Here is a 66,804-nt window from a genome sequence, read left to right as displayed (position 1 = left end):
CAAAACTTCTAACTTCATGATTTTGCTAACAATTTCCCTTTTTTTTATGATGATCAAAACTCATTTGATTTAAAGCTTTTTGTGACCTATACTCATAATCTATAGCTCATAAAAAACTTAAAGAAAGGACATTAATAGATAAGAGATAAATATATTAAAGTCTTTAAACATATATTTTTTCCCCTTTTTTATCATTATAAAAAAGAGTTATTTATGATTAATTATTTCTCCCCCTTTAGATAATACTCCCCTTGAATATAAGTCATAACTAAATAAATAAAGTAAAGAAAATACTAAGGCAAATTTTTATTTAAATAAAAAGAAAACAACACAGGAGGCATAATGCAACAATACATAAAAATGCAAGAAAATCTAGAATACATACAAAGCACAAATGATGTTATACTAATCGATTACAGACCCCTATTTATGCATATCAGACCAAAAATGCTCAATAAATGCATAATATAGCCGTTTATGATCGTTGCAACTACTATATTTTTAGTTCTCAATGTTCAGAACTTGAGATAATCGATTATTACTTTAGATAATCGATTATCGTTTAATTACACTTAATCACAATAGCAACAACACTTAATCACATTCTCATTGAAAATTCTCGCTCTAAGTCAACACCAAGTTTTCAAAGCCACAACACAAGGGTTCTACAAACCCTAGAACACACTTTTCACAAAGCAAAATACTCATATATGTTTTCGTGTATTAGAATGAGACACTCAAATCAATATATAAGGATCTCACTCAAGGACACCTCCAAAAATCAGTTCTCGGCTATTTAACGTGTGATAATCAATTATCCATTATTGTAATCGATTATGCATTTAATGAATGCATAATGGTAAAAAACATGCTAAAAAACTCCAACGGCTAATCGTGATAATCAATTATTGTAAGTCATAATACATTATGGATAATCGATTATCATAGCCTGGTATTCGATTGTTCCAAAGACCAAAATGAATGTTTAGCAAACATAAAAACTTCTCTGTGATAATCGATTATCTTAAGTGCTAATTGATTATTGCAGAGTTTTTGTGACTCAAAAACAAATTTTTAATCAAACAATACAAGGAATCAACCACAAATAAAGCTCTATCCATAAATCTACTAATTACAAAAGCTTTAACACAAAACACAAGTTTTGAGGAAGATCTTCTTGCAAGTTGAGCATTTGACACTTGATTTGGGCATCATCAAAATTTCTAACTTCAAGATTTTGCTAACAATTATGGCTTCTTATAATCGATGATTATTCTAGAACCTAATGACATTTTCTTAAGGGAAGGATAATTGATTATTAGTAGCGGATAATCGATTATTGCATGAGGTTTTTTTTGAAAAAGAGGAAAATGCATCAAACAAGACCTCTAAGAGATTTTTAAGATCCTTAAACACCTTCTAAGCTCACAAAATCTATCCTTGGGCAATGCCTTATTTGTAAAATCAATAAGGTATTTAAGGATACACTTAACTATGGTGAGATGAGATTTCCTAGGACTAGATTAGTACCTAACATTGTCTAGTGATAATCCTTGGGGTTGCTGCCATGTCTTAGTTAAATCTGCAGGTTGAGGATTATTCGTCTCTTCATCTCTTGTCTTTTGTAAGTCTTCTTCTTCACCTGTGAAGTACCTGAAAAAGACTAGAGGGGGGGGGGGGGGGTTGAATAGTTTTAGTGGAAAACTTTTTGCAATCCTTCTGATATAGCACATTATCAAGCTCTTGAAATCTTCTTTTAAAAAATTGTAGGCTTGACTTAATAGGAATTTGCAATAACAACTTTTAGTGTGCTATTCAAGTATATGTACTGCAGCGTTTTGTTAAGAACTTCCTTCATGAAATAAATCGTTTAGCTTGGAAGATTCTTGAGTTTGGAAATAAAGAGCAACTGCAGGTTTTCACAAGAGGATTGTTTAGGTAAAAGAAGAGATAATTGTACAAGAGATTTTATACTGGTTCACTCCAATTGATCTACGTCCAGTCTCCTCCACAGAGGGTTCCACTATAATCTTTACACGATTACAAATGAGTATTACCACCACTCTTGGTACTTAGCTACCTTGCTGAGATTTCCTTTGAGTATTAGCACCACTCTTGATACTCAACACCTAGCCGGAGTTTTCTTTGAGTATTCGCACAACTCTTAGTACTCAGAAACCCGTCGAGATCTGCTTTGCACTAGTGCAAAATTAGGATTCTAACACGACCTATACACTTTGATTTTCACACAACCGAAACATAAAAAAATGTGGTGACATTTTTGTAATTTCAATAATCTTATAGGTCTCAGTTCAAGAAAAACTGAGGACCTTATAGGCCTCGGTTCAAGGGGTGAACCGAGGCATAAAAAAGCCTGCAAAATTCTAAGTTTCCTTTTTTATTTTTAAATTTTTTCGAACCCTTTAGACCTCAGTTAACCATATAACCGAGTGATTATCCCCTTATGTTTTCACGCGCATCAGCGTTCTTCTCCATCTCCTGTTTCCCTTTTCTTTTTCTTGTCTCTCTCTTCTCTACGCTCCATCCTTAACGCACTTTCGCTGCAGCCACAACACAACAACCACCGCCAGGACGCTAGCTCAGGCCTTGGAATCGACCATAACGAGATCCCTTCGCCTTCCTCTTTGTTCGCCGAAACCATACCGAACTCCGTCACCAACGTCGTCCCCACTTATCACGAGAACCCCGAGCCGACGCTAGGAGCCCCCGCTGCCCTTCTAAGCGGTGGCCTCGCTCCTTGCACTGCCTGCTCTAAGCTCTGCCCTGCCGCCGCCTGGAGCCACCACCACCTCGTCATGTGCGATGGTTGCGAGCGCGGCTTTCCACCTCGCCTGCGAGTGCGTCGCCTCTGGAGTGAAGAGCAAGCGGTGGTCGTTGGGAGCGAAACAGCTTCTCGCTAATAGCTCCTAGGGTTTCGCGGTGGGAGTGAAGAGCAAGCGGTGGCCGTTGGGAGTAAACCACTCTCCTTCACATGCTCAAAGACGAGGTTACCTTCCTCTCTTCTTTTCACCTTCTTCACATTTTTTTTCTTCCCAATAGTTCAAAAATTATCTTTTTATAATTTTGATACTTGGTTGCAGAGATTAGTTCAGCATCAGCCGACCTAGCGCCCCACTTCGGAGGAATTGAGCATTGGGAAGATCAAGTTTAAGGCTTTCGATTTGGGGTCATCAAGGTTCTCGCAAGGTCTGGAAAGACTATTATGCCAAGGTTAATTTTTTTTTTTAAAAATTGTTTTAACCTCTTGATCTTTATGTTGGAACATGTAGCCGATGATAGGTTTTTGGGCTTTGTAATGGTTTATTGTTTCCTTTTGTTTGCCTGATTGCTTTCCATAAGGTTGTGATGCAACCAATAATTTCATAACCTGGTGCTTTAGCAACTTAACTTTGACTCTGTTTGGATAAACTTCTTCATAAAAATGCCTATCGGAGAAGGAATTAAAGAAATATGAAATAAGTTTCTTTCATGCATAGGTTAAAATCTAATTTATGGCCAAGCTCCTTCTTAATCATTTTTTAGGTTTTTTGTTATGTGTTTCTGGTTAAAATGTGTTGTGTAGATTTGGGTGATCAAAGTTTAGATTCGAAGAGACTTTCATGAGATTAATCGCCTGAGTCTGAGATAAATTAAGGTAAATGTGTGGTCTACGTTATATGCAGTTTAATCTTTTATAGCTTTTTGTTTTGCTTTGATGACTATGGATATTTTGGCTGAATCTGCTGAAAGTCTACTGTTGGACTGGAGCCACTAAAGTCTACTGCTGAAAGTCTACTGATATTATATAAAAAGAAACAGTTAATGTTATGGGCATATGCGTTACAAATTATTGTTGGAATATTAACAATTGATTGTTCTACCATGCGTTGGTATTCAGATTACTTGGTTGGTGATTGGGACTTTTGTTAATGTGACATTCATGTTATCACTTAGATAAACCTCTCTATCAAAATGAAGACTGTCTTTGTATCATTCTTCACTTTGCTAATTGTGTTTGTCTTGACAGTTACTGACACAAAGCCATCAAAGGGCTTAACCTGTGAGCAGGAAAAAGCCTTAGCGAAGCCATGCTTAGATTATCTAACCAAGAAAAGTGATGCCCCTTCAACTTCTTGCTGTGATGGGATGAAACAAATCATATTTTCATCACCTACAAAGGAAGAAAAACGTGTTGCATGTAAGTCCCTAAAGGAATCAGGCTCTCAGGTTCCTAACCTAGACAAAGACAGAGCCAATAATCTTTGCAAAGAGTGCAAAATCATGTCCAATGACTTGGATTGCCAAAAGTAAGACTTCTTTTTTTACGTATACAATTCATGTTAATAACTTTCACTCATTTGTTTTTTCCTGACATTGCTTTTCCTTTCTTTTATTTTTTTCAGACTTGATTAAGCTAGGAACGGTGGATTATGTTGGGAATTTTCTATTTCTGTAACAGAATAGCATTGTTTGTTGAACTTCTGTCAACAAACATTTATGTTTGTTGAACTTCTGCCAACAAACATTTATGTTTGTTGAACTTCTGTCAACAAACATTTATGTTGAAATTAATAATTAATGAATATGCTTTATATATATATATATATATATATATATATATATATATATATATATATATATATATATATATATATATATATTTTTGTTGTTGTCTTCTATTCATTTCTTTTCATCTAATTAGGATCAACCATTTGTTTAATGTTTGAGATTGATGAGCCTAATCCAAAATAATCCAATGAAAATAAGCTATCATTATATATAGAAAATAAGCTATCATTATATATATATATATATATATATATATATATATATATATATATATATATATATATATTGTATAATAAATACCACTGATTAACTTTTACTGGATGAAAGAATTTAAACCTAGTCAGCGTCTTCTTTTTCTTTTCTTTTTCCAAGATGAATAAGTCAATTAATTAAAGATCACATGAAATGGTTTACTTTATGGTAGGAGGGATCAGCAGAAAAATGAAAAAGTACACACTATTGTGCAGAATGATATCTAAAAATAGAAAATTCTTCTACTGCCTCGGTTGAATTCTAAGCCGAGGCATAAGACTCCCCTCTACTACCTCAGTTCACCAGTAACCAACCGAGGCCAAAAGTCTGACGAAAAAATAAAAATAAAAAAAGAAACACCGCTACTGCCTCGGTTGCATTTGAACTGCGGCAAAAACATACACTTTTTTGCTTTGGTTCAGAATCAAGATAAAAAATGATAGACTTTTTGTCTCACCTGTATATACCTCGGTTATAGAATCGGTGCAGATAGACAAAAATAACCGCTGTCGTTTCCCTTTACTACACTAGTGTTGAGTATTCACACCACTCTTGGTACTTAACAACCTTGCTAAGATTCCTCAACTCAACTGAGTTAAGTTGTGAGTGTTTTAATTCTTTTCAGAATTGCAATCAATGATTACTTTCAAGTAGTTCAGACTATATCTTTCACTAAGAGGATTTGAATACAATACAAAGTAGTCTAAATAACTACAAGTGTTTCTCTCTTCTCTCTTACAATAATAAGTAATATGACAATGAAGCTTGACGATATCTCTTTCTCTTTTTCAATTCTCTTTTCTTTTCTTCAGCTTAGATGTACTTTTTTTCTTGAGCTCTTTTTCTTCTTCTTTTCAAGATGAATATATCGTTGTAAGCTCTTTTTTTAAGATATTCTCTTAAGCTATCCTTTGGATTTTCTTCTTGAAATATCTTTTATTTATAGGCTTCATGGATATTTGTCCATTAGACTGAGTTTGTAGTTTATAACATTAATACTTGTTCTTTGTCTTTTTTCTTTTCACAACATTAGTGGGTAAGTCAACTTTGTCAGAGCACACATGTTTTTCAGTCCTTTGCTTGAAGTACGTTGTACGATCTTTTCAGACTTTGCTTCAAGTGAGGAACATTATGTGAATATCTCATTTGTCTGTATCGTCCACTTTTTTATATTTGATCTTTAGCATTGTGGATGTGTGTATAATAACTTATCTGCAAAATTAAAGTAAACTGTGCATGCAACAGATATATCTTTTCTTATCACTTTTGTTGTTTTTGAACGTTGAGCATTTAATGTCATTTAATGCTTGCTCAGAAAAATAAAGTACTTTTGATTTCCTACCTGTCAATACCCAATTTCGTCCAGGTAAATAAGGTTTCACAAAAATAAATAAATAAAAAAAAGAACAAAAGAATAAAAAAAATATATTATTTGTTTTACTATTTGCACCCCCAAATTAAATTTTTATTCCTTAATTCAATGGCCCAAAATAATCTCACACTTTTTTACTTCCTCACTACCCCTTTTCTCTTATCACACCCACTTTCCACATCACCATCCACCTCACCCTCCATATCACATTCCACATCATCTACCTTTTGTCATTTACTTTTTCCACCTCATTTCCTTATTAATTTTTATATACCAACTTTTCTAATTATTCCACTTACATTTTTAATTATATTTTCTTCATCAACATTATTTCACCTACTTTCTCCACCCACTTTTTATATTATTTCTTTCACTTATTTTCCACATTAATTTTACTATTTACTATATTTTATTTCACCTACTTTCTCCACCAACTTTTTATATTATTTCTTTCACTTATTTTCCACATTAATTTTTTCTATTCATTTTTTTTATTATATCTTATTTCATCTAAATTTTCCACTAACTTTTTATATTATTTTTTTCACTTATTTTCCACATTAACTTTTACTATTTACCATATTTTATTTCACCTACCTTCTCCACCAACTTTTTATATTATTTCTTTCACTTATTTTCCACATTAACTTTTTCTATTCTTTTTTTTATTATATTTTATTTCATCTAAATTTTCCACCAACTTTTTATATCATTTCTTTCACTTATTTTCCACATTAACTTTTACTATTTACTATATTTTATTTCACCTACTTCTCCACCAACTTTTTATATTATTTCTTTCACTTATTTTCCACATTAACTTTTACTATTTACTTTTTTCTATTATATTTTATTTCATCTAAAATTTCCACCAACTTATTATATTATTTTTATTCATCAACTTTCTTCATCCTTAACTCTATAAATACCTACATTTTCTTCACTTCACACACACACAATTACATAATATCCATCTCTTCTCTCTCAAAATCTCTTCATTCCATCCCAAAACTCTACTTCATTTTTCTCTCACATTTTACTATTTTCTAATCTTTCTATACATAATAAATCCCATACCACATTTCTACTATAAATTCATCTTCTTCACCATCAATCTATCTCTTCTCACAACTTATTACAAGCGAAGTCTTGTTTCATCATTCAAATCTTCAACAAGGTACACATTTTCTTTTCATTCTATTTATGTGCATTTTGATCATTTTCTTTAGTTTATAAATTTATCCTGTTTTCTACCACAATTTTATCCTATGCTTTTTCACATTTTTATGTCATAGATATTTCAACTCACCTCTCTTCTTAATAAAAAGAAAATAAAAAAATATAAAACTTTAAAAAACATGTAATGATATAAATATCGGTATGGGTACTTGTGCGATCGTACGCATCAGCCTAGTACTCATTACCCAAAATATAAAATAAACAAAAAAAGTCGTATGAGTACTCGTGCGATCGTACGCATCAGCCTAGTGCTCATTACGCAAAAAATAAAAAAATAAGAAAAAAGCCGTGTGAGTGCTTGTGCGATCGTACGCATCAGCCTAGTGCTCATTACACAAAAATCTAAACATTACATCAAAAATTATCCCAAAAAAAAATATTTTTATGGTCAAGCACGTGTGTGATCGCTCGCATCGTCCTCGTGCCAAAAAACCATTTTCACTTTCCTTTCTCAAAAAATACCAAAAAATATAAAATCTTCAAAAACCAAAAACATCCACATTGTCAAACAACAAACAATCTCTCTGCCAGAACTACGTGATCCTTGATTCTCCATTAAAAGTGGAGATACGTAGGAGCAAGGCTAGACCTTGTCAGGTTCACTTTCCCAAAAATCCAAATTTATCCATAATCAATTTCTCAAACAAATTTCTCAAACAATTCCTCAAACAAAATTTTCAAACAGTTTCTAAAAGAACTACGTAACCCTGATTTCTCATTTTAATGAGAATACGTAGGAGCAAGGTCAATCCTTGTCGGGCACAAAAAAAACTAAAAAATATATTTTGTTTCTTTAGAGTTTTATTTTAGGGGATAGTTAAACATTTTGAAAACCACATCATATTCGTGTATTTAGTTAAAGGTACTGCCTTAGGGCAGACGTTGTATGGTGTTAATACCTTCCCTACACGTAACCGACTCCCGAACTTAGAATCTCATTTTCGTAGACCATGTCTTATCATTTTATGGTTTTTCCGTAGTTTTCCAGAATAAACTATGGTGGCGACTCCAAATCTCTTTTTCAAAACCCATTTGCATTTATTTTTTTGGATCGTCGTCCCGTCGCGATTCCGGTTGCGACACTACCATTAGATAGCATTTTACAATTAAGTTATTTTCTTTGAAGATACCAAGCATAGATATATACTTCATCATAAGATGAGGTACTTGTTAAGCTCATGGTATCGTTTAGTCAAGTAATGATGGAGATTGATTTGAAGAGGCTCCTTCAATAGAAGATTATCTCCATGATGAGTTGATGAAGCTTCTTCAAAGAGGTGGACTCCATGATGATCAATGAAAGTAGCGGAAGCAAATAAAGACGATAAGATGAAGATGTTGGTGTTGTATGATCTTGGTAGATGTCCTTCTAGGAGGTTACGCCAATCATGAAGGAGAAGGTATGAAGAAGTCTAGAAGAAGACAATTTCATAAGGTGAGAACTCAAGAGAGAAGTCTTGCAATTTTGACAAAAAAAGATTTTACATTCAATCAAGTTCTAAGGATTACAAAAGGGTGTCTCTCCTTTTATAGGTTAAGGAGAAGGTTAGAGTACATGGAATATTTAGGAGTCTTTCCATCATTTAATGAGGAACCTCATCATTAAATGAGGATCCTAAGCATTAAGCCTTTGTTCACTTGGGGGAGAGGAATTGGGAGAGAGTGAGTGGATGAATTTGAGGAGATTTGAGGGTGAATTAATTGTTGTTTATTTGAGTGGATGTGGAGGTAAATGAGAGTGAATTTGAAAGTAAAATTTATGAGAATTAGTGTAGGATTTGATTGATGTGACAGATAAAAAAATATGTTTAGTTTGTCGAAATTGAAGATTACTAAAATGCCCCTAGTTATTAATGTAATATAAAATTATAATTGTTAATGCTATATTTATTTGTAAAAAAGCTTATAAAGAGTAAAAAGTTAACATTAATTATTAAAATTAATTTTAATATTGTACAAAAAATTTACTTTTGTAAGGTCTCGAAAATTTAAACCACTGCCACCTATCAAATCACGAAATTATTACTCACAAATCCTGTCCAGAAATTTTATTAAGAAACGCACCCACACCTCTCGTTCTTGACGCCATTTAATGCACCCTCGTCACACTGCAGTGCCATTAAAACGCACTCACACTCATTCTGCATGCAGCTGCCAAGTGTCACTTTGGAACATTCGAAAACGTTAGTGGAATCCAAGTGGCACCAGGCGAATGGACGTTCGTCCTACGTGGGAAGAGAAATCACTTTTCTGGAAAACACTCTCCCACTTCTCTGCATGTTTCATCTTCTTCCCCAAACTTCTGATTTCCAAATTCTCTGCCTTCTCTCTAGAACCTCCATCTTCTCTCTACCATAACTTACCTTCTTCTTCTCCGATCCAATTTCAGAGACCGTAGAAGCAATCCAGACGTCATAAGCTTTCCATCAAACCGAACAAGTTCAAGTTTTGAATTCTGGTACGTTCGTCCCTTAGCTGTTCATTATTAGGGTTCATGCAAAAACCAAAATATGGTTACATGCATTCTCTGTATCTGAATCAAGTTTTGATTCTGGATGTTTGTTTTAGGTCCAAGAGTTGAGTGGTCTGAGGATAGAAGTGATAGTTGGGCGAATCCGGATTATTCACGTTAGGACGTTCGTTCACTGTTGATCCAGGTAAGGGAAGCTTATTAAGTTTAATTCATGTGTATGTGTTATGCTGTATGAATTATATGAAATTATAAAGTATGAAATGTGTATTTTTGATCCTTGATGTATGATCTGGATGATGGGATGATATATGAAATTGTGAGATGTGCTATGATATGAGTAGTTAAATGTATGAAGGTTTATACTGAAAAATGAGTTACTATAATTGAGACTGGAAATATGAAATACTATGAAAATGAACGTTCGTTATCGAACGGTCTTTGACCGTTCGGTATTTTGTACTTTCCTTGAAAACAGAATTCTTTCATTTGGAAAGAATACTGTGTTAGGACGAACACCCTCTTCTATTAGTCTTACGTTTGAGCGTTCGGCCAAACGGAGATACTTTGAGTATTAAGCGAGAAAGTGAGAAGCTTAGATAAATACCATCTTATATACTTAGTCATTCCTAAATAATTCCCTTCACTATGAATATCTTATACAATTTCCCTTTTTATTAATATTTTGCCTCAACGATGGGTCTCGAACCAGAGCGTACGTCCTAAGTAGCGATCGGTCTTATACCGAACGCTCGTCCTAAAAGTGTAAATGATAAGTAGCGCTCGGTTCTATACCGAACGCTCGTTCTTTCCGTAATTAACAACGAGCTGAAATAGCGTTCGTCCTGAATGGAAATATCGTTCGTCCATAAAGTTAATTAGCGTTCGTCCAAACAGTAAATTTATATCCGCTACCGCGCTCGGTCATTGACTGGCGGGTAATACCTTTTATAAATTCGTATCCGTTTTAATATCTAAAAGTCTTATGATGTCTTTATTCATTTGGATTCAATCTAATGTCCTTGAAATTAAATTATTCTAAGTATCAGTTGAATCGCTCTAGAGTCAGTCCATTTAGTTGATTCAAGTGGTCACAACGTTCGTCCTCGGAAAGACGTTCGTTTTCCTTCTGTTAGAAACGAGTGTCTCTCGGTATCATATTAACGTTCGTCCTCATTATGAAGGGGGCTGAACGCTCGTATTTTTATGAAAGTGGAACTAAGAATGAAAATGTGATTTAGAGGGAATTATATAATGTGCGAACCGTATATGAGATGAAACTATGATTTTGGAATTTGAACGAGCGTTCCAAGGAGGAACGTCTCTATGATTTGAATATGAGAAGTTGTGTAGTATGACCATGGTAAATTTACTGATGGCAGTTCATCCTGATATTCCGTGAGTGCTCGTCCTCAATTAGAGGGGAGTAGGTCATGTGTGGGAATGGCAGGAGGTCCTAGTCCTATTGAGTACTTTGGATTGATAGGGCTAACCTCGGGTGGCAGCTGTTGAATGTGTACAGTTATCACATCACCCGGGTGCACGAACGCCTGTAGGTACATGGATTCATACAGTCCGGACGGTCTGTCTTATGAGAGTTTGAACTGATTTTATGTGTTGTGATATTTTATAAATGTTAAAATGCTATGTGTATGAATTACTTGTGAATTAAATTCAATAAGCTTACCCTGTGTTGTTTTCCTTGTGTTGTCGTTCGTCCATGAACGTTCGTCTTGTCTATGCAATGATCATCCGTGTGGATGTGAGCAGACGGAGAGGCGTTGCTTGAAGAAGCGCTGGAAGAAGAAAATTTGGAGGACGTCAATCTGGTCGAAGTCGAGGTTAAAGCCGAGCCCTAGAGCGCTCGTTAGTTGTAGCTTTCGTTTTCTGTTAGCTTTTGGACGTTCGGTTAAAGTTTGTAAAACCGTTCGTCTTTAAACTTTGAAATACTGCTGTATGGTATTTTACCTCTGTACGTAAGGACGTGTGGATTTGGGATTTTGTGTTTAGTGTAAAACTGCATGTTTTAACTGTTAATTGTAATTAATTCTAATCTATGGTAATTACTATATTTTGGGATGTTACAACTTTAATTGTAATATTTTTTAATATTATTTATTACAAAGTAGTATGATTTTATTTGTTATCGAAGTGAAATTGAATATATATATATATATATATATATATATATATATATAAAGAAATAATTAAAGAAAGTTAGTATATTACATGAGATATAAAAAAGTGCGAACATAATAACATAGAAATATATTTGTCATAGTTTATGATTCAAATGCTTCGTGGAGATATGTAAGCAACCTATTGAAACGATATTGTATTGGCATCCCTAGTAGACGTCCTGTATGGGATGTATGTGCAGATAGAAAGTTGAAGCACTGTTTGAGTAAATTATCATCTCGAATGTTCATAGTCCATAATAAATGATGAATTTCTTCTGAAGTTGGATTAAAAGAATGAATCCTGGCCGCTAATAACGCATTTTGACGCTCCATGGCCTGTACTTGTCATTCAAGAATTGCACATAGTCTTCTTCTTTGAGTAATTCCCTTTTTCCAATTCATCAATGATTTGAAAATCCATCTGATTTGCAATTGATTAAGTTGACAACAAATAAAAGTATGATAAGTAATGTGTAGAATTGAAATATAGTCTTTATCTGATTAAAAATTGAGAATAAGTAATTAAAATATTAATATTTTTATATTAAATACTCATTTTTAAATAATATAGAATGAAGCTATATGATTTGAAAACTATTTTTTTACATAATTCATTATTAACTTTATCTTGATTGATATAAATTATTTTATTTATAAGTTGTATAATTATTTTTCTTAATCCAATTAATCTATCTTTAATAAACAAAATTATCTATGTAAAAATTCTAAAAATTATTTATTCTATACATGTATGTTTCCACTGATTTATCTAAAAAACAATTTAAAATCTAATTTAGTTACCTTTCTGGATTTAAAAAATTGACGAGATTTTACAGTATTTTTCATTCATCATTCTATTCGTAGTTGAAGAATGGTCAAACATAGACAGTGCTCGAGAGAGAGAAGTGAAAAAGAATCGAGAATCTATGTGATGGAGGGGGAAGAAGGAGGAGGCATAAGACTGAGCAAGCGAATCGCGAACGGAGAAGTTGATTACAAGACCAAATCTGGCACCGCCTGGAGCTACTCCTATCTCAACCAGAAGCCATGGCATCCTCTCTCTTATCCCAACCAACGTCGCAAGTGGATCGCCGAACAAACCCATGCCAATCGCCAACGTCGCGCCGAAGAGGTTTCTCGCGAGGTAAGTTTTCTTTTATTCCTGCCATTCCACCGCAATTCATCCTCCAATTAATTACTCTCTGTTTTCGGTTCTAGTTCGCGTAGGAGCAGGAGTTCGTTCGCCAAATCGCTCTCATCTCCAAGAAGGAGAAGGAAAAGGTTCACATCGCATCCTTCTCTTCGTGTTTCATAGTTTCATTTTCTTCGTGGCTTGTTATTGAAATTAGGGAATGAAGGGCTTTTGTCTCAACAATGGGTAACCCATGGGAACCGAATACAACTTCCCTTCTTCTTCATAGCATACCAACCACTGGAACCGAATACAACTTCAGTTCTCCTTCTTCATACGCATGGATTCGAATACTAGGCAATGGGAACCGAATACACCTTGCCTTTGTTGTTCTTCATGGGGCTGAAACCGAATATAGGTTCCTTGGAACCGAATACAACTTGCCTTTGTTGTTCTTCATGGGGTTGGAAACGAATAGGCTTTGCTCTTCTTCATCTTCTCCAGCTTCAAACACTTGTTCTCTTCATCAATCAGTTGATGGATTGACAAGTGTACCAAATCGCACAAGTAATATAAAATGGTGAGACCAAGTATCGTATCCCAGAAGACTCTCGGCACTAAACAGTTGTGTGATGACTCGATTAATTAAGACTTAAATAAAATGAAATCATTGGTTTAAGATGCAAGAACAAAAAATTAAATATGAATGCAGCTTGATCACTAGCAGAGTAATACAAAGATGAACGGATGTTGTTTATAATGAGATGAGTATGTTGTTGGGGTTAGATTTCACTAAGTTCCCTCTCATGTATGTAAGAATTATTCTTTATGCATTAATGTTAACGTCACTCACTAAATCACCTAAACCCGATCCCTCGGCGAATAAGCCTGTCCTTAACCACCAGTTCATGCAATTCCTAGCATTCCTAGCAATTAAATGTGAAGATCAAGAGCTTAAGACGACCAAGACTCATACCCTCATCCTTGAGAAATATTACTCTTGGGAAAATTCAATAAGAACCTGAATTGTAAGGAACCTCCCGGCACTCATGCAATACATAAATCATGCGATGAATGAGTTAAACAAAGCATGTAATAAGCACAGATGAATTACTCTAACAATTAACGAAAAAACATATGGAATTAAGAATCAATTCAAATACAAGAGAGTTCATAAGGTTACATCATTCCCCAACAACAACTAGAGTTTAGTTCCCCATAAACATGGAGAAATTAGATGAATAATGAAAAAACATGAATGCCCTTTAAATTCAACATCAAAAGGTTAGTGAATTCAATAAAAATTTGAGCGGGAGATTGAAAATTCATTCACTTTATCTTAGCGCGCGATACCCTCTTCCCTTCTCAAAGTTTACTTGAACGAAGTTTGACGAGCATCACATGTAATCTTTCTTTCATTTGATACAAATGCATGTTAATTAATTACTTTATGTATGATTTTTGTTTGTTTTAACCAATTATTTTCGTGCTCTTCTCCTTCATAGGCGCATTCTGCTTTCTCTCTCACTGGTGACGAAACTTTATTTCGATGAACCAACCTTTTGAAGGTTAGTTTTCGTTTTCGTTTTGAAGAACTTATGTGTTGAACTTGTTTGTTACTTTTTTTGTTGAACTTGTTTGTTGTTGTTGTTTGGTTGAACTTGTTTGTTGTTGTTTGATTGAACTTGTTTATTGTTGGTTATTATTGTTTGTTGTTGATACTACACTACATGTTCATAGTTCATGCTTTATAAAATACCAAACACTGAAATTTATTATTTTTTTGCTTTTCAGGTCTCACAGAGTTGTAAAAAAGGATCAGAATTAATTAAAAAAAACAAAAAAATTGACTAACGTCGAATATTGACAAAATTCGACGTTAAGTTAACGTCGTATATTAACAAAATTCGATGTTAATTTAACATCGAATTTTTTAAATTTGAGGTAAATTTAGCGTCTCCTGATATGACGTCGTTCGTGAATTCGCCGTTAAAAGCCCAAAATATTCGACGTTGTACGCGATATTGGTACTAGTGAGCGGTGGTCTTCCACGCTCAAGGCTCGCAGAGGTCGCCCGGGCAGTGAGCGACACTTCCTGCGCTTAAGCCTTCTAGAGGACGCCCAAGCTTCGTGCTGTTGGCACTCAAGCGCCCAAAAAGGGGCGCCCGGGTGGCGAGCGGTGGTTTGCTGTGCTCAAGCCTCTAAAAAGGGCGCCCAAGCCTCGAGCTTCGTTCCTTCTAGTGTTATTTCTGGACTTTTCTGAGCTCTATCTCCTTAGCACTTTATCCCTACTTTCCATATTAACACATTTTCTATCAAAACAAAGGGAATTAGTCATAAAATCATCAAATTCAACCTCAACTCTCTTATTCACACAACTTAACAGAAAAACATGATTCCAAGCAAGTTTCTAAGCAAAAAAGGGTGTATTTAGTATCAAAATTACATCATAGATAACGGTATTTTCAACCGTTAACAAAACCCCAAACTTAGAACTTTGCTTGTCCTCAAGCAAAACAGATTGTAACTCAGCTTTTCAGAACAATCACTACAATGACTCAACCTTTTTCAACAACTTTTTCTTTCAGATAAGCAATTACTTTTATCAACTCAGCATACAAATATCAGTCAAAGTATGCAGATGCCTTAATTCAATCAAAAACCAATGTGATGCTCATATGCTCCAACATATGCTATCTTTAAGAATGATCAATCAACAAAGCAAAGATGCAATCAGAAATTCAAAGAACTACTCCTCACCAAAGAAAGTGTTTCACTCAAGCACTCAAAAGTTTATCACTCAAATGCTAAATTGCTATAATATAAAAATCATTACTTTTACTTGATTAAGATGCAAAAGACATAAATAAAAATAAATCACAACAAGAATCAAAAGAACAAACAAATTTATTCATTTAACCTCATAATCCAATGAAGAAATTACAGCACAATCAACCCTAGAGGCTTAACACTTCATGGAATGATGAAATAACATGAAAATAGAATAATAGAGGGTGGAGAACATGATAAAAGAGATAAAGGACGAAATTTGAACCCCCAAAAGGGTTCCTTAGCTCTCCTAAAGTGTTTTCCTAGGTCTCTTTATATAGAAATTGTATTGGGCTTTGTTTCAGGCTTTTCTATTATTGTAATCTTCTTTATGATAATGTAATCTCCTCCAGTTATCTTCTAAATAATCCAATATCTTCAAAATATATTTGATTGTTGTGGAGATCTAAAAATATTTGAGAAGATATATGCTAGATTAAAAAATATTTGGTAAATATTATCTTTTTTATATTTATTGATATAGTTAAATAAGGTAATTATTTAGCAATATCAAATAAAATATCTTAAGATATGTTTTTCCCAAATTATCTTTAATCATAAACATTTCGCAATTATCAAAGCCTTTTGGTAGAAAAAAATAGAGAAAACTGCAAGATCCAATTTTTGTTGTCTGTTCCCTCCTCTTAACTTAGCCAAATTTCTTCACTTTTTCATGCTATGCTTGGATTAACTTCTTGTGGTCTTGATTATTTTCTATTCTTGTATTTATCTTTTAAGGTGTCATGAAACTTTAACCAATTTATTTTCATACATCAATGAGCTCAACTTAGCTGCAGTTGCACTAAACACGTCAAAATATCCAAAAAACATTTATGCAACTAAAAAGTTATTTTTGACATGTTTTTGTATCTCATGCTAAATAAACTCAATTATAATAAATCCTAATTAAAGTATTGTATTAAAGTACAAAAACCAATTAACAATCCAATATTAAAGGCTAAATGCAGGTATAGATATGTACTCATCACTAAGAGAAAAGAAAAAACGAAATGTAAAACAAAAAAACCAAACCTAAGACCAACAACTATTGTTCACATTCTAGAGAGAATCATGTTTTACGTTTTTCAGAAGTTAAAAATGAGAGTGTGGCTACATGGGAACAAAACCCTAGGCAAGGAAAATCGACCCCCTCTCTAAAAATGGGCCTTAGTTCAAAATCTAGCCCAAACTACAATAAAAACGAAATAAAAGTAAAATGCTGAGGTGGACAATTTTAGATGACATGGTAGCTCTTCTTGAAGTCTAGAATAAAATTCCAAAATTTTGTATTTAAAATAATAATGGAATAATTAAGTTCAGAACGTTCAAATTAATTAAAATATGAATTACTAGTCTAATTAAACCCAAATAGAAAAATTGATAAACTGATAAACAATTAAACACAATTCACCAATTAAATATGGTACAAAAAGCTAAGTGAATGAGGAAAATAATGTTTCATCAAACACCTATCAAAAATCTCTTTTTTACTAAAAATAAAGACTTGCAACCCAAACCATCTCTTCTCAACATAACAAATCACTTGATACTACTAATAATTCAACAATAACATTCATAACCAGAATCAGTTCTAAACAAAATCAACAAAATATATTAACATTATTCAACCAATAATCACCATTTCAAAAACATTTCATACTCAATAACAACCATTTTAACACAATTATCAACATGCACAAGTTTTATAAACTACCAAATATTCTTTCATATTCAATAACTAAAATATAAATTAGTTTATATTCCCTTACCTCTTAGAAACTCCAACTAGTTCTAGAGAACCCGACTTTGCTCCCTCATTTCACTTATTAGTAGAATACCTAAGAGGAAACTCAGACCATACATGCGACAAGGAGGAACTTCACATGCATTGAAGAACATGAAACTAGAGAAAAAGGTAGAAAACTGACTTACTCTATTTGAGAAAATGATCGGACAAACTTGAAGATCTCACCGCGAGGATCACACAGGTGGTCGCTAATCTTCAAACAAATGAACAAGAAGAAAGAACCTTCATAGAGAAGGTAGAAGACTCTAGAAAAGTTATTTCTAAATAAATTATGTGTTTTAAAATAATGAAACTCATTTATAACCATCCATTTTATATTAAAACCTTTTAATATTAAAATAATAATATCATTATTTTTAACTCACTACCACTTCTAAAATATCATTTTCTATGTCTTCACATTCTTACTTTCACTCATTAAAAAAACATTAAATAAACAAAAATATATACTTACAGTAAAAACATGTTGTCTAATAGTTATTTAAGTGCGTCTAATATTTTTTTTAAATACCTAGCCTTTCCTACCCGTGCTTATATAAGTATATAAATTATGAGAAATATTTCTCTTTTTATCATGACGTGAGATCTTGAATATAATTTTCTAATGTTAAATCCAAGTGTTCTTTATTTTAAATTTTGCAGTGCAAATTTGATTTTCTATGTTATTTAAACTCTATATTCTTGAGTGTAAACCACTTAAAATCTACTAATTATTGTAACATTGATTTATGAAATGTGTGAGAAGACTGATTTGTATCAGAATCTCAATAAAATCATATTTGTTTCGGATGTGAAGGGCTGTGTTCATCCAATGTCTCTACGTCCTTTCCTGCTTGTGCTTCGTACTTCTCGTCTTCCGTACTCACTCCTCAATTTCTTCCTCAGTCCACGGGTGGGAGACCTGCGAAAGATTCTCCGATGCCAAAGTCAGTTGAGAGCAATGGCGTTTTTCTATCAAACAGTAATAAATGTGCAGTAAATGCAACCTATCTACCACTCATCTTGGATCTGTATTTATAGTTTTCGCTATGGGCTTAGGATTAGTGAAAAGTTAATCACGGCCCAATTCAGCCCAATAGCTTTTAACCACTACTTACCTTAAGCTAAGTTGATTAGTAACGCGACCGGCCGGTCTCGTGGGACTTAGCCTCCTGACCGGCCGGCCCTTATAGGGATAACTGACTGGTCCACGGCCTGGCCGGTCGGCTTCTTGTGAGTTGCTTTTCCCCTAGGTGTCAAGCGGTAAGGTTGCATAATTGTGGGCACACGGGCGTCCGGCCTACCATGCCTAACCCTTCCTGACAGTAAGTAGAAGGGTATTTTCCTGGGTCCCATATGGCGACGCGGGCGTTCGGTCCGTTTGGTGGTTCAATGACGTGGACGTCCGTCCTGTATGGCGTCCGGTCCCTACTGGTACACAAGCCCCCCAAGCCCTAGTGCACGTAGGACTTTGAGTGCGGCATGGCGGGGGCTAGCGGTCCGTAATAGGGCCGGATCTGGTGGGCTTTTGGATTTGGACTTTTGGCGAGAAACACGTGGCGCATCCGCAATGGCGGAAGGGGAAACGACTTCAAATCTGGAGCATTGGTTGTGTTGGCTTTGGACGGCGCGGATGCGTTCAACGGTTACAAAACTTTTTCTATAAATAGTGGATGGGAGCGCTGTCATTTTCACTTTTCTCCGTTTCATCCAAGATTTGAAATTCTTTTTCCCTCAGGTAATAAATGGTCGTTGTCCATATTGAATCTGGTTTTGAGTCGTCGGGCGGAGTCTGGGGTGGGTCGGCAAGGAGTGGCGGCGATTCTCCAAGTTCAGTTTCCTCTCGCTTTCTAGATGAGGCAGTCGGGTCTTCGGGGCCGGATCCGGAGGCGCCGGACGTGGCAGGCGCCCGGATATTCCACGGCGTGCCTATCTTCTTACTTCAGGGTGGTATCCGTGTAGATGGTTCTCCCTTCGAGCCGGACGGTCGTGGAACAGTGGTGTCTAACTGGGCTCCTTACATCCCCAACTTGTATGCTTCAGCGTACGGCTCCCGCAAGGATTTGGAGTGGAGGGTCAGTCGTACTCATATTATCCGGGATGTAAAGGACTCAAGACTGATCCGGGCGGGAGTTAGTGTGAGAAACGAAAGGGTCTACTACGGGAAGAGGTCGAGCCCGGACGACTTCTTCTACGTGTACGTGAATTTCTTCACTCATCTTTTCGTCCAGGTGCCCTTTACAAAGTTTCAAATGGCCGTCCATCGGGAGACCAACGTGGCTCCAGCGCAGCTGCATCCTAATTCTTGGGCGGCCGTGCAAGCGTTCTTGGCTATGTGTTTAGCCGTGGGTGTCACTCCAACGATTCCTGTCTTCTTTCACTATTTTGAAGTCCGTCCGCCTCCCAGCGGCGGCTGGGTGTCCTTCACTTCAGTTTGGGAGAGGACACTCTTCTGCCCCTTCTCGGATTCATTCTAAAATTTCAAGCACCATTATTTCAAAGTCATCATCGACGCCGCCGGCCGCCACGAATTCCACGATGGCGAAGGGAACCCATTGTTCCCTTTTTACTGGACGAGGGAGCCCCGGAAAATAAAGGCGTTCCCTGTGAGAGTGTTGAGTCCGGCCGATTTAGAGGTCGTGCGTACCATCAATGCCCTCCCCCACCGGATATCCGCCCGTCACTTGGTCGAATGCCTTAGTCTTGAGGATTGTGGACAAAAGGCGTTCGGTATGGTATTATTATATTGGGTTTGTTTGTATCTAGTATACCGATCTTAACGTTTCTGAATTGGTTTGTTTCTTTTAGAACTTATGACGACTCCTGCACCCCGTCAATCCAACTACATGGCCTCCCGGAAGCGAGGTGGAGCAAGCTCATCCTCGACCCGGCCAAAGGTCGCACCGAACGCGCCACATCCTCCGCCTTCGAGACGATCGTCATTGGGTGGCCACCTGCCCCCGGTGCGTATCACGCAGGTGCAACAAACCCCCCAAGTTGAAAATGCCGGGGGTTCTATACCTGGAGGCCGGGCGTCGGGTCCGGATCCCCTCTCTGGTCTTGCGACCGTTCATGTGGATCCGTCATCTGAGGCGGCCACTGTCTCGGTCGCCCCTCTGGTGCGTAAAAGGAAGGATCCTACGGTCGAGGGTCGCAAGGACAAGGAATGTTCGTCATCGCGGTCGGCGTCGAAGAAAGCCCGCAAGGGCAAAGAGAAGGAGAAAGACAAGGAGAGGGTCCCCTCGATGCCGCTACCGGGCGGTATATTTAGTCCGGCGTTCAGCATGAGCGACCGGACGAAGTTCCAAATGAGTTCCTCCCAGCGGGCGCTCATTGAACCTCTTTCTGAGCTGGAACTGACTAACGCCATGCTGGAGATGTCGACTCGGGCGGCCTCCCTGGCGTGGTACCTGAAGGAGTTTGCCGACCGTCCGGGGGTGGAGGATGTGCGTGCCGAGCTACTGGCGGAGAAGAAGAACTCGTCCTTCCTCCAATCATCAATGGAGCAGCTGCTCCTGAATCAGGACGAGTACGACAAGAGGATCGAGCAGCTGGAGGCCGATCTCGAGAAGTCGAAGAAGGAGACTGCTGAGGCCAAGGATCGTCTGGCAGTCGCCTGGGGCGATCACGAACGACTACTGGAGGAGTGTAGCAAATTGAAGATCAAGGTTTCTCGCCAATAGAGCTCTGAGGCCGGGCTCCTCAAGGTGAATCGGGCTTTGACCAATGATCTGACCAAAGCCAACGAGAAGATTGCCGAGCTTGAGGCGACCATCGTCTTGGAGCATGAGGAAGGTTTTAACAAAGCCCTCCAGCAGGCGTCCCTTCTGGCCAGTATTTAGGAGCCGTTCGCCCTGGGTTTCGACATTGAGAAGGACGTTTTTGATGGCGTCCTTGTGGATCTCAACACTGTTGACAACGAGGAACCGAGGGTCGAGGGGCCCTCCGGAGCCGTGGAAGTCGTCGAGGCTAAAGCCGTGGAAGACATTTTTATAGTCTGTACGCTCCATTCCCGAGTGCTTCGATTACCCGGAAAGGTCCCTCCCATTTTGCTGCCAGCTTGCCGTGCATGGCCACTCGGCGAGCTTCTCCAGCCTTTCTCCATACCAAGTCGCCTTCTTGAAAGCTTCTAGGCCGCACCTTAGAGTTGTATTTTCTTTCAACCATGCGTTTGCATGCTTCGGCTCTTAAGGCCGCCCGGTCTCGGCGTTCGTCTAGGGAGTCCAGCTCAATCCTTAGCTCTTGGCCATTCAGTTGTAGGTCTTCGACTTGTCGCCGCAACGATGGCTCCCCTAGTTCAACTGGCAACATGGCATCAGTGCCATATGTCAAGTTAAAGGGGATCTCCCCGGTTGTCCCGTGAGGCGTGCATCGATAAACCCACAGGACTTTGGGTAGCTCGTCGACCCACGACCCTTTTCTTTCTCCCAATCGCCGTTTCAGCTCAGCGACTATAGTCTTGTTCATTGCTTCTACCTAACCGTTCGTCTGGGGGAGTTCTATAGAGCTGGTGACGTGTTTAATCCCCAACCCCTTAAAGAACTCGGCTAGCTTTTTATCGATGAACTGCCGGCCATTATCCGTGATGACAGTTTGTGGGAGGCCGAAGCGGCATATCAATTTCCAACAGAATTTCTGGACTTGGGCGGCCGTTATGGTTGCGAGGGGTTCGGCCACCACCCACTTAGTAAAGTAGTCCACCGCTACCAGGAGGAACTTCTTCTGGGCCCGGCCTGTGGGGAACGGCCCTACGATGTCCATTCCCCATTGGGCGAACGACCATGGCGACACGATCGTATGCAAAGGGTGAGGGTGTAGATGAGTGTTATTGGCGTGCGCTTGGCAGCTGAGGCATCTTTCGACGAACGTCTTCGTGTCAGCTTCCATGGTTGGTCAATAGTATCCTGCTCTTGTGACTCGGGCCTTTAGAGCCCGTTATCCATTGTGAAAACCACAGATGCCATTGTGGAGTTCGTCCATCACATAGCGCACCTCTTCCTTCCCTAGGAACTTAAGAAGGGGGGTGGAGAACCCCCTCCTGTACAAGTTGTCCCCTACAAATAGGTAACATGCAATCCTCTTTGCTTCGCTGGTTTTGACGGGCCGTCCGTTGTCCTGCCAAGACATTATCTCTCTGATTTCGGATCGCCAGTCTTCCTCCTCGGTAGATACCGCCAAACAGTCAATCGAAGGTTGAAACAACACTTGCCGCACGATAGTCGTCAACTGTCCCTTTTCTTTTCCTGAGCTGAGTTTAGATAACATATCCACCTGGGTATTCTCTTCCCTCGAGATATGCTGGATGTCGATCTGGTTGAACGCCCTTGCCAACTCTGTTGCGCGATGGAAGTATCGCATCAAGTGTTCTTCCTTCACCTGGAAGTCACCGTTCATCTGGCCGACGACCAGTTGGGAGTCCGTTCGATAGGTGATTCTTTTCGCCCCCATGTCTCTTGCCAACTCTAGGCCGGCCACCAGGGCTTCATACTCCGCTTGATTATTGGAGACCTTGAACTTAAATATCAAGGAGTGCTCCAATAGGAATCCATTGAGGCCTTCCAACACGATGTCGACCCCGCTAACTGATCTGTTGGACGCCCCATCCACGTATAAATTCCATTCGTCCCGGCTGGCAGGAGGTAGCTTGGCTGCGAAGTCGGCTAGGTGCTGGCCCTTGACCGACCCTCTTGGTTCGTAGCACAGGACGAACTCGGACAGTTCTACCGCCCATGCCACCATGCGTCCTGCCAGGTCTAGTTTCCTTAAGATTTTTGAGATGGGGAAATCAGTTTTGACGACGACCTGGTGGCTTTGGAAATATGGTCGGAGGCGTCTTGACGCGTTTAATAAAGCGAGCGCTACCTTTTCCACTTGCTGATAACGAGTTTCTACGTCCAGGAGTGTACGGCTGACAAAGTACACCAACCTTGGTTGAGGTCGTTCCTGTGTTAGCACGGCGCTGACTGCCGATTTCGATACGCCGAGGAAGACATGCAAGTCCTCCTCTAGCGCCGGATAGTTCATTACGGGTGGGTTAAGCAGGATGGTTTTGACATCCTGAAAAGCTTGTTCGCATTCGGCGTCCCATACCGAGCCAGCCCCCTTCTTCATCTTCCGTAGGACTGGTCTAAGTCGTTTGGCTAACTTTGGAATGAAACGGGACAATGCTGTGAGTCGTCCAACGAGTCTCTGCACTTCTTTAAGGGTGGCCAGGCTCTGCATCTGCAGTACCGCCTCACACTTGTCGGGATTAGCTTCAATTCCTCTAGACGTGAGCATGAAGCCCAAGAACTTTCCGGCGGCTACCCCGAATGTACATTTGGCCGAGTTCAAGCGCATCCCGAATTTTCTGACTTGGTGGAAAACTTCCTCCAAGTCCCTTATGTGGCCACCACCGTCCGCCGATCGGACGACCATGTCGTCCATGCATTTGCCAATTTGTTCTCGGAAGATTCGGTCCATTAATCGCTGGTAAGTAGCCCTGGCGTTCTTTAGGCCAAAGGGCATCACCTCGTAGCAAAAGTTTGCCCGTTCAGTGATGAAGGCCGTCTTCTCCCGGTCAGGCTCGTACATTGGTATCTAGTTATACCCAGAATACGCGTCCAGGAAGCTTAGTATCCAGTGTCCGGAGGCGCCGTCCACCAACGCGTCTATGCTGGGTAGGGGATGAGAGTCTTTCGGGCAGGCTTTGTTTAGATCAGTGTAATCCGTGCACATGCGCCACTTCCCCCTAGCCTTTTTTACCATTACCACGTTGGCCAGCCAAGTGGTGTAGGTGACCTCTCAGATAAAGCCCGCCGCCTTTAGTTTTCCTATCTCCTCCTCGACAACTTTTCTTTTCTCATCTCCCATCCTTCGCTTCTTCTGTGCCACCGGACGGGCCTCTTTAAACAGTGCCAGTTTGTGAGACATGACTGATGGATGAATCCCTGGCATGTCGGCCGCCGTCCACGCGAACAGGTCCCTGTTCTTCCATAGGAGGGACCTAAGTTCTTTTTCCACTCCAGGCTCCAATCCTCTCGCCATGGTAGTCGTCTGGGTGGGCTCCCTCCATACTAGGATCGGTTGGGTTTCTCCCATAGGTTCCAGTCGGTCTTCCATGTTCGTCCTCGGGTCGAGGTCGGCCATGGCCACTTCGGAGCCGGTCGCCCTCCTCTTCCCTTGGTGGGTGTACAGCTTCAGACCGGCGGCATAACATTCCCTGACCGTCTTCTGATCCGCCCAGACCATGCATATGGTTCCCTTTTCGGAGGGGTATTTCATCGTGAGGTGGGGTGTGGATACGATTGCCCCAAACGCATTCAGACATGGCCAACCGAGCAACACATTATATGAGGTGTTGGCTTCGACCAACAGATATCGGACCCTCGTTTCTTTGTTGGATCGCCCGGTTCCCAGCCTCGTCCTTAACTCCACATAACCACGAGTGTCCACCCTTTCTCCCGCGAAGCCTACGATTTGGCCGTTGTAAGGGACGATGAGATCCTCCGAGATATCCATATGCTGGAAAGTTTTCCAGTAGAGGATATTTACTGAACTCCCCTAATCCACTAAGACCTTGCTGACGCCGTAGCGGGCGATCTCAGCCGTTATCACCATTGGGTCGTCCTGGTCGGGGTTGGGCACGTGGAAGTCTTTGTCCGAGAACGTGATGGGAGGCATAGTGCGTCGGGGCCTATCTACCGAATGCACGGACTATAGTGCTCGTATATGGCGTTTTCGGGCGGATGATGACGATCCTCCCCCAGCAAAGCCCCCTGATATCGTGTTGATGTTCCCCCGTAGGGGACGTCCGCGGCTTCTACTGCGGCTTCAGCTTCGTCTTCACTCAGAGCGCGGGCGCTCGACCCGGTCATTTCTAGGTCTGTCGGACCTGTATATCGGCCGCTGGGTCGTCCGCTCAGCGGGCGCCTGAGGGCGGTCGTCACGTATGTACTTTTTGAGCTTCCCCACCCGGATCAGCTCTTCAATTTTATCCTTCAGAGTCACACACTCCTCGGTGGTGTGACCCATATTCTTGTGGTAGGCACAATGTTTACTCCCATCCGCTCCGGATGGAGTAGGTCGCTTCATAGGTTCAGGGAGAAGATCCGCGCTGAGTGCCTCCCGGAGGATATTTTCTCGGGGGGCGTTCAGAGGGGTGTATTGCTGGAAATGGGGTCCTCGGCGCGATTCCTTTTGCTTGTTGCCGCCCGGTTTTCCCACCGAATTGTCGGGCTTCCCCCCGTCCGCCTTGTCGCCCCTAAGCTCCTGACTTTCCTTCTTGTAGGACAATTTCATCTCTTCAACCCTTATCTCGTCTGTCGCGCGTTCCCTCAGCTCCTCCATAGTCTTGGGGGCCCACCGGTAGACGCTGTCTTTGAACGGTCCGGGCTTGAGGGCGGGCAAGATGTAATGGAGGGCGAGCTCCGGGCTTAACGCCTTCACTCGCCGGACGATTTTCTGATACCGGTCCATTAACGCTCTCAGCGTTTCTTCTTTTCCCTGCTTTAGGGTGACCAACTCAAATACGGTTAAGTCCTGCGTGCTATTGACCGCGAATTGCCGGATAAATAGCTGCTTTAGTCCGGCGAAATTTTCTATGGAATTGGGAGGCAGGGTGTTGAACCATTCGAGGGCTTCGTCTTCCAAGGACAACGAGAACGCCCGACACCAGATGGCATCGTTGCCCGTTCTGAACGCCATCGCGTTTGAGAAAGTCTTGATATGGCTCTCGGGATCGGTGGTCCCGTCATACATTTTGAATTGCGGTGCAATGAACTGTTCCGAAATCTGAACGTCCATTATGTTTTGGGCGAAGGGGAGCAATAGCGTGGAGGAAGGCTCTGGCTTCACCACCATCTGCCTATCCTCGGTCGCGCTCTCCGCTTGCACTGATTTGGCTTTACTCCCTTCGGCCTCGGTATCAGTCGGCCTCCAGGTCTTGTTGCGTCCGATATTCTGTTCCGAACGTTCCTCCGCGGCGGCCTTCCCCTTCTCCTTCGCCCGCTCGTCCCCGTCTCTCCCGGCTTATCCGGGCTTTACAATCGGCCTTTACCGCCGCCAGTTCATCTTCATGACGCTGTTGCATCTCATCCATCTTTTGTTGTAGAACTCTGATCATCTCAATCGGGTCGTCCATGCTCATATTTCTTGTGGTCACCATTGGGTTTTTAAAATCACACGGCCCCACGGTGGGCGCCAAATGTTTCGGATGTGAAGGGTTGTGTTCGTCCAATGTCTCCACGTCCTCCCCTGCTCGTGCTTCGTACTTCTCGTCCTCCGTACTCACTCCTCAATTTCTTCCTCAGTCCGCGGGTGGGAGACCTGCGAAAGATTCTCCGATGTCAAAGTCAGTTGAGAGCAATGGCGTTTTTCTATTAAACAGTAATAAATGTGCAGTAAATGCAACCTATCTACCACTCACCCTGGATCTGTATTTATAGTTTTCGCTATGGGCTTGGGATTAGTGAAAAGTTAATCACGGCCCAATTCAGCCCAATAGCTTTTAACCACTACTTACCTTAAGCTAAGTTGATTAGTAATGCGACCGACCGCTCTCGTGGGACTTAGCCTCCTAACCGGCCGACCCTTATAGGGATAACTGACTGGTCCACGGCCTGGCCGGCCGACTTCTTGCGAGTTGCTTTTCCCCTAAGTGTCAAGCGGTAAGGTTGCATAATTGTGGGCACACTGGTGTCCGGCCTACCATGCCCAACCCTTCCTGACAGTAAGTAGAAGGGTATTTTCCTGAGTCCCATATGACGACGCGAGCGTTCGGTCCGTTTGGTGGTTCAATGACGTGGACGTCCGTCCTGTATGGCATCCGGTCCCTAGTACAATATTGTTGTTATTAAGAAGATAAAGAGGCACTTAGCATGAGGAGTTTGCTCCCTACCATTGAGATCATGCTATATCGGTGTCTTTCCCTCATCCACTTATATGTTTTTTACCTTATCACTAAACATAGCATAAATGCTTTACATGCTTATTTCGCTTTCTGTATTTCTTTGCTTTTGTTTCCTACCCATTACATTATCTTAATATCATAATTCATTGTCATATTATTTATTCATTCTCCTTCACTAAAAAAATTCAAACTGAGTTAAGCAAGTGTAGAAGAGTCTTTACAAATTGATCTTCTATTACGTTCCAACTTTTAAAAGTACATATTAAAACTCCTCAATCCACTTTATATATATATATACTACTATTTTTATTTGATATGATTTGTTTATTATATAGAAGTAAAATTATTAAATATATTATCTATTTACAACTATGGTATTTTTAAGGGAAGTAACATCACTCAAGTATACCAGTTGAATTCTTAGATTGATAATCTCCTTGTCTTTCCACCTATAATTTCTAAAATGTATTATGGAGATATGTCTAATTCATTAAATCTGTCTCACATTTAATAATTTTTGTTGTAATTATTGTTATTATTATTAAAATAAATAATACATTAAAAATTATGTAATTAAAAAATTACAATATGTAAAATTTATAATTTAATTAGCTTATTATCTAATTCATTAAATCTATCTTACATTGTTATTATTATTATTAAAATATGCATTAGGATCAAACCTATCTAACTAAAAATCAAATATATGTTTTCTGTAAATAGATATTTGAAGTTTATATTGAAAATCATGTTAAAGTATTTTTTATTTAATAACAAGTTTCCATTTTAGCATAATAAATGCGGTTTAGTGCATTGTCATTTATATCTTTATTTTGGATAAATAAATACTCAAGAGGTCTTATTTAATTACTTTCTTTTATATATTCTTTTATATATTTTCATATATATAGAGAGAGAGTGAGTGAGAGAGAGACGTGCGCACCTACCACAAGTTACATAATCAACACATGTTTTTGTTTTTGCACACGTGCGCATTTGTTTCCAATGTGGTTTATACCTACTATTAGACACTTTTCTGACTTGGGTCTCTGCATGCCACAAGTTTTTCTGACCTGAGTGCATCCACAAGTTTTTCTGACCTGACTCTCTGCATGCCACAAGTTACATAATCAATTATATATATGTTTTTGTTTCTGCACACATCCATAAATGAACTTGAAATAGAAATACTAAAGGCTTAAATATATTTTATCTCTTACACTATTATAAAATATTATATCTTAATGTTTATATTTTATAAAAGTGACGTTCTCTCTAGGAATGACATATAATCTTTTTATAGTACAAATAGAAATTTATAATAAACTATAATATAATCAATATATATATACATATATATATATATATATATATATATATATATATAATTTTACATTAAACTATATATTTAATTTATTAAAAATAATATTTTATATGATTTTATTAAAAATTAAGAACTTAATATTTTATAATTTAATTTAAAAACGAAAAACAATCCTTTATAATATTTTAATAAAAAATGTATTTAAGCCACCTAAAAATATACTCCCTTACATATTTTGATTTTGATTTTAGGCTTAATAGTCCTAGCGAGTTTTAAGTAGACATTCTATTCTTCTATTCTACTTGTTATCGGGTCGTTATTGGACCACCTAATTTCTACTATCACGCACAAGATGTCTATACCTCAACGTGAAGGGAGTGTGTTGGAAGTCCCACATCAACTAAAGATAAGATCAGTTCATAGTTTATAAATGGGTGCAAACCTTACCCTATAAGCCGGTTTTGTGGGATTGAGTTAGACTTAAAGTCTATTACTAACAAGTCTGGTGCCGTTGTTGCTGTCTAATGCCATCCTCTGTTGTCCCCAGTTTCGCTCAAGTGTCAAGTTGGTTCCTCTATAATGGAGCATACCTTTTTCTTTTTTTATCAGTCGAATTTTTTCATCATTTTGCAATACCAAAAAAAGTGTGAGAGAGAAAATAATCTTTATTAATGAAAGTTAACTCAACGTGCATCACCTGCTAATAATAAATTAACTCAAGCATCACCTGGTACTTTTTACAGGTTTGGATTTAAACCTTACACTTAACACACACAATATGATAAGTTCGGATTATATTATGAAAAGTCTTATCTTAGCTTATTTTCTTTATTTATACAATATAAACTATTAATGTATTAACAATGTACTTTATAGATTAAATAAATATTGATTTATATTAACAGTAATGTTATATTAGTATTATTGATATTGTTTATCTTAAAGATCTATTATAAAAATGTATTTTAATTATATTATTTTAATTACATTACTTTTCGAGTTCACATTTTGTATTGTCTTCTATTGAATATTTAAAGTATATTCATGTTGGAATTTTAAAAATATTTTTAATACATTTTTCATACAATTTTTATATAAAAAAATCCTACAAAATAAACATAAAATTGTCAAATATTTAATATAAAAAGATGTTTAATATCACGTGATCCAATAATAATATAATAAGAAGTAAAAATAAACTTAGTTAATAACCAATTTCATTATAGTAAACTTTAATATCATTAATTTCATTATGATAAATACTCTTGTAATACTATGTTAAAAGATATTTAAATTTAACTCAATATTATATAAATGACTTGAAAAATAAAATTTGTGATTATTTATATTATCAAATAATTTTATTGTTAAGATATATAAAATATCTAACTATTTTTACTATCTTTAATAGATGTTAAAATAGGCCCACAGTTAATATAACTGAGGCCCAATAACCTCAGACCCAAAAATGCGAAATAACACTTTCCCTAGAAGTTTCTCTCGTCAGATAGTGGGTGAGACTGGACATTGTGAGACATGAGAGAGAAGGAAGAAGCAGATGATCTCCATGACGATTCAACAGCAGAACTCGTAACTGTGGCTATTGGGCAAAGAAGCGGAAAGAAGACCAAAGAGAAAAGAATAGAGATGCTTGTAACAGAGGTAAGAGAAAAGATCGTTTATTTACTATATGAAATATGTATTTTCTAGTATATTGTGAATGTTTCTTCTTATAAAGAAAAATACTGGATCCCTGGTTATATAGGGTTCCGGTAAAAGGTTTGAGAAAGAGGGATTAGTTAGAATCCCTAATAGAAAAATAAATTCCTAAAACTAAAAATTCTAAAACATTGAATGTTGCTCTTAGGAGCAATAATTACAAAACAGAATCATTAATAGCCTCCCGTCAAGATGGATGGTGAATATTCACTAATCCAAGCTTGGGGATGATAAATTTGAAACGAGTACGGTGAGGAAATTTGGTGAAGACAACGGCAAGTTGTTCTTCCGATCGAATGGGAAGAAGATGTAGAAACTTGGCTTGAATATTCTCGCGCACTACGTGACAATCCAACTCGATATGCTTGGTCCGCTCATGAAAGCTTTGATTGTGAGCAATGTGTCTCGTAGAGTTGTTGTCACAATAGAGGATAGCAGTAGCAGTGGGTTGGATTTGGAGATCTTCAAGAAGGTAGTGAAGCCACTGCATCTCACAAACAATGGCAACTAGGGTACGATACTCTGCTTCAGCAGATGACCTTGAGATAGTGCTTTGTTTCTTTGACCTCCATGAAACAAGAGAGGTCCCTAGGAAAACGTAGTAACCAGTAGTTGATCTTCTTGTGTTAGGACAAGTGGCCCAATCAAAGTCACTGAACCCTTTGATCTGCATGTCAGAATCAACAGCAAAGAAAAGTCCTTCAGAAGGGCTGGACTTGACATATCTAAGGACATGCTCCAAGACTTGATAATGATAGTTAGTAGGTTCCTGCATAAACTGGCTTAGAAGATTAACAGTAAAACACAAATCAGGCCTAGTATTAGTGAGATAGAAGAGCTTCCCTATTAATCTGCGATAAACACTGGGGTTATCCATATAATTCTCTGTTTTGTACAGTGAGTTGGTGTTGCTTAGAAAAGGTGTAGAGCATGGTTTGCTTCCTAGCATTCCTGTTTCTTCAAGGATATCAAGGGCATATTTTCTTTGACAAAGATGTATCCCTTTCTTAGATCTTGCAACCTCAAATCCTAGAAAGTATTTGAGTTCCCCAAGATCCTTTATCTGGAATTGACGATGTAAGAGAGCCTTTACGTTAGTGATCTCATTCATGGAATTTCCTGTTAAAACAATGTCATCTACATACACAAGTAAAGCTGTAAAATCCGTGGGGGGTTTTCTTTACAAATAGGGAGTGGTCAGATTTGGATTGAACATAATTAGCAGAAATAGAAAAGTGGACAATTTCTCAAACCATTGTCTACTAGCCTGCTTCAACCAATATAGAGATTTAGTGAGCTTACAGACTTGTCCCTTTGTGTTAGTGCTCAAACCAAGTGGAGGATCCATGTAAACATCCTCATTGAAGTCTCCATGTAAGAAAGCATTGTCTACATCAAGTTGATGCAGAAACCAATTCCTTGAAGCAGCAAGAGCAAGTAATAGTCTGACAGAGGTGAGCTTAGCAACAAGAGAAAAAGTATCCAAAATCTATTCTCTCTTGTTGGATATAGCCTTTGGCAACCATTCTAGCTTTGTACCTTTCCACACTCCGATCAACTTTGTGTTTTACCTTGTAGACCCACCTCACCCAATGGGTTTCTTTCCAGGAGGAAGTTGGGTCAAAAACCAGGTGTCATTGTCTTGTAGGACCTTGATTTCCTTCTACATAGCATCAGCCCATTCAAGGCTATTTCTAGCCTCATCATAAGAGTTGGGTTCCTTGCTAGCAGTTATGGCAAGAGTGTACCTTAAATGTTTATCAAACAAAGATACATAAGATAAACTATCAGTGATAGGGTAAGGAGTTTTCAAACCATTCTTGACACACAAAGATGTAGATGAGGACTGATCAGTTTGATGTATGTAATCTTTTAAGTACTTAAGAGTTCTCTTTATTCTGTTGGATCTCCTTTGATTGTTTCCTTGTTCTTCTTCCACGAGATTAGTGTTCTCAGCATTGGTATCAATGCTGTCAGTAGGACTTTGATCATCTCCTCTGTCCTCAACTAAAACCTCCTCATAACTGCAAGGTAAATTATCAAGAAAAAAAGTGTTGCCTTCACTGTTACTGCAATTATTCTTATTTTCTTGCTCATTCTTATAAGCAAAGATGTCTTCATAAAAAATGACATTTCTGCTAATAAAGATTTCCCTAGTGTTGATGTCAAGAGCAATGTATCATTTTATTCCACTTTTTTACCCTAGAAATATACCTTTTCTAGCTCTAGAGTTTAGTTTATTTCTATTACTTTCTAAGGTGGAAGCAAAACATAAACAGCCAAAAACTTTTAGGTTAAGATAAGTGGGGGGATTATTATGCAACACATCATAAGGGGTCTGATTCTTAATAACAGGGGAAGGCAGCCTATTAATCAGGTATATAGCATGTGATAGGGCATAAGACCAATAAGCATAGGGAACATTAGATTGAAAGATTAAACTACGGGTAACATTCAATATGTGTTGATGTTTGCGCTCCAAAACAGAATTTTGTTGTGGAGTTTCAACACAACTTCTTTGATGTTCAATTCCATAAGAATTGTATATACTGGAACAATTAAACTCAGGACCATTGTCAGTCCTAATGGTTTTAACAATTTTATTAAACTGGGTTTTAATTTTCATGATAAAAGTTTGCAGAAGTTCTCTAGTTTGACTCTTATTATGCATAAGGAAGGCCTAAGTATGCCTACTGCAATCATCAACAATAGTAAGGAAGTATTTATGCCCATGTACAGATGGGATGGAGATAGGACCCCATATATCACAATGTATAATATCAAAACAATTAGCAGACAAAGAATTATTTTTAGGAAAAGGCAATTTGTGTTGCTTTGCATAATGGCATATGTCACAAGCACTATTAGAAACAGTTTGAATATAAGGAAAAATCTTACACATTCTCTCAAATGTTTTATGTCCAGGGTGGCCTAGCCTATAATGCCACAAATTTATATTTACATAAGAGAAAACAAATCTAGGTGTCAGATCTCTTCTAACATATCGCAGGTAGTAAAGCCCTTTATACACATTAGCACACCTCAATGTAGAGTTGTCCTGAATCTGACACATCTTAGAGGAAAAAGTTAGTGTGCAGTTTATATCTCTAGTTAGACTTTGGAAAGATATAAGGTTGAAAGCGAAATCAGGTATGTATAAAACATTAAAGATTATGAAATCTTTGGAAAACTGCACAGTTCCTGCATAGTGGGCTGTAACAATGGAGTTATTTGGCAACTTAACAAATATAGGATTGATTTTATTGAATGTCATGAATAGATTTTTTTCATGAGTCACATGATAAGTGACCCCTATGTCTATAATCCATGAGAACATACCTTGTTTGTCCTCTGTAGTGTCTTTGTGCATTTGACTGATGCTATGAGAAGGGCTGTCAGTCTTTTCCATCATCTGCAGTATTTTCTGCATCTGTTCTGGGTGAAAGAGCTTTGGACAATATTGGTATTATTCTGTTGGTTGGTCTGTGATACAACAGAGGTAGTGCAGGCATTTGCAGACCCCCATTCACTCTGTCCCAAACTATTTTGATTGTTACTGTCGTTTTTCTTGTACCATGGTGGATATCCATGTTTAGAGTAGCACTCATCAATAGTGTGATTCATTTTGTGACAGTGGGAACATTGCTTCCCATAATTAGGATTTCTTCCTTTCCCTTTTCCTTGACCATGAGGTGTGAATCCACGTCCATGGGTTTTCCAACCCTGGTCACCCTTTCAGTGACTTTGTCTTTTATGCCTTGTTCACTTGAGTGGATTTGAGGGAGAGTAATTGAGGGGATTTGAGAGGATTTGAAAATAAATTTTTTTGTTGATTATTTGAGTGAATTTGGAGGTAAATGAGATTGGATTTAGAAGTAAATTTTTTTAATTTGTCACGTCAATCAAATCCTACACTAATTCTCACAAACTTTACTTCCAAATTCTGGTTGGTGAGGCCAGAGTCAGGTTTCTCCTATCTTTCCTGTTGTATGATGAGGGAAAAGACACAGTTAATTCTGGGTAAAGGTTCCATCAACAAAATTTGTGTTCTCACAGTATTGTAGCATTCATTTAGGCCTTTTAGGAAGCAGATAACATGTTCCATTTCTCTGTATTTCTGAGAGACTTTAGAGAGATCACAACTGCAAGGAATCTTGCAGCTACAACATGGGATGGGTCTAAGAAATTCCAATTCCTCCCATAGAATCTTCAAGTCAGTAAAATATTGACTCACACTCCTTTCTTCTTGCTTAATAGAATTAATTTCTTGGAGCAAGTCTATAAATTTAAAGTAATCTCCTTTGGAAAACCTTTCCTTCAATTGTTCCCATAGTAATATTTTTTACTAAATGAGGACCAATTTGACACACTTTTAGAAGGAGAGATCTAATTAACAAAATTCAGCAAAAACTGAAAACAAAAGAAGTTATTAAGCCTTGATTTTATAACATTTGATTTGTTGATAGATAAATTAATTTTAAAAGTAAAAAAATATATACTGCTATGCACACTTCTCCACGTTAAACATGTGAAGAAAACTAGCCTTTGGAAGAGGCAGAGACCTTATAAATAGGTGTTTCTTATTGATGTCACAGCAAACAAAACTAACTCCTTTAAAATGCAGGACACAATGCAAAGGTTCTTGCTGTTTCCAATGGATCACTCCTCCATCCTTTTATTGTCCCACCTTCAATTTCAAAACTTGTGGTCATCTTTGATCATTCTTGTAATTTTCTGCATAACCTTTCTCAAAGGCCTTGGATTTCACTTGTTGAAGAAATCCAAGAATGAAGAAATACCCTTACCACCTGGTCCCAAACCATGGCCTATCATCGGCAACCTTCCTGAAATGCTTGCAACTAGGCCTACATTCAGGTGGATAAACAACCTAATGAAGGGAATGAAAACTGAGATTGCTTGCATTCGCCTGGGCAATGTTCATGTTATCCCAGTAACTTGTCCCATCATTGCTCGTGAATTCTTGAGGAAACAAGATGCTACTTTTGCTTCTAGACCCACAAGCATAACCACTTCTCTTATCAGTCGTGGTTATCTCACCACAGCCGTTGTGCCCTTAAGGGAACAATGGAAGAAAATGAGAAGAATTGTTGGCAATGAGCTGTTGTCCACCACCATTCACCACCAGCTTCAACACAAGAGGCTTGAAGAAGCCAACAACCTTGTCTTTTACATCTACAATAAGTGCAAAAAAAACGTCAACGTTAATGTTGGTTTTGTGAATGTGAGGGATGTCGCGCAACACTATTCCTGCAACGTGATCAAGAATTTGAGCTTTGGTATGAGGTATTTTGGGGAGGGTAAGAATGATGGAGGGCCTGGTTGTGAGGAAGTGGAACATCTTGAAGCCATTTTTGTATTGCTAAAGTACATTTATGACTTCAGTGTTTCTGATTATGTTCCTTGCTTGAGAGGACTTGATTTGGACGGCCACGAGAACAAGGTGAAGAAGGCAATACAAATCGTGGACAAGTATCACAATCCCATCATTGATCAACGAATCAGAGAATGGAATGATGGATCCAAGATTCATAAAGAAGATTTCCTTGATATTCTCATCTCACTCAGAGACGCCAACAATAATCCAGTATTGACAACACAAGAAATCAAGGCACAAATAATGGTACGTGACTAGTATATTCTTATCCTTTTGATCACTCCATAGATAACTGAATAACTGATAAAAAAAATGAAACTTTTGATGCAGGAATTGATGATGGCTGCTGTGGATAACCCATCAAATGCAGTTGAGTGGGGTCTGGCAGAGATGATAAACCAGCCTGAGTTGCTTCAACATGCAACAGAAGAATTGGACAGGGTAGTTGGAAAAGAGAGATTGGTCCAAGAATCAGACATTCCAAAGCTGAACTACATAAAAGCATGTGCAAGAGAAGCTTTTCGCCTTCATCCCGTTGCACCTTTCAATGTTCCTCATGTTTCCGTGAAAGACACCATAGTGGGAAAGTACCTAATCCCGAAAGGGAGCCATGTACTGTTAAATAGACAGGAAATTGGACGAAACTCAAAAGTTTGGGGTGACGAAGCTCTCAAGTTTAAGCCAGAACGTCATCTTAAGGACAATGTGCTTTTGACAGAGCCAGATTTGAATTTTGTATCTTTCAGCACAGGAAGACGTGGTTGTCCTGGAATCATGCTTGGAACAACAATGACTGTGATGCTGTTTGCTAGGTTGCTTCATTCCTTTAGTTGGACTGTGCCGCCCAATGCCTCACGCATCAACCTTGCAGAGAGCCACCACGATATACTTCTGGCTAACCCACTTGTGGCAGCGGTAAAGCCAAGATTAGCACAACAACTTTATACTGTGTGAATTATTCGTCCTTGGAGATTAGCACCCCAACTTTTTTCAAATTTATTATCTTAAACACAAAAACTGTCATGGTGCCGTATTTAAATTTGGATTTCTGTTTAGTTCAATTCGATTTGAGATTGTACTGTGATAAATTATTAATTTGAAAATTTTCTTTTGATAGGCAATTAATGCTATCTTTTAATTCAGTCGTTCAAGATAGACTAAACATTTTACGTTTGTTATTACCGAAATTTATCGAGTGGCCTTGAAGGTGGAATTAAAAATTTCAAAGGGCCCAATCTCTTTTTCAAATTGATCAGAGTGGTGTTAGTGTGAGATTATTGATATGAGTAAAAAAAAAATTAATTGTTATTTCCGGTGTGGGGTCAAGGTTAAGAGTCTCAGTGTAATATCCAATTTAAAGTCTTTAAGATATACTTCGGTGACGACATTCGACTATTCCGTTCTTCTGTGGAGTTAGGAGATTATCTCCTTAAGATATAGTTTAGTGTGTTTCGTTTTTCTGTCGTGATAAAAGATTTCTAGTGAAGATTTAGTTACTCCAATATTAATAATGTAGTAGGAAAACGTTTCTTCGACAACACCCATTTGACAACAAATTAACAACGACACGTGGGTTGCTCTGATTTGTTGTTTTAATTGCAATTTTGAAAAGGAGAAAACCTGATTTGGAGGACATTTTTGGAATAACCTGTTCGCGCCTAGGAAACCCATTCTCTTCCCGAAACTCTCTCTGTCCAAGTTATTCATTCGAAACTCTGGGTCCATCATATGAACTCCCAAACTCTGCCTCCACCATTCTAAACTTTGGCGACGCCACCGAGATGGTCTTTGTTGACCTCCGAAATCGTGTTTGCAACTACTGAAGTCCGGCATTGAAGTCCTTTGTCTCCGTTCACCATTGAAGTGTTGGGAGGAAGTGTATTGAAGGGGAAAACGTTGTCACATTTTCTTGAAAGGAGTGGTTTTTTGCCTGTCGCCCTTGTTCCTTGGTTGGTTGGGTTGACTGTTATTCGCAAGGTATTTTGTATGCCGTTGTTCGCTTTCGTTTTTTGGAGATTTGACCATGGTTTTTTGTTGGAAAAGCCGTGTTTTCCCCTTTATTCGTTTTGCCATTTATTTATGTGCTTGTTTCGTTTTCCCGTTTTTATTGTGAGTTAGATTGTGTAATCTATGTTATAAAGGAATTTGAGTAATAGTAAGTTTATCAGCCTTTGGTATTGTAGGTGAATATTTGACAGACGCTATTATTAGAGTTGAAAATGGAATCCTCTAATAACAATGTAAGTAGACAGTAAACCGGAATGTTTTCTTTGTTGTTTTGGAGAAGCGAACTGATTGTTGTAATTTTGAACTGTTTTATAGTGGCGCCTTCAAGCTTGGATAGATACATCGTACATTGCCAACATGAATTCTTTACTGGCAGCGAGACATAACATGCGCATTTTACAAACTCCGTTTAAGTGGTGTTTAGAAATTGTAGATCCTTTAGAGGTGAACCTAAAATTGTTGAAAAAGATGGTTTGTCGATGGGTTCCCCACCATCAATCGTTTAGAGTTAGCCAACATTTGGTGCCTTTCAATGTGCAGGATGTGTTCATGAGTTTAGGGTTAGGAGTAGGGGGTTTGGATGTTCCTTTGGATGAATCAGTTGTGGGTAAAGATGGTGAATCCTTTAATTCAAAATCTACGAAATTGAAAGACCTCATAGATATGTTCAATGTGCTTGTAGCTAATGATGATAGTGAGGTAGATGTGGTGTGTCGGTTGTATGTATTAGTTTGTTTTGTGGTGTTCTTTTTTCCTAGGAAGGCAAGATATGTTTCGAACATGCCTTGTTTAGTCTTAGATGACTTAGATAGTTTGTCTAGTTATGATTGGAGTAGTGCTGTACATACATATCTTGTACATAGTCTAAATAGATGTAATAAGAAACTACTTTCTGGATCGATTGCTGATTCTTTGAGCATAAGTGGGAATGCTGTTGTTTTGCAGGTATGATTTATTGTGGTTGTTTGTTGTATTAAGTCAATCCATAGTAATAACTGTTTTGATTAGTTTCATTGGTTTAACTGTAGCTTTGGGCGTATGAACGACTTGGTTTGCATGATGATTGTTCTCGCAAGGAATTTCCGTGCGTTAGGCGATTTTGTTCGTTAAATTATACAACCAAAAAAATAGATGTTATGTTTAGGAGTAGCGAGGTAAGTAACTTTGTTATGAACTTATGTTGTTATTTTTTATGATTTTTGTTGTTGTTATGTGATTGTTGTATTTTTATTGTCATTGTGAAAGGTACAATTTGATTGGTACCTCAGTGACAATGATTGTCTAAATCCTGTCATACGTCGTGCTTTCAATTTGAATGACGGATTGAGGCGTCAAGGTTCCAAGCGTGAAGAAGTACCACCTGACAATGAATATGATGAAAATTGGCTATCAGCCACTGAGGAAAAACTGAGAACAAACAACCTCAAGATAAGAAAACTCAGAGATGAAATTGCGGCTGTTAGGAAGGTACTTGGTTATCGTCTAAAGTTTCGAAAGGTGGAACAATCTCCTTCAGGTAATGAACAACCTGCAAATGAACAACATGAACAACCTGTAGATGAACAACATGAACAACCTATAGATGAACAACATGAACAACCTACAGATGACGAACCTGCTTCTAGAACTGTTGTAGAAGAAGATAGAGTAGCCCTTGAGCATCCACCACTTTTGACTGACATTGGCGATGGTGTTCATGATGGCGAAGGACATGTCGTTGTAGAACCATCTCGTTCAAGTCCTGAAGCTGTTGGTGATGTTGAAGGTGAGGGTAATGAAGGAGGTGCACATGCAGATGAAGAAAATGAAGAACCTGCAGATGAAGAACCAGCTTGTACAACGGTTTAGAAGAAGAAGGAGTAACCGGTGACCATCCAATACTTGTCATTGACGTTGGCGATGGTGTTGATGATGGTGAAGGAGATGTGGATGTAGAACCCTTGAATGTAGTGCCTTTGTGTTCTTTTGTTGGTGATCCAAGAACAGTGGTTGATTTGGATATATTGTACCACGCAGTTACGCGAAGAGACATTCCACGGAGGTTAGAACACAATAATTTTTTATAATTTGTTGTTATTGGTACTTGAATTTATGGTCAATGATATTGCTACCTGATTTAATAATGTTGTTTTTTCAGGTACGTGTCTGAAATTATGTCTCAACTGTTGAGCACAAGTGAATGTACCTCTTTAGGGCCAAGGCAATGTGTAGACAACATGGTAATTATACAGTTGACTTTAATTACTGTTGTCATTCAATTTAGAAAGTTCATAAATTTGATGTTGAAGTTGTTCATTGTTATGTAGGCTTTAATTTTTGCAGCAACAATGTTCATGTACTTTGAGAGAAGGTTGAGTGGAGTGATAAAGAGGATCGTATTCAGTCCTATGTTTGGGGTAAATGGTTTAATTAGATGTTTTTGGTTTTTTGTAGGGTAGAATTTAACATTGACATGGCTGTTTAATGATGGTTTAATTTTATATTGAAGACCCATGTGCTGCACGACTATAGGAAACGACCAGCGAATCAACATGTGTGGCAACTTCTTGACTACCAGCCATATTTCCGATACGATCTGGTTCGACTTGAGGCCTTATCGTCTGCTGATTGGGTGAGTAAGATGTACTTTGTAAGCAGATACTTGTTTTTTAATGTGGGTTACTATTTTGACATATTCCAAAAAATGTGTAGGTGTTCATCCCAATTGTAAGTGATGGTCATTGGTGGTGTTATGCACTGAAGGTCTGCACTTTTCAGTTTTATGTCATAGACACACTGGCCAATGGTATCAAAGGACGTTGTCAGATTGATAGAAGCATTGTAAGCTTTACCATGATTACAAATTTTTTTCGAAAATGAGTGGTTAAATCGTAGTTAGTTTAAAGTCACTGTTTTGGTTATTGTAACCATACAGGCTGAAAATATTCAACGGTTTTGGGGTTTGTTGACGGATAAACTTGAAGTTTCCAAGTGTCCTTTGTTAGTTGAGAAAGCCAACATCCTAGTTCAACCAAACACGTAATTTTATATTACCAATGTGTTAAAAAATTTTGTGTTTCCACTAACAAAAGTAATGTATGTATTTTTTAATTTCAACAGATACGATTGTGGTGTAATCATGATGAAAGCTATTGAAATTTGGGATGGGGAGGAGAAATATGATGGGAAAAGCATGCCTGATTATACAAATGTATGTTAAATTATGAATTTCTCAATATTACATTATTAGACCCTTGACATTGGTTTTGAATTCCAATATGTTAATTTCAGGAAGACTTGGCTCCGTTTAGGAAAAAGTGTATATGTGATTGGATCCTGGACGAGGACAACGTCCGAAGATTGGACACGCTGCAACATTTCGGATTACTATAGCATTAGAAATATGTCCTTGGTTTAGATTCTTCATTTATAGTAAAAGAATATACATTGTAGACAATTATACTATTGGAAGTCTATTAGTTGAATTTATGTACATGTGAACTTGTTCGACTAATAATGAATACAACTAAAGTATTTGTAATATTGATTGAGTTTATTGATATTTTCGTAATACAGCTAAAGTTGGATTTTCGTTGTGTTTGTTTTTTGTTGGAGTGAGTTTATTGATTACCGTAACTGCTTGGGTGCTCCCCTATTTTGATTGAACAACTCCCCATTTAGTACGTTGGAGTAATTTGTTCCATTTGATTTAGACAGCATGACCTGGTAGGTAGTTTTGTTCGGAACTTGTGGGTGTGGCTGTAGTTATAAGGCAATTGGATAGGATTAGGGTGCCCCCAACAGTGTGTTTTCATGAGTGCTTCCAGGTGCTTGGTAAGGCAGGGGTGGGAAGGCAGTATTGGGCTGATGTAATCGATTACAGGCACGCTGTAATCGGTTATGAGTGACATGTACCGAAAGTGCGTGGTTGCTCCACGGTTATGACTGAGTTGCTCCCCCACTTATGGGCTGCTCCACTGTACTTTCGGTTGATTGAGACAGCATGACCTGGTAGGTGGTTTTGTTGGGAACTTGTGGGTTTGGCTATAGTTATAAGGCAATTGGACAAGATTAGGGTGCCCCCAACAGTGTGTTTTCATGAGTGCTTCCAGGTGCTTGGTAAGGCAGGGGTGGGAAGGCAGTATTGGGCTGATGTAATCGATTACAGGCACGCTGTAATCGGTTACGAGTGACATGTACCGAAAGTGCGTGGCTGCTCCACGGTTATGACTGAGTTGCTCCCCCACTTATGGCTGCTCCACTGTACTTTCGGTTGATTGAGACAACATGACCTGGTATAGGTGGTTTTGTTGGGAACTTATGGGTTTGGCTGTAGTTATAAGGCAATTGGACAGGATTAGGGTGCCCCCAACAGTGTGTTTTCATGACTGCTTCCAGGTGCTTGCTAAGGCAAGGGTGGGAAGGCAGTATTGGGCTGATGTAATCGATTACAGGCACGCTGTAATCGGTTACGAGTGACAAGTACCGAAAGTGCGTGGCTGCTCCACGGTTATGACTGAGTTGCTCCCCACTTATGGGCTGCTCCACTGTAAGGGCTTATATAAACACGAATAAAAGATTTAGGATGATTTTTTAATAATTATTTTAATTTATTAAAAATTATTAATTCATTATCATTTAATGTTGTTCTGACTTTGAAGAGTCATAATGAAGCAGTGTGGTGTATACCTTTTCCCACTCTCCCATTCAATTTCAAATCTTTTATCTTAATTAATCAGAGTTGCATTTAATGTGGGGAAATGGGAAGTGACTGCAACACTCCACGTCTTGCCACCTTCTAACTACTTTATGACAATGCATTAAATGCTCCTTCCTTAAACACTATAATTCGTACCTTGTGCATAACTTCTGCTCCATCTACTTTGCATTAAATGATCGTACCTAAAAGAAATGAATCCCTACCATGTGCATTACTAGTGCTTTTTCTTCCCCATTTGGAAGTCCACTTTCATTTGTCTTTCTTTAAACTTTCTTAAACTACACATTAAAGGCATTCTTTCCAGGTTGGTGAGAAGCACAACAAGATCATTAAAGGAGAAGTAAATTTCTTCGAACACCTTGTTTATAAGTATACATGGTTATAACGTCGTCTAAATATTTCTTTATTCCTCCTTTTGAGTAGGGGTAACCGTCGTTATAGTTCGTATTTCTAGATAACCATTTATATAACACGTCTTAGTTAAATAAAACAACATGAGACACTTCATTAACACTGTTAGTGATGTCTGTAGTGTAATAAGTTTGTTTATTTATTGTCAGAAAACTGATTTATGATTATAAATTTTATTCATTAACCAATGTTTCCAGGGAAGAAATTATTTTGATGGCCACTTATCCCAACAACGTCAATGTGGTTGGAGAAAGCATTAACGATGATGACAATTGTAATGAGTTGGTTCCTACTTTAAACATGTGTTTTGACACAATGGAAGAAGCAAAGAAATTTTATTCGGTGTACGGGAGAAGATGTGGTTTTGGCGTCCGAACCAGAACTTCTAAAAAGGATGACAACAACGAATTGTACTACTTAAGATTGGTTTGTTCTAGGGAAGGTAAATATGTTTCCACCATTCGTCCAGAGGTGAAAACTCTGCCTAGTCAGACTAATCAATGTCCTGCTGGAATAACCATTGCACGAAAAGAGGGCAAATGGTTTGTGAGGACTGTGGTTGTAGAGCACAATCATGACCTGTGTCCACAAACCTCTAATCTAATCCGTTCTAATAGACAATTGAACATGCATGCGAAACACACTTTGGGGGTGAATGATGATGTCGGTGTACGTATTAATAAGAGTTTCCTTAGCATAGTTAGTGAAGCTGATGGATATCAAAACATGGAATTTGTGGAGCGGGATGCTAGGAACTTCATTGGTCAACGTAGAAGGTCACTGTGTAAGGAGGGTGATGGACAAGCATTGCTACATCACTTTTCAAAAATGAGAGAGCTCAATAATGATTTCTTGTACGACATACAAATGGATGAATATAATAGAATTACTAGTGTATTTTGGGTAGATCCTCGTAGCCGAGCTGCATGTGAGGAATTTGGTGATGTCGTGTCTTTTGACACCACCTACTTGACAAACAAGTACGACATGCCATTTGCTCCATTTGTAGGAGTTAACCATCATGGACAATCCATTCTACTTGGTTGTGGGTTGCTCTCATCTGAGGACACTTTGTCATTTGTATGGTTATTCAAATGTTGGCTAAGATGCATGGGAAACAAGGCGCCTTACAGTATTGTAACCGATCAATGTAAGGCGATGGCAAATGCAATTGAAGATGTCTTCCCTAAAACAAAGCATAGGTGGTGTTTGTGGCACATAATGAAAAAGATACCTGAAAAATTTCAAGGGTATAACAATTATGTTGGGATCAAGTGTGATATCAAATCGGTTGTCTACGATTCTGGTAATGCAACAGACTTTGACATTGGCTGGAAACGACTACTTACCACACATGGGTTACAAAATAATGAATGGCTATGTAATCTGTATGAAGAGAGACAAAAATGGGTCCCTTGTTACTTGAAGAATCATTTTTGGGCTGGTATGTCCACAACTCAAAGAAGTGAGGGAATGAATGCTTTCTTTGATGGATTTATCAATTCCAGTACCACACTTCAACAGTTTGTGGTTCAGTACGATAATCCTCTTAAATTCAAGGCCCAAAAAGAAATTGAAGCTGACTTCTCCTCTCTCAATACCAATGTTGCATGTGGGTCTCAATCACCAATTGAGAGACAATTTCAAGTTGAGTACACAGATGCAAAATTTGAGGAAGTACAAATTGAGTTTCGGTCCAGGATGAATTGTTTCATCAAGAACACAGTCAAGGACTGTATTTTGAACAACTACACAATAAAAGAAGAGTACATGTCGGATGGGAAATGTTGGGCAAAATATTACCATGTTGAATTTGATCCTCTTACAAATGATACAAGGTGCTCTTGCCTACTATTTGAGTTTAGAGGCATCATATGTCGTCATTCATTATTGGTTCTCGGACAGGAAGATGTACATAATGTCCTATCGAAATATGTTCTTCGTCGTTGGAGCAAAAATGTTCGAAGAAAGCACACACTTGTTAGAGCATCTTATAGTCAATTGCAGCAGGAACCCAAGATGCAAAGATACCAATCGTTGTGTAAGCGGTTCTATGACATAGCTGAGGCTACATATGAATCTGAATGTGCTTCTAATGAGTTGGAAAAAGAATTGGAATGTGTAGGTAAAAAATTCGGTTTAACTTCATCACTGAAAAATAACATCATAAGTGAGGGAGGACAACTAAGGTATCATAATCCTGTGACCGATACTCCATCGTACAATACATGTGGGAGCAGTGATGTACTTGTTCGCAGTCCAGTCGCGGTTAAGCGAAAAGGCAGACCGAGAACTAACAGATTCAAGTCAATCGTTGAAACTAGAACTAAAAAATGGAAATCTGCTCAAAGGAAAAATTCTTCAACAAGAACTGTTCAACCGGCGGTGAGTACAACAAATGTTGTAATTGTTAGAATCGCTGCAACGGAATTATTAGCGTGGAACAAACCAAGAGGGGGGGGGTGAATTGGTTATATACTTTTATTGTTCCTTTTATTATTTTTCTCTTAATTTTTCTTACTGAGCAGATAATTAAATATAAATGACAGAGTAAGGGAAAGAGAAAAATTGCACAGGTGATTTTATCCTGGTTCAGATCACTCGGATCCTACGTCTAGTCGCTTATCTCAAACAAGATAAACCTTTTTTCACTAACACAAAACAGTTACAAATATTAATCACAAAGAAAAACAATTTGTAAGAGTTTAGAAATACCACCTCTCTTGAAACCACAAGAGACGAACTTACACTTCCTTTGAATCTTCACAAAGGATGACCACCTCCTTCGAATGCTTCACGAAGGATGATTCTCTTCCAGGCACTTCCTCGGATACACCAAGGATGAACAAGCTATTCCTCTGTCACCGTAGTAGCACTTCAGGACTTTGCAGACAAGAGTTTCCTTAGCTTCAACAATCTCACAGAGTTCTCAAAGAGTTCAGAGGTCTTTAGCACAAGGGAATAGTTCTTTTTTAGATAAAGAGTGAGCCATCTTATAGACTCAGCCTAATACCCTTCCATTCTTCGAAAACGGGCCATCTAACGCATTTAATTGATTAACACAAGTATTAATCGATTAAAATGAGTACAACGGCTAGTTTTTCAAATCTGAAACCCCCAACGGCTAGTGTTAATCGATTATTATTAGCTTTAATCGATTATTACCGGGGCAATTGGGTTTTCAATTCCAGCCTCGTTTTAATCGATTAAAACTGGGTTTAATCGATTAAAACAGCTTGTGGATGATTCTCAACAGTAAATAAATCAAATATAAATTACAAGAATCAACCCTAATACATATTTGAGCACTATTACATCAACTTTGATTATTATAAAAGCTTTATAAAATACAGAGATCTTCAATTTGTCTTTATGGATCTTGACTTCTGCAAATCTGTTCATCATCAAAACTTCATCTTTGATTTTTGCTAACAGTAATACTAGTATTATTCATTACTTTTGTTACATGTTGGTAATATGTGTTCCTTTGTGCAATCAGGAAACCACAACAACTACTGTTGCACAACTACAAGAGGGCGTGGAATATTCAACCCAAACCCATGAAATTTCCCAACTATCTGAAGTTGCTCCAATTGGATTTATGTCATTGTTATCTGTTGTTCATAACAACTTAGATAATGCACAATGTTGATATATATGGGTTTGGGATGATTTGGTTCTACATTATCTGTTACTGGAAACCTTAATAACCCAAATGGCAGATCGGGCTCACAAGAAGATCAGGGCTTCGTCTTCGACAAGGGGGCCTCCAATTCGGCCACCGCCATCCCCACCACTCTCTCCACTAGTTACGAGTAATGAACTGTTCTCCAACGACGACCAATATGAAAGGTTCTCTACACATTTCTTTGAGCGTCCAATCCTAGAAGGGAAGTATCTTGATGATGAATTTTTTGGTGATGGTACATTCGAATTCTTCGACATCTTGACAAAAGCTGGGCTAAATGATTTTGTCGCTTATAGAATGCACTACTACCCTGAATTAGTGTGTGTTTTCTATAGCAATATGCGGGTTTCCAATTCGGGAGTTATTCAAACTGAGGTCAAAAAGGTGAAAATCACAATCAAACCTTCACTTTTTCATAAACTAACTTCCATCCCTTCTGTTGGTGCTCGTTTTGAAGGAAATCTTGTTGACGAGTGGAAACATGAATACAATTCTATTAGTGTTAGGCAATTGATCTGCAAACCAGGTTCAAACATACAAGGTAGAATACTGGCCGAGACTATGAAGTTTCAAACTAGGATACTACATTACGTACTTTGTCGTATATTAGTTCCTCGATCAACGAATGTTGCACAGGCAACAAAGGAGGACATTATGTTGTTGTGGGCACTCATCAATTCTGTTTAGATTAATTGGGGGCATCTCATTCGTAACAGGATGAAAAGGGCTACCAAGGACAACGCCCAACTACCATATCCCCATCTAATTACCACATTCATGGAACACTTTGGTGTGCCTACAGAAACTGATCCTTTTACCTAAGTTAAGAACAAACAGAGGATTGGTTTGGAAGTTCTATCATCATTTGGTTATCACAAAACTCATGAAGGAATTTGGGTTCCCAAAGTTGACGTTGGGAATATACAAGAACAAGTAGGGATTGAAGAAGATGTGGAAGTTGGTAATCAAGAACATGAAGTCCGACAACCCTCTCAAAATCCACAACCAACCTCTTCTTAGACATTGAGTGAAGTCATCAAACAAATACAAGAACTCCGCACTTTCATGGGCCACAGATTTGACACAATTGAAAATCGTGTTGGAGTCCTTCAGGAAGAAGTCATTAAATTCCGCAATGAATTTGAGAGACAACCACCTGCTTAGATTACATTTCTTTCTATAATGTTATGTCCCTTTTAATTTGAAAACTTGTTCTTTGATGTAATGTTCTTAAGTCATTCTATTAATGTACATGGTTTTTATTATTGTTATAAAGTACTCTAAGAACTTCTTACGTTATTCAATACGTTATTTATTTATTCAATATTCAAGTATTCGAAGTTGAAGTTATTACTATAATCCTTCCATGTCTGGGTACAACAAACACTAATGGGGAGTTATTCAATCATGTTTGGGTAGAACAGACATACTTTTGGTACAGAATGAGATTTTTCTAATATTAATCGATTACGAGTCCCCAGTAATCGATTACAGCACCGTTAATTTGTCCCAGGTTTCCCTGCCATGATCTCTGAACCTGGGGAGACTGAAAAAACACTACCAAACACTACTGGGGAGTTATTTAACCATGTCTGGGTAGCGTAGACATACTTTCTGTACATAGTGACATTTTTGTTATATTAATCGATTACGACTCCCCTATAATTGATTACAGCACCCTTAATTTGTCTCAGGTTTCCCTCCCATGAACTCTGAACTTGGGAACACTACCAAACACTACTAGGGAGTTATTCAACCATGTCTGGGTAGCGCAAACATACTTTTTGTATAGAGTGACATTTTTGTTATATTAATCGATTACGAATCCCCTATAATCGATTACACCACCCTTAATTTGTCTCAGGTTTCCCTCCCATGAACTCTGAACCTGGGAACAATGAAAAAACACTACTGGGGAGTTATTCAACCATGTCTGGGAAGCGCAAACATACTTTCTGTACAAAGTGACATTTTTGTTATAATAATCGATTACGACTCCCCTATAATTGATTACAGCACCCTTAATTTGTCTCAGTTTTCCCTCCGATGAACTCTGAACCTGGGAACACTGAAAAAACACTACCAAACACTACTGGAGAGTTATTCAACCATGTCTGGGTACAGCAGACATAAGTTTGGTACACAATGAGATTTTTGTAATATTAATCGATTACGTCTCCCCACTAATCGATTACAACACCCTTAATTTGTCCCACGTTTCCCTGCCATGAACTCTAAACCTGGGAACACTGAAAAAAAATAACCAAACACTACTGGGGAGTTATTGAACCATGTATTGGTAGCGCATACATACTTTTGGTACAAAATGAGATTTTTCCTAATATTAGTCGATTACAAGTCCTCTGTATTCGATTACAACACCCTTAATTTGTTCTAGGTTTCCTGCCATGAACTTTGAAACTGGGAACACTGAAAAAACACTACCAAACACTACTGGGGAGTTATTCAACCGTGTCTAGGTAGAGAAGACATACTTTTGGTATAGAATGAGATTGTTGTTAAATTAATCGATTACGAGTCCCCAGTAATCAATTACATCACCGTTAATTTGTCCCAGGTTTCCCTGCCATGATCTCTGAACCTGGGGAGACTGAAAAAACACTACCAAACACTACTGGGGAGTTATTCAACCATGTATGGGTAGCGCAAACATACTTTATGTACAGAGTGACCTTTTTGTTATATTAATCGATTACGACTCCCCTATAATCGATTACAGCACCCTTAATTTGTCTCAAGTTTCCCTCCCATGAACTCTGAACCTGGGAACATTGAAAAAACACTACTGGGGAGTTATTCAACCATGTCTGGGTAGCGCAGACATACTTATCGTACAGAATTTGGTTATTGTAATATTAATCAATTACAACACCCTTAAATTGTCCCAGGTTTCCCTGCCATGAACTACGAACCTGGGAACACCTTCGTTTCCTCTTCGAAACGCATACACCTCAGACTGTTTGAAATATGGTTCACAACACGTTGCACAATGACCAACAGGGTGCCCCTATTTTGAACACTAAATAAACACTACCAAACACTACTGGGGAGTTATAAAACCATGTCTAGGTAGCGTAGAGATACTTTTGGTACAGAATCATATTTCTGTAATAGTAATCGATTACAAGTCCCCTGTAATCGATTACACCATCCTCACACCTAGACATTTCATATAACTACCACAATTAAAACTTCCCACTACTACCAAACAACAAATGGAATTAATACAACATTCAAAACTGAAACAACCACTTTCTTTATCACCAATACAAAAGAAAATTGTTCGAAATACAACTATCCATGATTAAACATCATCCTAATACTGGAATAATCAAAAATTACATTAATCAATCAAGTTTCGGACTATATCCAGTGTAGGGAGTTCTACAAACATGGCTTTTGTAACGTTTTCGACGTACTCTTTCCTTCATAACGGTTTCATGGTTGTAAACTCCTCCCTCACAGTCAAACTTATTGTAAAAATCATGTTGGTTACAGAGTGTACTATAACCACCTTCATCTTTATTATTCTGTTGAACCAGCTCAGCCTGCAATCCAGATAACTCTTCTTCAAGTTCTTCAATTACAACATCTTGTTCCTCTAAAGCATCATTAATACCTTTTATGAGTTTCGTATTGATTGTTGATTTTTCTTGTTTATTCAATTCCTCTCCATTTGAATTAACTGATGCTTTCACACATGTTTGACTATTTTCTATCCTTGATGCACCATAATCATCAAGCATCTGCAATTTCATCACAATTACCATTACATAAAACATTGGATCAAACAAATGTAATAAAACAATTAAGTACATACCACACCCGTCTCCATTGCACGTTTAATGAACTTGTCACCAACATTTATATTCATCCAATGCAAAAATCTTGGATATTTATGTACACAAACATTCGAAGGAATGAATCGATAACAAAACCAAACCTGAAATACATCATATACGTCATAATTAGTCATCTCAATTCACAAACAACAAACAATCCATGTAACAAATTTACCTGGAACACGTATACACAACCATCCACATAAACAGTGGTTGCACCTTTTCCTCTATTCCATGCTGTACAAGCTTTGCACAGATTGCTAAGTAGATAATGGTACACTACGACCCCAACAAAAAGTTCCCAAACCACTTATTCTATCAACAATTTCAAACAAAATTGGGAATATTGTTCTGCTGCGATTAGGAAACAATACCTCACTAATTGCTACCAAAATGTACAACCTACAAACATCTATTGAAGGCAACTTTTTGTGTTGCTTCAAAATAAATTCATATACCAAATCCAATTCATATTTTCCATCACCAAAGTACTTCCGACAATGACTTTCACTAACTTTGTTTTCATTCAATTTAATCTGCTCACCAACCAAACCCAACCCTAGGCTTAAGCTGACATCTATTTCCTTGAATTCAACAAATTTATCTCTAAAACTAAAACCACCTCTGTCATCATCCCATCTAATCAATAAATCGCTCAAAATATTCCTTCCAATCTTAATATTATCATGTAATTCTAAAAACCATCGAAAGTGAGTCTTGGAGATTATGGACTTCTGCTCCTCACTCAAAATGTCATTCAAAGAAGCAATACGTTTCGTTTTCAATGAGTGACGAACAAACAACTGCAAAAAAAATTGTATTTTGGTACAAATAACCAACGTAAGTCACAACCCAAAAGCAACACACACCGAAAAAATTACCAATACATGCAACACCAAAATCCCCTCCCCAAAATACGAATACGGAGACACGAAAAAGTTCATACCTTGTTCGAACAACCATTGTTACCGGACGAACCCATTGCACAAAAAAGGTAACAACTTCCACCAAATCCACACCGAACGACACAACGCTAATCTCTAACTCAAACAAAGAAGACGAGTTCACAGAGACACCGAAGGAGACAACGATAATCTACAAGTCAAACAAACAAACCCAATGTCTATAGAGATTCAAACGAAGACAATGGTGACAGGGAAGCAGGACAGACAGATCTTCAAAACAAACAAAACCCTTACAATGGAGGACGAACAACACTGCAATGAAGAGAGAACTTGAAATGAAATTCAAATCCCTAAAATGGAGAGAGAAGAGGTTCATAAGGACAGAAGATATAGTTCAAAAATTAAGAGGGCACTTTCGGAATCCTAACTTCTGGCTCCTCGAAATCAGATTTTTAATTACAAATAACATTCAAATTTGACCAATTAAAAGTTGACACGTGGCGTTGTCAAATTTTTGTCAAATAGGCGTTGTTAAAATATCGCGATCCAATGTAGTAATGCAAATACTTAACTTATCTCTTATCTTGGAATTTTGATTAACGGTCTAATTAATGGTAATTACATTTTATTTTAATTACTCAGAATTAGTGTTAATAGTAATTACATTTTGTTTTAATTACTCAGAATTAGTGTTAATTGTTCCGTGAAAGGATTCTTTGGCCATGCTTCCTAAAGGTGCCGTCATTAGGATAGTTCTTTTGCGAGAATGGTCATTCAATGCGTCATATGATCAAACGGGTTGTACAGTACACTTAAAAAGAATCTTGTACCAGTAGGGACCGGACGCCAAACAGGACGGACGTCCACGTCACCACATTGGACTGCTAAACGGACCGGACGTCTACGTCACCACATTGGATCCAAAGAACTACCCTTCTGCCTACCGTCAGGAAGGGTTGGGCACGGTAGGCCAAACGCCTGTACGCCCACAATCACGCAACCTTACCGCTTGACACCCATGGGAAAAACAACTCATATGAAGCCGACCGACCATGCTGTGGACCAGCCGGGTTGCCTATAAAGGTCGACTTGTCATGAGGCCAAGTCTCGCGAGATCGGCCGGCCGCATCGCTAATCAACTTAGTTTAAGGTAAGTAGTGGTTAAAAGCTATTGGGCTGAGTTTGGGCCGTGATTAACTTTTCACTAATCCCAAGTCCACAGCGAAAACTATAAAAACAGATCCAAGGTGAGTGGTAGATGGGTTGCATTTACTGCGCATTTATTACTATTCAATAGAAAAGCCACTGCTCTCATTGACTTTGGCATCGGAGAACCTTTTGCAGGTCTCCCCCCGTGCACGAAGTAGGAAATTGAGGAGCGAGGACGGAGAACCGGACGTTCGGAGGACGAATAGCGTAAGACGTGGGAACTTTGAACAACACAGCCTCTCACATCCGAAACAAATCTATTACCCTGAAAGTAGTAAGAATGAATGTATAAAATGATAACAATAAAAGATATAGATTGATTATATATGATGTATATGTATTCATTAGCCTTTAAGTTTATAGATACATAGACTGTATTAGTAGATTTTGTTAATATTTCTCTAAATAATAACTGAGATATAATTATTTAAATATTAGTTTAATAATAAAATAACCATTTTTTAAATATTTCAAGAATTATTATTATTATAATGGACTCTCTGTCTTTAAAGTGATGATGGGTCTACTTTTAAGTCGGGTACGAAAGTTAGACCCCAAAAACTAACAAAAAAATTAGATGAACAGTGTTGGTTTAGGTGAAGGAGCTTTTAGGCTGAATTAACATTGGGTGAGTGGTGGGTTCCAATACGTTGGAACAATTTTTCTAAAACTTAGGAAAACAAAATGAATAAGGGTTAAATATGTTTTTGGTCCCTTAACTTTCAGCGAAAATTGGAATTAGTCCCTCTTCAAAACTTTGGACTAATTTAGTCCCCAAACTTTAAAAATGTGTGAATTTAGTCCTTTTAACCAAATTTTGTTAACTTTATTTGATGTTTCAAATGCATTTCTCAGTGAACATTGAAGCAAAAATGTGTCAAACGGTGTAAACAACTCATATGCTATCATGAAACGCACTTGAAACATCAAATAAAGTTAACAAAATTTGGTTAAAAGGACTAAATTCACACATTTGTAAAGTTTGGGGACTAAATTAGTCCAAAGTTTTGAAGAGGGACTAATTCCAATTTTCGCTGAAAGTTAAGGGACCAAAAACATATTTAACCCAATGAATAATAATGTAGACTTGATATAATTTTTTAGGTGTGAATTTACATTTTTCTAAAAGTAATCTTTTGTCTCTAATAAGAGTGAAGGGATCACGAAATCCACTTTTGAGATACAAAGAAGAAAAATAACGATAATACTCACTCTTAGTATTAACGTCAAACAAGAATAAAATTCTCACAAATTGATTTGTGTGTTAAGTGAATGACAGAATATAGAGAAAAATTCTCACCTTTCAATAGAGCACGTGATCCCTTTATATAGATGTTGATCAGACATCTTTCAAATCCAAGAGATACCAGATTCTAATTAGTTACATTTCTTGATTGTAACTTTTCATGAATGGAACTTTTCATGAATAATTGTAACTCTTCATGAATCTGAATTCTAATACTCTTAAATTCCAACAATCCTCCACCAATTTGAGAGTATTGTATAATTACTTAACACAAACATCAATTTAATAATTGCAATCTTACACATAAAAGAAAGTGTGCATAGACTTGAACTTTTACTTAGTAGAATACACATTTCAGGAATTCATATTTTATTGGTGTCAAAACGATTGAACCAACATAATACATAATGAAGTCTTGAAGATATTCTATATATAAGATAAATTACATATTCTTGTTATACTTGACATAATAGGGTCATGCATCCATATCTCTTCATAAGTGCAACAAAGTCATGCCCCCTTGACTTCTTGAAGCAGCCAAACTTCGCACACATAGGTTGATTTCTTAGGTAAACATGTTTTTGTGACAAAACATAAATTCAAGAACTCAATTAAGAATTAACAACCTCCTAAGCATCACAGATCTTAAAGCACTCTTGAAATAATTATTTGTGCTTTCAATCATCAAATAAGAAATTTAATCTTATTGAACTTAAGACTCAATGTCATATTAAGCGTTAAGTTAAGATTCCCTTACTTGTGATTAATCGTGGACTCCATTTTGTTACCAATGTGGACCATTGGTGTCTTGAAGATATTATGGTTTTGATGATGCTACAAGATGAAGAACTTGAAGACTCTTGTTGTATTTATTTTAAAAGCACTTTTTTGTAGAATAAATTGTAATAGGAATAAATTTGTTGATGTAAACACTTAGAAGTTTTCCTGTCTTTAGAAAGTTTGCGTAGATAATCGATTATTTGGTGTAATAATCGATTATCACGAACTCATTTGAAAAATAGATTATTACCAATGTGGACCATTGGTGTCTTGAAGATATATTATGGTTTTGATGATGCTATAAGATCAAGAACTTGAAGACTCTTGTTGTATTTATTTTAAAAGCATTTTTTTGTAGAATAAATTGTAATAGGAATAACTTTGTTGATTTAAACACTTAGAAGTTTTCTTGTCTTTAGAAAGTTTGCGCAGATAATCGATTATTTGGTGTAATAATTGATTATCACGAGCTCATTTCGAAAAGAGTTACTTGTGCAAATAATCGATTATTGTCAAGACCTCGACAAGTATATCGAATCGTATAAAGTAATAATAATTGGTAAGACCAAGTATCATTTCCCAAGAGACTCACGACACTAAACAGTCATGTAATTACTTAACTAATTAAGACTTTGAAGAACAATTTAGGGTTTTTAAATGTAAAAACAAGAAAATAAATATGAATGCAATTTTGATCAATTGAAGAGAAATGTAAAAGGGAATGATGATGTTGGTATTATGAGATGAAGATGTTGTTGGAGTTTAGATTTCACCTAATAACTCTCATGTATATAAGAATTCTTCTTCTTTATTAATTGTCAATGTCACTTTCTAAATTACTTAGAACCCTATCTCTCGACGAAAGAAGCCTATCCTTAATTACTAGACCACAATGTCTTGCATCCCTAATAATTAATTTTGCATTACGAACGGAAGCTTAAGACAACCAAGCGTTCTATCCCTATGTCTAAGCAATAGTTCCCTTGAGAGAAATTCCCCAATTCTAGGTTTCTAGGTATTTGCCAATAACAAAGAAAACCAAAAATCATGTCATGAATGAGTTAAACATAACAAGCATAGAGCATAGGAGAATAACCCTAACAATTACTGAAAGAAGCATATATAAATTGGAATCAATTCAAATACATGAGAGTTTAGAGGTCACATCTTCCCACAAAACAAATTAATTTAGTTCCCCCTTGTCATGGAGAAACTAGATGTACAATGGAATGAGAATGAAAGATAAACCCTAAAAACCGAAAAGGAGAGATTCCGCATCCAATTTTACCTTCGGAGAGTTGAAAAAGTCTGAATATGCGTCCCTTCTGTCAAAAGATACCCCCTCTAGGACGTGCAAGTCCTTATATACAGTTGAATTGGATCATGGACCAACGTCGCTAGCGCTCAGCGCCCCCACTTGGGGCGCCCAGGCGAGCTTGCGAGAGAAGTGCGCTCAGCGCCCCAAGAAGGGCGCCCAAGCGTGAAACGGTTCTCGTGAACTGGTGCTCAATGTCCCGAAAAGGGCGCTCAACATCCCTAAAAGGGCGCTCAGGCGTGAATGCGATACTTCCAGCACTGAGGGCTCCAAAGAAGGATGCCCAGGCGTGCTTGCGAGACAACCAACGCCCAGGGCCCTAGAAAAGGGCGCCCAAGTGTCCTGTAAGCTTCTGCAACCTTCTCTTTTTGTGTTCTTTCTATCCTTTCTGAGTTCCAACTCCTTGATATTTTAATCCTCTTCAAATTCATTCCAATTTCCTTCAAAATCAAGGGAATATAGTGATAAAATCCGAAAGTATAACCTAAACTCTCTTATTCTCACAAATAAGCTAAAAACTCGAGTTCAAGCAAGCTTATAAGTCAAAAATGGTTGGTTTAGTATCAAAATTGCATCACAGATAACGGTATATTCAACCGTTATCATTTATTGCTCAAAATAATCGATTATTTCCGCTCTAAACATTCTGCTGCGCAATACCAACACATTCATATTCCAATTGTCATTCTGGAAATGGAATCTTTAGCCAATGCCTTAGTAAATTCATCAGCCAAATTAAACTTTGTTTGTACGAAATGTACTGTAATAATTTCATCTTTGATGAGTCCTTGGACATAACTATGTCTCACACCAATATGTCTTGATTTGCCATTGTATACTTAACTATAAGTCTTTGCCAATATTGGTTTTGGTAACAATGGTATTTCGAACATGAGATTCCTCAACCATTTGGCTTCCTTTCTTGCCAAGGCTAGAGCTATAAACTCTGAAGCCATAGTGGAATCTGTAATGCAAGTTTGTTTCTTTGACGACCAAGAAATTGCACCTCCCCGAAGGAGGAAAATCCAACCACTAGTTGAAGAGTGATATTTTGCATTTGTAATCCAACTTGCATCAGAATATCCTTCCAAAACTGAAGGATAACCACTATATGTTAATCTATAATTAATAGTTTTATTTAAATACTTAAGTACTCGACGTACTTCTTGCCAATGTGATAGAGTAGGGTTACTAGTATATCTACTCAATTTGCTTACCACAAAAACAATATTTGGTCTTGTACTTATCATTGCATACATTAAACATCCTATTACCCTTGCATATTCCAGTTGTGAAATTGCTTTACCATCATTAGGTAATATCTTTAAACTAGGGTCCATAGGAATTGAAAGAAGAGAGCATTCATAATTGTTGAATTTCTTGAGTACTTTCTCAATGTAATGAGATTGAGACAAAATTAATTCTCATTTTTTCTCTTAATTTTTATACCTAGTATAACCTCTATTTCTCTCATATCCTTCATAGAGAAATAATATGATAGAAATTTTTTGGTCAAATTAACTTGATCTAAATTTGTTCCAAATATTAGCATATCATCAACATATAAGCAGATTATGACACCATTACCATTGTCATCAAATTTACTATACACACACTTGTCTGAGTTATTTATCTTGAAACCATTTGATAATACAACATCATCAAACTTTTGGAGCCATTGTTTTGACGCTTGTTTCAATCCATACAAGCATTTAATCGATTCACATACCTTGTGTTCTTGGTTTTTCATAACAAAACCTTCTGGTTGTCATATAAACTTCTTCTTCTAATTCTCCATTCAAGAACGGTGTCTTGACATCCATTTGATGAATTACAAGTTTATGAATTGCTGCAAGAGCAATCAATAACCTTATATTGGAGATTCTAGCCACTAGTGCATATGTATCGAAATAATCGATTCCTAATTTTTCTCTAAAACCTTGTGCCACTAAACGTGCCTTGGAATTATCAATAGTTTCATCAGCCTTCATTTTCCTTTTGAAAATCCACTTGCATCTTATTAGCTTACACTTAGGAGGTAAGTAAAAACTAAGATCCATGTGTTATTTCTTAAGATAGATACCATTTCATCATTAATTGCTTCTTTCTAGAAAACTACATCTTGAGACCTTATGGCCTCTTGATATGTTAATGGATGTTCTTGTATATTATAACAATATGAGAACTTTGTTAAGATACTGATAACAGTTGAAAAACTATTATTTTCATGCTTAAATTTGATACTAAAAGCAACCTTTAACACTTAGAAACTAGCTTGAAATCATGCTTTTGGTTATATTTTTAGAAATAAGAGAGCTGGACAGGTTTATGCTTGATTTCAGTGTTTTATGCAGGTTTTAAGGCGAATTTGGTGAAAGAAGTGAAGAAGGATAGGAATGGAATCAGAAAAGACATTAAAAAGTGCAAAAGGAGAAGCCGCAACCACCGCTCAGCGGCAGTTTACCGTTGAGCGGCACTCAGAAACCTACGTTGGCTCCGCTGAGGGGAAGAAACGAACTCGCGCACTTACCGCTGAGCGGTAGTTTACCGCTGAGTGGTACTATTTTGGGCTTGGGCCTAATTTTCTGTAATTTTACGAATAGTATATAAGCTTTAGGTGTTCCTAGGGTTTGTATCTTTGGCTGGGACCAAGCAAACACTCTCTTTTCCACCCCTTTGAAGGAAGATCTTGGATGCTCAGGCTACCTCTCTACCTTTTTAGGGTTTTATCTTTCATTCTTTCATTATTGTTCATCTAGATTCACCATGAATATGGTGAACTAAACCTTGTATTGTTGTTGGGGGATCAATGTAATCTTGTGAAACTCTCATATATGGAATTTGTGTTTAAACATCTTATTTGAGATACATGCTTTCTTTCATCAGTAGTTAGGGTTTTTCCTTTTTGCTCAAAGCATGCATTGTTTAACTCATTCGATGTCATGATTATTGATTTTGTCGATATGGGAACATACGGGGAAGTCTAGATCCGGGGAATTTCTCCCAATAGTATATTGGTTGCCTTTAAGCTCCTGCACTTCAGAACTAATTACTAGGAATGCTAGGAATTGTATGAACTCGTAATTAAGGATAGGCCTTCTCGACAAGGTGATTTAGAGAGTGGCATTAACATTGATGAAAAGATTGATGAATTCCTAAAGTATATGAGAGTGGATAAGATGAAATTGATAACCCAAACAACATACTCATCCATATAATTCATTCTGTGTTTGTTTTACTCTTTTTGCCATTGATCACATTCATGCATACATGTTTAATTATTGTCTTTTGCATTAAAAACCTACAATCAATCGTTCACAAGTCTTAAATAATCAACAAATCAGATAACTAACTAGGTCGTGAGTCCTTTGGGAAAACGATACTTGGTCTTACCTAGTTTTATTACTTGATACGATTCGGTCACACTTGCCGATTGTTAAACAAGTTTGTGGCGCTGTTTTCGGTGTTCATAAATTTGTCATCAAGTTTTTGGCGCCGTTGTCGGGGACTCGTGGTTTAACTAGTTTATTTGTTTGATTATTGATTATCTTTGACTTGAAATTTTGAATTTTTAATTTAAATTTCGAATTTTTATTTTTATATTTTTCAGTTTTTATTTTATTTTATTTTATTTATTTATTTATTGGTTTTTATTTTATTTTATTTTATTTTTCTGTTTTTATTTTTCTGTTTTCTGTTTTTATTTTATCTTCTTATCTCTGATCTTATATCTTCTTTTATATCTTTTTGTGCTAACAATTGTTTTTAGGGTTTTGTGCCTAATGTCTGCAGAATGCAATTTGGTCAAGAATTTAACTATATGGGCACTTAATTCTACCAAAGTAATCTCAACCACTGGTGGGAACCTCACTCAAGCATGGATCAAAGCCAATTTTGGCAAGCTGCCGGACCATTTGATAGGCCATCACCACAACAATGGCCGCCACCACAACAATGGCAGCAACAACCCTTTCTATCAGGAAGTTTGGATAGGTTGGAGGACACCCTTCAACGATTTTTGAAAAATTCTGACGCTACTCAGAAAAGCATTGAAGAATCATGTAAAAGAATGGAGATACAACTTCGTTACATTAGTCAGAGACTGAATGATGAGGTTAATACTGAAGTTAACCTTAAGGAGGAAGGGCAAACCATTGTCACTGAAAGTGATAAGATTCTTGATGAGGAAAAATTAGAGGGAGATGAGGAAAAGATAGAGAGAAAAGAGAAAGAAGTGGTTGAGAGAGAAGAGAGAAAGAAAATTTATGTGAAAATAAAGAAGTTGAAAAGAAAAAGAAAAGGGAAGAAAAAAATAAGAGAAAAGAAAAAGAGAAAATTTAGGGAGAGAAAAAGGAAGAAAAAGCAGATGAGAGGAAAGAAGAAGAAATCATATGAAAAATCTCATCCTCATCTAAAGAAGAATCATAGGAAGGAAAAAGAAATTTAAGTGCTTTATGGAAATCTTCAAGAAATTGGAGATTAAAGTTCCTCTGATTGAGACACCGCAACAAGTTCCTGATTTTATCAAATTCCTGAAGAAGTTCAGTAGAAAGAAGAAAAAGAAGAAAGAACATGAGCTTGGGTCAAGCTAGTGACGTTAAAAGAGCGCTTGCTGGGAGGCAACCCAGTGATTTAAGAACTTTTAATTTTTATTTTGGTTTTGTAATTTTTAATCAATTGGACATTATTTCTGTAAATATTTTTAGCATCTACTAAAGGATGCTAGGTGGTTGAGTATCTACTGAAGGATACTAGGTTTGTTACACCTACTGAGGGGTGTTGTTAAGAAAGTTATATACCTACTGATGGGTATTGGATGATTTTGGGTCAGGCTCGTGACATTAAACAAGCGCTACCTGGGAGGCAACCCAGTTGATTGCTTTTATCTGTATTATTTGTTTTGATTCTGCTTTAGTTTCATAATAGGGTTGTGCATGAGTGATTTGAGAATTTTATTGCAGGGAGCCAGTGAGGGGTAGGTTTAGGACGCATCTAGGTCAAGCCAGGAAGAAGAAGAACATTTCCCGAAAGTGCCGCTGAGCGGCAAACTACCGCTGAGCGGCATCGTCGCAGACTGGGCTTAGGTTGCCCCTTAGCGGAACCCGAGTCCATTAGGGTATTTTTATACCCTAAGCTGTGCCTTGGCTTCTCTTTTCATACTTTTCTCTGCACACACTCCTACATACTCTTTCAAAGGATCTCTAATATTTTTCCCTCATCCCTCTTGAGAAAATCTCTCTTTCACTCACTTTCTCACTAGTTCCATCTAAGTTTGGGGTTGGAAGAGAGCATCATAGCTTGAAAGCATTCTCCATTCATCTAGCATCTCCACCCAAGTAAGTCAAGCATTTTTTCTATTTTAGGGTTCTTGAGTTTGAATTGGATTGTTAAAGCATGAATTTTTAGGGGTTTTGATCTTTATGCATTATTTGATGATTTAATTGAGGTTTGAACTGATTAAACTGAATGATTGTGATCTGGAAAACTGAAAAATGCATGTGAGTGGAGTTAGGATAAGCCAAAAGGAGTTTTTCAAAATTCTGCAGATTTACCGCTCAACGGTAACTTGCCGCTGAGCGGCACTCTGATAGACTTGTGATTTTGCTGAGTTGCGTTCTGGATAGTTGCACTGGTGGCACTGAGGGGTGATTTTGACCCTCAACGGTGGTTTAAGCTTCGAAATAATGGTGTTGGATGTGTTTTACTAATGATTAGCAACATGTTTGTGGTTTTGTATCTGTGTTTGATGTAGGAATGACATCTTCTTCAGGCAAAAGAATGAAGACCATGGCATCCAAAAGAAAAGAAAAGGAACCAGAACAACCTCATTCTAGCAGGTTCCTATCTCGCAAACATGAAAAGCACTTCAAGGTGGTCCAAGATAGGAGGCTACTTATGGAGAGAAAGGTTGGAATGATACCTAACTTTGCTCCTCAATTTGGAGAACAATTGTTAGGAAATGATTGGGGGAAGCTAGCCACATACCCTACACCTGCCAATATAGCTGTGGTGAAAGAATTCTACACTAACGCAAGAAAGATTGGTGATTATCCAGCTAAGAATTACCTAGGCTATGTCAGAGGCCATGCTATTAGGTATGATCCTGATTCCATCAATAACTTCTTGGATACTGTGTGGGCTGGTGAACAGTGCCAGTTTGCTCTCTGTATGGAAGAAGGCGCTGATTTTGATGACGTGGAGAGAGTTTTATGTGTACCTAGAGGACATTTTCAGAGAAATAGAACTGGCTCTGTGGTTAACATCAGGGGAACTGACTTGAGTCCTCTTGCAAAGTATTGGATGGCATTTTCTCATGCCAACATTTAGCCATGTTCTCATGTGTTAGATATCACTCTTAGCAGGGCACTTCTCCTTTACTGTGCAATCAGAAACTTGAATGTCAATATTGGACAGATAATAGCTGATGAGATAAGGATGTGCGCCAACACAACAAACAGCAAAGCACCCTTAGGACATCCTTCTTTGATTACACACCTCTGCAAGATAGCTGGAGTGGATACTTCTGCTCCACCATTTGAAAGGCCAAGGAAAGCAATTGATGAGGCCTATTACAGACAATACTGTGGAGGTGAGGAAGCGGCTCAGCCAGTTCCACCATGCCGGACTCGTAGAGAAAGAGGGCAAGCACAGAGTCAGGCATCTGCTGAGACACATGAAGCAGAACCTTTCCAGATGAGGGACATGTACATGTCTCTCATAGGTGCACAGTTACAATCTATCCACAGAGGGCAGGTGGCCACTACTGAGATGATTGTTAGAATGTACGATACACCTCCAGCACACAGGTAGACTATGAAGGAGTTTCATAATGTGGTAGCCTGGCCAGAAGAGCAGGTACAAGGAAACAGAGCTGAAGCAGCTGAAGCTTCAGCTATGGAGATGGAAGAAGATGATGCTGATGATGATGAGGATGATGCATTTAAGGATGCAGAAGATGAGGAAGAAGAGGAGGATACAGATGACAGCTCAGATTGATGAGGAGCTGAGATAGCATTTACTGATGAATGCTATCATAACTAAAGCAGGACTTATGTTTTTGTTTGGTTTTCTGAACTTATTTATTTGTTTTTAGAATAGGGTTTGATGTACTCAATTGGAAACTTTATCTGTTATGATGGTTTGCTGATAATTGTGATTGTTTGATAAGTAATGCTTGAATGATGCTTTCATATGGATTGATTTTGAGATATGTACATTACATGCTTATACAGGTGGTTCACAAGCTTTGTGAACAAATGCAAGTTATTATGATTGTGATTGTGATATTAAGCAGGATGTGTATGTCTACTGTGAATGAGCTTTTATGTGAGGTTTTGAGCTCCAGAGTTATTACTTTGAAGATATTACTTTGAAAGCATGAATAACTTTGCCCAGGTTTGCTATGATTGAATTACTTGCTTGTTTGCATTATATGATCAAGGCCGTTTGTTGGTAACCCTTATATTAGCCAAATTGCATGAAATAAGCCACAAAAGAGAACACTATGTGTTCTATCATTTGAACCCTTAGCCTTGAACATAAATTTAAAACCCTTGTTGAAAGCTTTACCTTGAGTTAAGTAGAAAATATTTTGTGGTATTGATAAATGTTCAAGTTTGGGGTTGTTGGAATATAGAAAGGGAAATTGAAAGCATTGAGCTAAGAGCTAAGAAATAAGAATGTGAAAAGAAAAAGAAAAAGAGAAAGAAAAGAAAAGAATAGAAAAAGAAAAGCTCAATGCAAAAGAAAGTTGGGAATAAATAAGAATGATTGTGTTTATATGATTCTCTTAACTCAAGGGTTTTGTGATCTAGAAAAACCAATTTTCTTGTTAGCCCAACCACATTATAAGCCATTGAAAGTCCTTGTGATGATGCATGCTTGTGAATTTATTTGATTGTGGTTAAATGAAAGGCAAAGTCAATTCATGTGACACTGTGATAGTAGAGTGAATGAGTGATTACCTCTTATACACTTGTGTTTGAGAGAAACACTTTACCTAGTGAGGAAATATTCCATGAGCACATAAACATCTTTGCTTAGTTGATTGATCATTCATGAAAAATAGCATTTGTTGGATATTAAGTGATTTTGTGAACACCCAAAGCATGTGCATGTCTTGATTGAAATCTTTGTCATGAGTTTAATTGAAGTTTTTACTTATCTTGAAAAGAGGATTTTTGAATGAGTGAACCATTGTACAGATTGGTAGAAGATTGAGTTACATTTTGTTTGCTTGAGGACAAGTAAAGTTCAAAGTTTGGGGTTGTGATAACAGTTGAAAAATTGTTATTTTCATGCTTAAATTTGATACTAAAAGCAACCTTTAACACTTAGAAACTAGCTTGAAATCATGCTTTTGGTTATATTTTTAGAAATAAGAGAGCTGGACAGGTTTATGCTTGATTTCAGTGTTTTACGCAGGTTTTAAGGTGAATTTGGTGAAAGAAGTGAAGAAGGATAGGAATGGAATCAGAAAAGACATTAAAAAGTGCAAAAGGAGAAGCCGCAACCACCGCTCAGCGGCATTTTACCGCTGAGCGGCACTCAGAAACCTACGTTGGCTCCGCTGAGGGGAAGAAACGAACTCGCGCACTTACCGCTGAGCGGTAGTTTACCGCTGAGCGGTACTATTTTGGGCTTGGGCCTAATTTTCTGTAATTTTACGAATAGTATATAAGCTTTAGGTGTTCCTAGGGTTTGTATCTTTGGTTGGGACGAAGCAAACACTCTCTTTTCCACCCCTTTGAAGGAAGATCTTGGATGCTCAGGCTACCTCTCTACCTTTTTAGGGTTTTATCTTTCATTCTTTCATTATTGTTCATCTAGATTCACCATGAATATGGTGAACTAAACCTTGTATTGTTGTTGGGGGATCAATGTAATCTTGTGAAACTCTCATATATGGAATTTGTGTTTAAACATCTTATTTGAGATACATGCTTTCTTTCATCAGTAGTTAGGGTTTTTCCTCTTTGCTCAAAGCATGCATTGTTTAACTCATTCGATGTCATGATTATTGGTTTTTGATATGGGAACGTACGAGGAAGTCTAGATCCGGGGAATTTCTCCCAATAGTATATTGGTTGCCTTTAAGCTCCTGTACTTCAGAACTAATTACTAGGAATGCTAGGAATTGTATGAACTCGTAATTAAGGATAGGCCTTCTCGACAAGGTGATTTAGAGAGTGGCATTAACATTGATGAAAAGATTGATGAATTCCTAAAGTATATGAGAGTGGATAAGATGAAATTGATAACCCTAACAACATACTCATCCATATAATTCATTCCGTGTTTGTTTTACTCTTTTTGCCATTGATCACATTCATGCATACATGTTTAATTATTGTCTTTTGCATTAAAAACCTACAATCAATCGTTCACAAGTCTTAAATAATCAACAAATCAGATAACTAACTAGGCCGTGAGTCCTTTGGGAAAACGATACTTGGTCTTACCTAGTTTTATTACTTGATACGATTCGGTCACACTTGCCGATTGTTAAACAAGTTTGTGGCGCCGTTTTCGGTGTTCATAAATTTGTCATCAGATACCATCTCTTGTGCCTTCAACTAAATATACATGAAAATCTGAGCCAAAAGATTTTTCTTTTCTTGCCATTTTGCTTCTTCTAAGTTGTGATGTAGAAGCATCACTCTGATTTAGAGTTTGATCATTTGATCATTTGATCCTTGATCAATTAAGTTTTGGTATAAATCTTCAATATTAGTTTTAGGAGTTAAATCCTTTAGACGAGGAATTGAAGAAAACCTTTTTTCATCAAATATTGCATCTCTTGATTCTATAATTGAATGAAGCGATACATAGTCATTTTGTTCTATTACATAGAATCTATATGATTTGCTATATTCAGCATATCCTATGAAGATGCATTCAATTCCTCTTTCTCCCAATTTCTTGCGTTTGAGTTCTGACACTTTTACAATTGCCCTACAACCCCAAATTTTGAAATAATTCAAATTTGGGTTTCTTTTATACCAAAGTTCATATGGGGTTACTTCATTCCTTCTCATCGGAACTCGATTTAGAATATAACAAGTCGTTAACACGACTTCACCCTAAAATCCATCACTTAATCCTGAATAGGATAGCATGGAGTTAACCATTTCTTCTAAGGTCCTATTCTTTCTTTCTGCTACACCTTTTTGTTGTGGTGTATAGGTTGTAGTTGTTTCATGTATGATACCCATAGATTGAAAATAAATTGGATCATAATATTCACCACCCTTATCCGTTCTCAATCTTTTAACTTTAACACTTAGTTGTAACTCTACTTCTTTTTTATAAACTTTAAATATTTCTAAGGCTTCATCCTTAGAAAACAAAAGATAAACATAACAATAACGAGAATGATCATCAATGAATGTTATTAAATATTTCTTATTTCCTAAAGAAGGTGTATTATGGAAATCACATAAGTCACTATGAACCAATTCAAGCAATGTTGAATTTCGTTCAATATTATGAAAAAAATTTCTTGTTATCTTCTCAACATACATGT

The 66,804-nt window shown here is 37.5% G+C and overlaps 3 protein-coding genes across 3 annotated transcripts; 2 read left to right on the top strand and 1 right to left on the bottom strand.

Annotated features, from left to right (window-relative positions):
* Window positions 1–25,653: 25,653 nt before the first annotated feature.
* Window positions 25,654–26,670, bottom strand: LOC108341251 (uncharacterized). Its single transcript, XM_017578945.1, has one exon. It carries the CDS (start codon window positions 26,668–26,670, stop codon window positions 25,654–25,656), a length of 1,017 nt encoding a protein of 338 aa, XP_017434434.1.
* An 8,704-nt stretch (window positions 26,671–35,374) lies between these two features.
* On the top strand, window positions 35,375–37,269 carry LOC108342438 (isoleucine N-monooxygenase 1). The gene is made up of 2 exons (XM_017580213.2): window positions 35,375–36,402; window positions 36,487–37,269. Exons 1-2 carry the CDS (start codon window positions 35,380–35,382, stop codon window positions 37,108–37,110), a joined length of 1,647 nt encoding a protein of 548 aa, XP_017435702.1. The 5' UTR covers window positions 35,375–35,379; the 3' UTR covers window positions 37,111–37,269.
* A 5,160-nt stretch (window positions 37,270–42,429) lies between these two features.
* On the top strand, window positions 42,430–46,925 carry LOC108341250 (protein FAR1-RELATED SEQUENCE 5-like). Its single transcript, XM_017578944.1, has 4 exons — window positions 42,430–42,582; window positions 43,167–43,240; window positions 43,471–45,658; window positions 46,773–46,925. The coding sequence occupies exons 1-4, from the start codon at window positions 42,430–42,432 to the stop codon at window positions 46,923–46,925; spliced, it is 2,568 nt and encodes an 855-aa protein (XP_017434433.1).
* The last annotated feature ends 19,879 nt before the right edge of the window (window positions 46,926–66,804 follow it).

The sequence above is a fragment of the Vigna angularis genome, chromosome 6, assembly GCF_016808095.1.
Source record: "Vigna angularis cultivar LongXiaoDou No.4 chromosome 6, ASM1680809v1, whole genome shotgun sequence".
Classification (NCBI taxonomy): domain Eukaryota; kingdom Viridiplantae; phylum Streptophyta; class Magnoliopsida; order Fabales; family Fabaceae; genus Vigna; species Vigna angularis.
This window is presented reverse-complemented; position numbering and strand designations above follow the sequence as displayed.

Bases quoted from the DNA above. Each gene is read 5' to 3' on its own strand.
- LOC108341251 (XM_017578945.1), bottom strand. From the start codon at position 26,670: ATGGTGGTGAAGCCAGAGCCTTCCTCCACGCTATTGCTCCCCTTCGCC.
- LOC108342438 (XM_017580213.2), top strand. From the start codon at position 35,380: ATGCAGGACACAATGCAAAGGTTCTTGCTGTTTCCAATGGATCACTCC. The intron at 36,403-36,486 runs GTACGTGACTAG...CTTTTGATGCAG, and splicing joins AAATCAAGGCACAAATAATG to GAATTGATGATGGCTGCTGT.
- LOC108341250 (XM_017578944.1), top strand. From the start codon at position 42,430: ATGACCTGGTATAGGTGGTTTTGTTGGGAACTTATGGGTTTGGCTGTA. The intron at 43,241-43,470 runs GTTATAACGTCG...CAATGTTTCCAG, and splicing joins CTTGTTTATAAGTATACATG to GGAAGAAATTATTTTGATGG. The intron at 45,659-46,772 runs GTGAGTACAACA...TTGTGCAATCAG, and splicing joins CAAGAACTGTTCAACCGGCG to GAAACCACAACAACTACTGT.